Genomic DNA, 72,089 nt, shown 5'->3' with positions numbered 1-72,089 from the left:
GGAGCTCTAAGCATCTTCAGAATATAAATAGGTTATAAATAGCAGGTCAGTACCCACCAATATGTACTGGTGGTTTTACCAACATGTGATGATCATCTTCTGGACCATCCACAGGGCTCTCAGAGGTAAGCTGCCAGACCACTGCCAGTGATGCTGTTGGAACCACTGGGCTGAGTGAACAGGCAGCAAGCATTCACAGCTCCACAGACAAGGAATTTCTGAACTGATGACTTCTTTCTTCCTCTGAGACTTTTTGACACAGTGGACAGAGATTTCCCATTATTTACGTTGGAAAGACTATCAAAATTGCATGTGGGAAACAAAACTTGTAGACCTTTTTTAAGCCATGAATTTGTCACTCTGAATTATTAAAGTGACTTTTTCCCACAGTCTGGAGCTGCATAGGCAGCTTTAACAGGTGAAATGGCATCTATAGCACAACTGCTGTGTGTAATTTGAAAGGTACACCATGAAAATGCCTTTCTAAAGAGATCTCAACATTCAGCCCTTAGAAATGTTACAAGACTGAAGCCTCAATGCAATGATACTCATAGCAATTGTGGATTACTTGGAGAACATATTTAGATTCATTTGAAATGTCTTTCCATTAGGAAGAGAAGGACAGAACAGTATGAGGCTTTGCATTTAGGTCCAAGTATCTGAAGGATTAATACCTTCACTTTTATGTTGTGTTATCTTAACCTAAGAAACAGACTGTCTTTTTGAGAATAAATGAAATTCTCTAATGAGAAAAAAAAAAAAAAATGTATACAAAATCAGGAAAGGCATTACCATAAAAATATGCATTCCAATTTCCAAGTTTCAAATTGCTTTACCCGTCCTAGCTTTTACTCAGGCTAATCTCTGTGTGAGCATGTCTGAAGATTGTGTATGTAACTCTGGTAAGGTCCCGTGAATTTACTTGCACAGGAGATGCAAAATGACAGGTATCTTTATTTGGTACTTATATCACAACTTTATAAGCCTGCTATGAAGAGGTAGAGATTGTTATTATTTGCTGAAGTAACATTCCTTGAATGCTTTCTAGCTACTACTTGAGTCTAAGGACATGTTGTAATAAAGCCATGAAAAGAGAATTGCTGCACCCAGAACATGTTGGATCAGGCCCTCCTGATACGTTCTCCGATGCCACAACATTTGAGGCAGCACTTGAATAGACATGGCTATTTATTTATTCATTTTTTTTTCTCACTGACACTGCATCTGCCTGTGTCAAGCTCGCTTTGTGGCTGCAGTCCATAATCCCCCAGCTAACATTAAACCAGCTCTAACTAACCACAGGGAAATTAGTGTGACTCCTCAGGTTTCAGCAACTTAAATAGGATTTCTGGCAGATCTGTGCATGTCAGGTACATCCTGCTGCAGCTGCACTGCTGTCGGTACCCAAGGGCTTAGCATGCAGAACAGAGCCCTTAATTGTTTAGTCACTAGCTATTGAGATAACCAGACCAACTGTGTAGATGTCAACAGGATAATAACAGTCAAGAGATGGTGCTGATTAAATCAGAGAAGCCCACTGTGTGCCCAGGAAATGCATGCTGTGAGGCTAGGGAAGTGTCAAATATACCTGAAAGTTAAAACTCTGTTATCGGTTCTTCAGTCAAGCTAGAGGAAGATACTCAGCACATTTACAGCCTCCTAAGGCAGCAGAAAAATTGAGCTGAAACATATCATTATATGCATGCCACAAACTGCATTCAATTCTGAGGGAATTGAAACAATCCATATTCAAGTATTTATCCTAAGTAATTTTTTTGTTTTACTAAGGAAAGCTAGGTTTGGCCTCCAACTTCTTGCTCTGCTGGCACCCAAGTTCTGAGCTTAAAGAGATGTCTTGGGCTGTTCCCTGTAGCAGTCGATAGAACCTCTCTGTAGAGGTTCCCCTTGATAGAGAAATCCATTTCCCAGCCATTTTTCTTCAGAAATTGAATTGCTTCTTGATTTGTTTATGTATTTATTTATTTATTCAGAGAAAAAAGGCAGGATATCTGTCCCCTCTTTTCCTTTTCCCCCAGCTATTTGAAAAACCATACATGTTGTTTCAGATTCAGGCTTTTATTTTTCCTTTGGAAACAATGTAAATTGGATAGGAACAAGAGAAAGAAGTGTTCCTGTTGCTGCCATTACAACTGTTTGAAATGCAGCAGACCTCTTGCTCCTATGGAGGTGCAACAAGTCGCTTATTAGCCACTTCATTAAATCCTTACAGAAACTGAGAATAAAAAATTCTTTGCTGTTTGGTGTAGAGAAAGATAAATATTAAAAAAAAAAAAAATCATTTCCCAGAGAAGCACTGGCAAAAGAAGCATTCTTGCAAGTCCAAAGTGTTTATTCTGGGAAGCTCTGCTCTCTTTAAAATTTCAGAGCTCCAGTTTCCCTTGGGGAACTTTTGCAGATTAATTGACCTAATGGTAAAGGACTGGCGAGCGTTATCTACAACCTCAATTCAACCCTCATTGGAGTTAATGGATTTACTACTGACATTAAAGAATGCAGGATGGAGCCTGCAAGGCCACCTCTCACGGCACACAGGACTCCAGACAGCGCCGTGGGACACGGCTGCCTGGGCTGGAGTTGGGTGAGAACTGCCTGAACATCTACCTGGGCTTTCTGCTGTGCTTCTTGAGAGCCCTACCCACTCATTGTGCCTATCTCAGTCCTAACTTACAGCTTATTTCATGTTTGACCTAAGCTCTGAAAGCTGAAAATGTACCCTCGCTTGGTCCGTGCCTGTGCCTCGTCTCTCTCAGGAAACATTGCCATCCAAATGTTTGCTGGTCTACGAGCCCCAGCCAGAAAAAGCATACTTTTGCTGGCAAGTCTTCCAATGTAGACCAGCTCTAACAAACAGTGCCCTGATCTTTGCCAGGGCCTCTGCTCATTGCTGCAGTGCTGACAAAAGCAAGAGGAAGAACGTGGAGCTAAAACTGCTGACATTTGTCTCTCCCTTCATTTGCCCAGCTGAAGAGGGCTGACAACACCTCATCAGCAAAAATCCTCTGAACTGTTGAGGATAATTTGAATAGGGTCTTGTTTAAAGAACGCCTATTATAACTACACATCTGACTACTTTTATTATTTTGTGCCCAGAAAATGAAATGCTGAAAGGATATGAGGGCATTGACATGTTTACCCATTTGGAAAAAAATATCTCCCAGAAGGAAAAAAGCTTAAAGGGCTCCAGATGGTAAAATAAAAGCCTTTTTTTTTTTTTTTTTTTTTTTTTTTTTTTTTTTTTTTTCAGTTAAAGAGATCAATAAGTGAAATTAACAGATGCCATTCATAGCAGAAGTTACATGATGGGGCAGACAAGAGTGGAGCCCTTTTCTGCAAACATCTGTTAGATGTACAGGCTGGTAAGGAAAAGATACCTGGCACGTGTATACTCAGCATGTTTTCAGTCCATTCCTTTGCTCTCGTCCTGATGTGAGTTTCCAGGCAAAGGCAGGCACTGTGCTGTATGGTGGTCATTTTCCTGTCAGCTCTGACTGTGTTTTACCAGCTACCCTTCCCTTCCTATTTCCCTCTCTGCTTTTCCCTTCAGAAGCTCAGTCAGTACCTCTAAAGGATTTGCAACACGCAAGGGCAGAGGGTGAGTCTTGTCTGCTACAACTGTCTCACATGACATGAATATTATCATCTTATGGGGACAATAACTTCTGTAATTGACTAGTTTAACACATTTACTATTTTAGTGTATATTTAAATTTATTTCTTTTTACACTGCAGCAGTAAAAACAAAAAGTAAGAAAGCAAAGGCCCATGTATTTATTTAGATAATGTAAGCAGCTGTTTAAGCATTGTAATGTTTGATGTATTTTAGAGCAGATATCGTTGCTTTTGTTTAGATATCATGGAATAACATCCTAAGTATCCTAAGTATCCTAATATTCTTCTTTAATAAAAGGTTCTGAAAGACATTTAATATATCGACAAAAGCCAAGAAAATGATAATGCCCCCAAGACTAATAAAACAGATTATTTGGACTGAAGATTTTAATTTTCCTCTTCCTGATCACATCAATACTAATCTAAGGTGTTATATTCTTACTTTTATACAGCCAGAACTTTAAAAAGTACACAGAAACCAACCTTTTGCTGGTACCAGTGAGACTTAGAGGCCTGTACATTTCAGGACTGGGCATAAAAATTTCATTAGGCAAAAGTGCAAGCTATCAGTCCAAGTCAAATTAGATTATTTAATTGAATGTTATATCAATATCAGATTATTCCTTACTTCTATTTTCCAGAAGAGAACTAAAGTTTATGCAGCCTTAATTTTTTATATTGATCCTTACGTTGGATGGTATTTTATTCAAAACATAAATACTGTTATGCTCTAGTCTGCTTATAATCTAGGCGATTATGATGATAACAGCAGTTAAAACTCCCTAATTCTGTATGCACCAAGTGTTTTCAGTCTGGTTTATTTAGACTAGCTGGGATATGGCTATGTCATTAATATTTTTGGAGTGCACAGTGTTCTGGAGAAGTTCTGCAAGCAATGCATAAAATCTGTAATACTGATACATCCTTGGCTTTTCGACAACTGGGTTTTGCTCAGTCATTTCAATTTAAAATGTAGCAATTATTGCTTAAAATCAAATTTTCAATTATATTCACTACGAGTAGTGGTGCAGATGTAGGGAAATACACGATTATTCCTGTTAATAGTCCTGGTAATCAGGGGAAGATCTCTTTTAGTTTAAGCAAGGAGCAATTGAATTTGGAGCACAAGAGGCCAAGTTGGTTATACCACCCACAGTGCAGATTTGAATGGGAATAGGAACACAGCCCTTTAGAAGTCTTGTGCATAATAACATGCCCAAACTCATCTTAAAAGTGTATTTTTCTACTTGTTATGGGTATTAAAAAATATGATCCTCATATGCTCTTAGCATAGGCATCTGAGACTCAGTAGGTGTTGTCTATGTTTTCAAGTAAAAAGTCAACAATTCTTTTGACGTAAAGTCCACAATTGTATTTCCCAAATACCACTTAAACACAATAAAAGGTACTTTAATTTAATTATTTCTTGCTTCCCATAGCAGACCAGTTCTGTAAAATTATGTAACACACTGAAATGCACTGGGTATAACACACGCCCAGGTTTCTAAGGAAAGATGTTGCTTCCATTCTGTAGGTTCCCATACAAAGCTTTCCCTGTGGGAGGAGGGCTCAGGTGACTGCAAGTGTCACGTAAGGCAGCTATGACACAGGTCACCTAATACAATTTTGCATCACATTTACTTGCAGACCACCTTTTGGGTCAGCTGGAGGCTAGTTCAGAAGAATTGTGTATTGTGAACGATATCTGATTCACTGGGAAGCACATTATGAGTGAAACTTTAATAATTTTGTTGCTGTGGATGAAAAGCATTGAGAACTGGATGTTCATGTTTTGGATTACTATGAGTTCCTTTGTATTGTGACTCAGGAGATGCACTGGGGAGACACACAACCGTCTGTAGATTACCTTACCATTGTTCTTTCCTCTTTGCCGATCATCACCCAAGTAAATGTCTTTTTTTTTTTTTTCTCCCCTTTCTCCTTTGGAATCATTTTTGAGAGGATTTCAATTTTTCCCTTCTGCAGAAAGTAAATCTAAATCTGCAAGAAGACAAAATGCATATCTGAACTTCTAATTCATATTCCTGATACACAAAAATTAAACTGAAATTGTCTAATCACTCTTTAAATATAAATATACAAATATAACTCTCCCTTCTGGCTGGACTCACAAAGTTCAGTAGCAGGTTAGGTATGTAAGAAGAAAGGAAAGGTAGACCACAGCTTTCTTGAATTTATTCTTGCACACTAGACACAGCAATAGAAGGAAAGAACTTTGATGTTGCACAACAAAGAGAGATAAGATAGAGGTGTTAGATAGCAAATGATAGGCAAGGTTATTTTCAGGAGTGTTTGAAACCATATTTATGTATCAGTAGGTTTCTGAATGAATATGTCTTGAGGATAGCTATCAGCCCTGGGATAGGGATTGTGTAACATTCTCCTCAATATCTTGGAGTCCAAGACTACCAATATTTGCTTTGCGGGGGACGTCCTCAACCTTGTCAAGTTACCTATGCATGTAACTGGTTTTGGAATTTGGCACTTGGACTAGGATTTACATCTGAGACAGATTGCATGTGACACGATCCAGCAGACAGGAACAGGCTCAGTCTGAACGGCTCTCTCTGTGGCCATCAAGCAGCTCTTCTCACACAAGTGGTCCAGCAGCAGTGGCAGGACATTATTATCATCTGCTGCTTCATCTACAAAGTAAAATCTCATCTGATAAAAGCAAAACAATGTAAAAGCTGTACAAAATGAAAGGGTTAAAGTATATTTTGGTCACTTCTTATTTGGTTATTTCTAAGACTAACTTCTGAGGTGACAATTAGAGACAGATTTGAAAGGCCTAGCTTTTCATTTTGACTTCATGGCTGTGGACACAGCACTCTGCCTGTCCCTTTAGGCCTACAGAAATCTGTGTTCATGTAAACATGACAGGAGCAATTGGCACATGAAAAATAACCAAGCATCTAGACAGTCATATCACATTCGGTGCACCCAAAAGGGGACTGAAGGCAGAATAGAAAGGAAAACCACAGATGCTGAGGTGTAGATAAGCCGTGCTCCCCAAGGGGGTAACTCATCAAGCCAGATCCCCATCAAGCTCAGCTGCTCCCAGGTGCGTGGACTCCGACACTTCCAAACATCCTTCTCCTGCAGCCACGTGCCCTACGCCCGCAGCTGGGAAATGTGGAAGAGACATGGTGTCAGCTCTTTGCCAGATGGGACACTGATGCATAGAGAAAATCCTTCAGGGTAATTTTAGCCAGCTTTGGGAGAAGACTCAAGGTGACCTTCATGCGTGGTAAGATCTAACACTGCAGACAAAAAGTAAAATGTTAGGATTGCTTTTGTATAAAAGGAGGTACTGATATACTAATATGTACATGTAGATGTGTTAAAATGTGCCTCCAACATAAGATCAGACATAAGCATAAAATAATGGGACTTTCTGCCCCACTGTGTGTCCTTTGAGCCACTCAAGCCATAGAGAGATAATGGAGAAGCCACGCATCTTTGGGCAGTAGTGTTCTCCGGGTGGGTGAACTACTACTACTACCTCACACAAGCATTGTCAGAGAGTACATGTGCCTAATGACATGCTCTTTTGCCACATGAGTTATCTTTGGGTTCTATCAAATGGTGCACTCATTTGAATGCTTACTGTACTGCTCTCACAAAAAAAAAAAAAAAAAAAAAAAAAAAAAAAAAATAAGTTAATAGAGGGACTATAATCTAAAAAAAATAAGAAAGGGGGATGAGGGTGGGGATGAAACAACTCCTAGTACCCTGTCATGTACATTAACTGTGATTAGCACTTCAGGATACAATTAGGATACTAAAGGTTCTCTGTAGGGTGGCACACCATAATAAATCGTATGATGCATCTGACCTACAGGAATGGTCAGGATCCAGATTTTCTCTTCTTGAAAGAAAACATAATTAATGGGAATAGCTCTTGATAGATGTCAGAAGTAAGATGATGGAACAGAGGGAGCATATCAGTCCTATTGGAGTTCTACAATAAAACAGCAAAATGACAGTAGGAAAAAAAATACCTTAGCTTGGAAATGGAGAAGGTTGCCTGAGAAGGTCTCTCAGAGCATATAACAGTTTGTTTAGTGGTGTAGTTGCACAGTGAAATGATTTCCAAGGAGAATATTGATCTTGAGGGATGTGTTCCAGCCTTACCATATGCCAATCTGGAACACGTTATCAAATAGACTTTTCCATCCTCTGTGGTTTAATGCCTCTCCCTACACAGATTCAGCAAAACATCTGCAAAGGATGCCAATCTGCATTTTGTTGTGCTTGAATAATAACTACTATTCATTCATCTACAGGACAGTGACAGTGTGTGTGCATTGCCATACAGACATGTGCCTTCTGACAAGAGCAAACCCCTGGAGTCCTGCAGCTCGCTGTGGGTTCCCTCTCCAGTGGGTATGGAAGTGATCAGCCAGGAAGCACGGAGGAGAGCAGCACAGGCAAGAACAGCTTTAAGCAATCTTCAGTGCTCCCTCAGCGCTGGGGATTGCTGATGTGAATGGAGTTCAGAAGTGTCATGTAAATATTTACGTGTGAAGTGGATGCTGCTTGTGACTGGTACCCATGGGAAATACACCAAAAAAGTGGAAAGCTGTGGTTGTTATTAGCAGCAGCAGCGCTACGGAGCAGCCTGCACTGTCACACATCTGTTTGGCAGCTGCTTTTGTGAGCATATTACTCTTACCACATTTAAACCACTTGTAACATGGCCTTGACCTTTAGATTTTGGTCTGTATTCATACACAGTTAAAAATATGTAATTATCCTGGTCTGTCTCCTGATGAATCATCCTTGCAAATTTCACCGTTAACAGTCCCACCTGCTTGTATTATTCTGAAACTGCAGTTTACTGCTCAATGTAGTTTTGTCCCCAGACTGCCAGAGAGCTCTGTAAGTTATGACCAGGCTTCTCCTCTTCCTCATACCTCTCATTTACCAAGAGTATGTAAGGCAGATTAATTTGTGTCACACATGTAATTAACAATGTTACCCTTACATGTTTCATTGAGGGAAAAAAAAAACACCTTATGGATTTCTGCGTTTCCTTATCAATGGCCCAAAGTGTGCTTCAGCCTGGTACAAGATACTGTTTGTGAGGGCTAAGAACCCCTCAGTTTCTCTGTTCTGCCCCACTACTTTGTTTGTTTTTTGGTAGAACATATTTCTGCTAATTGGCTAACTAAGGACTGCTGTGACCTCCAGGCTTGCAGTCTGTTACCTAGCAAGGACAGGGTACTATACATGAACTCTACATATGTTTGTGTATTTTTTTTTCTAAATCACATATTTTATAGGTGTGATTAACAGCAGTTCAGGCACAAATACAGATGTGACTACTTACTCGATCTTGCATGCTGCAAAGTGAGTGGTTAGCAGAATGTTGACTCTCAGGTCTGTCACTCCTGTGGCACTCAGCAATTACCCAGCACTGCCCACCCAACCTCTCCAAGCACTATGCACACACAAGGAGTGTGTGTTCCCAGTGCAGGGAGGGGAGATGCCTTTGTGACCTGCCACCGGTCCCTCAGCAAATTGGGGGCTGTGCTGGAGGCAGCAGTGACGTCCTCCGAAGCTCCACTGCAGTTCCATGTCTGCTGCATTGCCCTGCCTCCACCATGAGCTATTCCAGTCCAGCCACCTCCAGTGCCTTGCATATTTGATACCGCATTATGCATGTTAAAACATTCTGCACCTACATGTAAGTGACTGTGTTTCATACATCCTGATAGCCCATCCAATTTTGCTGAAAATAACAGCTTGGTATTTTACTGTTCTGCCAACGTGCAGGGACTAATCAAAAGTGCTCTGCATTCATTTTCTGTTTGGAAAGGGACAAGACTTATATCTCAGGAAAAGCAAGCAAGAAAAAAACAAACGCCACAAATTACCAATCTCAGTTTGACCCGGGGATACTTGCTGATATGGCCTTCACAACTTTGGTGAGCACAACATTTATCTCACAATGAAGGTTTCCGACAGGAGAGTACTACTAATATTCCTTGGATTCAGTTTCACTTTTAGCTACTTCCAAACTTTGTCTACTTTCTTTCTACTGCATGTAGAAACCAATCATGCCCATGCTCATACTTCTAAGGTAGTTAACAATCTAAGAAAAAAAAATATAATCTTCTCACTTGATGTTCCTTGTTGGCCAAATACGGAAGTCAGTATCTTCAAACAGACCTGCAAATCATCTGTGCAGAGTATTTTTCAGGTTCTCATCACAGCCTCAGCTGCTGGGAACAACAAGACCAGTGTCTTGGAGGCCAAAAGGCACTGCTACAGGCATAGCTTTGCTGGAATGCCAAGTAGGCTCTCAGATCAGTCCCTGCGAATATCAACCTGCAGTATCTCCTCGCCCTATTTTCTCATCTGCTTCTGCTTGTAAGGTTTTTCCACTGAGGTTCTTCTGGCTCCAGGTATTGTGTAAATTGTGTAAATGTTGTGTAAAAATGTCTGGCTCTGGACAATTGTGTAGATTAAGGGCTTTGCAGCCTCCTGAACTCTCTCTTTCTTCTTGTGGCTTGTGAATTCTGCTTCTCCAGTATTTGTGATTGAGACCTGACCACAAGTACTCCTAAAGCCCAGAGGTAGTGTTACAAGCCTGAAAAACCTGTCAAAAACCTAAGTAAAATGCATCAAGTTAGACAGAAATGGTGTTTGTGTCAACTTGTTCAGTGACTTCAACTAGTTCTTATCTCATGTGGAGTGTACTAAGTTGTAGGAGAGATCAGTGGTAACATGGCAATGTGTTGAGGATCTCCACCATATCCTTTCCTCTAAAATTGTATCAGTATCACACCTTGCACCCACAAAAACCTACTGTTCATTTTGGCAGACCACTTATTTGAACTGATATAGGTACAGACAGGTACATTCTTGCAGCTCCTGTCATGTGTTAGAGTAAACTGTTCTGAAGCCAGGTGTAAAACTAGACACAATGTTTAATACCGTCTGGAAAGTGTTTCTCTTTCACAAATCAGTACAGATCAAAGAATACTCACTAAATGTGAGTAAAACCTGCAACTAAACCACTTGTTTTCATTGCAAGAGCAGATCTGTGAAACCCTCAGTGTTTCTGTTTTAACTCAGTGTTACTGAAATTTGGAATAATCTTTGAGATTAGCATGGCTTTATGGTGGGCATGGCTATATTAACTGTTGTCCCCATTCAAGCAAAAGTTGTGGCTGGGATTGACTGTGCATGTTGCTGTACTGGTCTGTGTAGTTACATTCCCAGTTGACACACATGCCCAGCTAGCTGCTTAAGCATGGGAAATTACAAATGAAACAAATATTAGAAATGTAGCTTTTTAACTCTGGTCTCTACTGCTGTAATCACTGAACACCTACAGCTACCGCAGCAAGCTGTAAGGACTAGAAGTGAGAAAAGTTAGACATAACAATTTAGAGCTTTATTGCGTCCGTTATGAAATTAGTGCAAAACTCTAAAAAACTTTGTTGTATCTATGTCAGGCCATAAATCTGTGACATTATGTGAGTGATTATCTTTATGGGGGAACATCAGTTTTGCTCTTGTACACAAATATCCTCGCGCTTGCTCAAGGATATTTGAGCTCAGCTCTGCCAGCCAGACATTTTCCTGATGTACTCAGGAAACTTTCTATTTCTGCAGGGCACACTTCCCTAGAGAATCTTCATTATAATGTTACTGCCTTCTGCTTTATCTGCCTGACTTATCTGAGGTTTTTGGAGTGCTGCTGACGCTGGCTGGAGTTAGTGGATGCTTAGCCTTTAAGTGACAGAAGGAAGTAAAGCCCCTGACAGGCCAAAGTGGGCAGAGTTTTTCACAGAAGCTGCAGAAAAGGCCAATGAAAGGGAATGCCTAAGAAACTGCATTGCAATTGACTGCATTAATAACCAATTACAGAAAAGTAACATAGGAGCTGATAATTTAAAAACTCACAATGAAACAGAAGTGGCAGAGACAGCTGCTGAGTAAGGTCTTGAAGCTCCAGCATGACTGATGCTGTCAGCAGTGTGACCTATGCAGTGTGCCAGTTTCAAATACAAGCAGCTGCTAAGGTTGTTGATTGAATATATAAATGTGTACCAGGGAGAGCATTCAATCTCAACATTGCTGTGTTGAGGTTTGGCCAAGCCTAAAACTGTCTGTAATTTTGGCAGAGCACACTTCTATCCTCTGCTTTCCAGATCTAGGATGGAAGATATTTTGGAAGATGGAGCTGAACTTAGAACTATCACCTTAATTGCATTCAGAAAGGTTTTTAAAAAGCCTTTGAGACAGAAGAAACAGATTAGGAAGTGCTGCATTTTACTGGTCTGCCTGCTACTTCTTGTTGTGTGTTTGCTTCAAGGATGGTTGTGGGAAACATTTCTTCTTCCTTTTATAACAATTGAGGGAGAAGAACAATGAAAGAATCACAGAAGAGTCAGAAACTAAGAGAAGATGTGAAAATACATGAGTAAATTCTAAAGAATGGGGGGGGGGGGGGGGGGGGGGGGGGGGGGAAGGGGGGAGGACATAAAAGAATTGGAGGGGAAAAAAGGAAAGAATAAGATGAATTATTAAGGGGTCAGTACTTCAGTTCATTTGGGAACCTTGCATTTGCCAAGTTTATTTGTTCATTTTTTCATTTCCCTTTTGATCTTCCATTTTTTTCTATGATGTCTAGACTATTATCAGGGTTCAAGTAAAGGTTTATTTTCTTGAAAGATAAAGTCTATATTTCACAGAAGGTAACGGAAATAGTTTAGATGAGCAGATATTACTGGGGATGAAATAAAGACTGCTCTTTTATCTTTCTCATCTTTTCTTTCATTTTTCTTTTTTTTTTTTTTTTCTTTATCACTGTCATCTGTATTCCATATCTAGAGACATTTACTAAAGCTAACCTATTGATCAGGCCTCTCTCTGCATCTTGTTCTCTTTGGAGAGTCCTTCTGCACAGAATGAAATGTGAAAGCCAGGCTATCACTGCCTACCGTTGTGCTACCACTCAAGTCTCTTCTACCTAAAACACACATTTACACAAAAATGAGTTGGGATGAGTAGACCAGGTACTTGTCTGGGGATCAAAAAAGGGGGTCTTCTATACAGCTACATCTGTACAACTGTCTAGCCTGGAGCTCCTCCACTTCTGGTTGGAGAAGGCCATGGGGCTTTGGGCAACCTGGTCTAGTGGGAGGTGTCCCTGCCTGTGGCAGGGGGGCTGGAATTTGATGTCTTGAAGGTCCTTTCCACCACAAGACATGCTGTGAGTCTATGATTCTACGGTACTGGAGGACAGCGACACTGAGCTGCAGCTACGGAGCAGCAAGCACCTGTGTGCCTGGGCCACCTCACTGCTAGTCCTGCAGGACAGCTCTCAACAGGAGAGATGATGACAGCTCTGTGCCCACCAGATGAAGGGGAGCAGATGGCTCCAGTACAGGGCCAGGTCAGATCATTCTGTAAAGAGGGATACAGACTGCCACGGGGCTATGTTACTATGTCCATGTTACTTACAGGCTATGTTACTGCAGAGTTGCTGTTGGTTGCTGGAAAGAAAAGATGACGGCCATGCCTTCAGCAGCTATCAGGTGCTTCTCAGATGACACCTGGTGGACAAAAGCGAAAGCGATGAAAGGCAGCCTGAAAGCAGACTGTACTGTGCAGAGCTGCATCCTAGCCGATATCTGCACTGCTGCACTTACTGCTGGTGTCCTCGGTATCCTGATGCAGCACCTCAGAACAAGCGAATATGCACATATCATATCCGTATCTGCCACAGATATTTCTTTTTGCTTTTTTTTTTTTTTTTTTCATATTTGCATTTTTTCATATTCTGTCTGATGCTCAGAATTGGTTTAATTCTGACCACTGAGTATGAGGCTATGCTATCAGAGTAGGCTAGAATGAACATGTTGTTTTTAGGAATAAAAATACAAGGAAAGCCCATGCTGTTACCAGTGACTTGGTGCTTTTCTAGTTCAGGATACTTAGACAATTTTATGGACCCTTATACAAGTGGATATTTGTATCCACAAGGCTAGAGACTTTCATTTTCTCTGATCATTAATGCACACTTTCCTTTTTAAATTACTTCCAGTTTTGGTATTACTTGTCTAAAAAACCTGTCTTTTCTGCTTGGTGCTTTACAACTGCACTACAGCATTCTTGTTGATGACCTGGGGGAACCAATTAAAAAAAAAAACAAAAACAAAAACACTCTGAGTTCACTTGGAAAGAAATATCTGCACAGGCAAGTCTTTTTTTCTGGGGGTCCACACCAGGTGCGTGTGTGTTGATGTCTCCTGGTAAGAGAGGTGGTTTCCCCAAGAATCCCATGGGTGGCAATACAGTGTTATGGCACTGTCCTTTTTCTCTATTTGGCTTGAAGGATTTCAGGAAAATAGGAGATATTGGTCAATTAACACTGTAAGAGATGAGGCTCCTTCCATACAGCACTGGAGCTGTGATCAATGCTTTCATGGCCAGCACTGCATCTTCCAGATGAACGGGTGTTTTTTTCAGTTGTTTGGACTTTTTTGTTCTGTGTGTAGCCCGTTCCTTTAACGTTTAACAGCTTTATTGTTTCTCTGTGTACTTCCATGTCCTCCCTCACTACATCAAGTGTCCATTCTTGGGGCTACAGCAGGTTAAAACTTCCTCCCCTCAGGTGCTCTTAGGTCTTACGACACCAACGTCAAAGAGACCACGTAGTTAGTGATATCAAAGTTGTCACCAGTGCCAGAAATAACTGAGGGTAAAGTGGGGTCTGTCTGTGAAAAGGAAGATTGCAGCCCTTTCCAGAACAAATCCAGGCCAGGATACCTCTACTTTTTGAAATGGTTATTTTTTCAGCCCTCTCCTGGCAAGGTAGCAAGGGCTTTTATGGCCCTTTTTTTTTTTTTTTTTTTTTCTCTTTTTCTCAGAACAAACATGCCTGCCCAAACTGACACAGGAAATATGTGGCAAAGCGAAGAAGCAAACCCAATTCTCTGAAGTCCTAATCTCAGTTCAGATGCCTTCTGCTTAGTTATGAGAGTGACAGTGTTCAGGCTCTCTCTGCAGACTTCTCTGTATGCAAGAGTGAGGTCTGTCACTGCTATCCACAGCTGCCAGAGCAATGCAAACATTTTCTGCAAACAGGATGTCGTATGTCCAAATTCAGAAACAGTTTTGTGGTTTTCAATCAGATTTTGCCCAGACAGAGGCTGTGTGAAAAACCTCAGGATGTGGCCTATTCTGCTGAGATGTGAAATGCTATCATACTGTGCACCCGAAGAGATGTACATTCCAGCATATACAGAGGATTCAGATAACCACATTAAAACACTGGCAGCTGCATAAACCCTGTTTACGCTTGCATTTCAGCCTCTGCAGCAGTTGCATCAGTGACAGAAACTGCGCTGGACAGATTAACCAAAGCAGCTTGTAATTGCATGAGAATTCTACTCGGTCGAACACAATTTATCACTTGCTGGTAGGAAGTATGGTTTTCAGTACTGTTTAACTCCTATGCCTTTACTAGGAGAATTGTCTGCGTTCAAAGTAGTTTCATTTTCTATTCATTTTTACTAGATTTTTACCTTAATCAGCTGCTGGTCCTGCCTGAGCAGTTCCTGGCTTTTCTAAACATCCCTTCACCAGATCTTGCCATCAGGTTTAGCTGGGCACAGACATGGTTGGGAAGAGACGGAGACAATGCACAGCTTGTTTTGGATTCCCTGAACCCAACCATTGCCATGCCCAGACCCTAACCCTCTGTCATGTGTAGGCCAGCCAAAAGCTCTTCAGAAGTGCTGAGCACGTTCAGCTTTGCGGGATTTCAGCAAAAGAAACAATTGCTTAACCACATGGAAAAGTACAGAAAAGACATCTCATGCCAGCAGCCACAACACTGAAGCATTGTACATCCAAAAGTTTTGGCCTGAATACCTCCACCACTCAAATCTTCTTCTCCACTTACAGGTATTGCATCTCACTCACTCTTAAGAGAGAGCACGAAACTGCACTATTCCTTCCATGTATTTTTCCTGCTTAATAACTAATAGCAGGCAGTAAACAAAACTATTCTCCTCCTTCTTGGCAAAAAGGGGGAAGGGGGGGCAAAATCTTGAAAGCTTTTATCAAGCACAGCTGTCACAGAAATCAAGGGTTTCCCATAGTAGTTCAAACACCAAACTAAGTGGAGAAATAGAGAATGTGCAAGAGAACAGAATATAATTATATCATGTAATTGCCTAGCTGTTTTCTTGTGGATACAGATTAATAGTTAACAAAAAGTACACAGATGTCACCCTCTGTTGTGCCACATTTTGACTTGGATGAGTCCTGTCCCATACAGGAATGATGTAAGGTCCTGGCTCAGCTGAAAGCCAGGGTTTACCCCTATACCAGCTTCACAGCTTGAGGTCTGACCCCTCCCAGCGCTTAGAACTAGCAAAGTCTAACTCTGTTCAGACACCTAAAATACCTTTGCATATGATTTCAGACATCTCCTACAAAGCCCTCAGGATTCTGAGTTACTCATGAGTAGTATGTGTGGCAAACAGTAATAACATGGATTCACCTTTCAGAAACTGGTGAACTACTGAAGTGTTTGAATTACATTATGAGCAGAGCCATTTTGATAAAACTGCTTGCAGAATATGGTAGCATAATCCCTAAGCAGTTATCAGTTTGCTGATCCTAATATCAGATACTTTAATAGGGCTCACCAAAGAAAAACAAATACAAACAAGTTCTAGAAGATACGCTTCCTTCTCTTGCATTGGATAATGGAGGAGAAGACAAAGAAGAGTTTGAAACACTGCTATGGAAAGAACACTTCTATAAGCCATTTCAGGTAGCAATCTGTGAGAACAATCCTCTTTAATTTATGCTGATGAATATTTTCAGGTTTTGAAATATTCTACTTTACTTGTTAATTTCTATTCAGCAAATACAAAGAAATCAAATGTAAGCACAGCCATAAAATATAAAAAGGAAAAATATATCAGGAAAGTGCTTTTAAAAACATCAATTAGGCAATAAAATGTCTTCAGCTTAGGCCATTTGGTTAGCATCTGTGAATGCTTTTGTGTTCTACAGCTGGGAAAACACCAGATCATAAAATCTTTTTAGCTAGCAAAGCCACTGCATGAATAGCTTATTTCTATTCTGCAGAAATGTTAATTAGCAACTCCTTAAAAGTTTGATTGGTATATGTGAGTGAAAAACAAAATCTTGAGATTTCAAAAATGCATTGAATAATATGAAGCTCTTTATTTCCTGTCAGGATAATGAGGATGTAGTCTGGTCTTCCTGAAGGAAGTAATCAATACAAAACCCTAAATCCTGACATAAATAAAACCTGAGCCGGTCATAAGTATGCTCCATGAGTTTGAAAGAGTAAGAAAGAGACTGTGTTTAATCAAACATCCAAGACAGTGAATCAGTCGTAGCCAAATTGCAACCATACATGGCTCATCCCAGTTAAATCCAGCCCTTGAGGGAAAAGCAGGATATGGTGACACCAGACAGCAAGCATCACTTGCTGCTCTGCATTTGATGGATCTTCATACACATGTCCCTAGATGGGTACACACCTCAGGTCAGCTTTGGCTACTGGATGTTGAGTACATTGCTCTGAAGAGACTCCTGCTTGTGACATTAGGTCTGTAGCTTCAGCTCATCAAACAAGCTCAGGGGAGTTAAATGGCATTGGTCAGATAGTCTGGGGCCTTTGGAGTCTGTTGTCTTTTCCACACTGTCATCAGCTTGAGTATACGCCTGCAAGGCTTGGAAGGTCATGGGCACTTCGGATTACAACTTTCTCACCCAAAGCAAGGGTGGCTGGGAGCATAACGTAGTCACTGTCTGCTGACAAGGTGGTGACAGCCAAAAAAGGTTCAAAAACATCCCCCCCACGCCTGCTTCTTTTGAAATCCCAGGATTTCAGGCCTCTTTTCTCAGGTCAGATTTCCCTTTCGGATCCCTGTAGGCTCTGGGGCTTCGGGTGACCACCACTCCCTAAGGAGCCAGCAGGTCTGTGTCAGGACCGCTTGAGTCCCCCGTCATGTCACACCGCTTCTTATAAAGCCACAAAGAGCTGGCCAAGCTCGAAAGATGGCCACTGTGGAACCGCGTAAACAGTCAGGGTTCTGCTCCAAAGTATTATAATTTATTGTTGTTGCTGTTGTGGCTGTTGTTAACTCCTTTCACTGCCCCCTCAGGCAGCGTGGCTAGAAACGCCTCCAGGGACGCCCTACCGCGGCCAGCCTTTATTACTACGGTAACTACCAACGCCAGGCACTCCTACCCCCACGGAGCCCGGACAGACACCCAGACACCGTGGCAGACAGACAGACAGACAGACAGACACAGCCAGAAAGACAGACACGGGGTCTGCGGGGCTCCCCGCCCGCCTCCATCTCCCGGCGGGGCGGGGCGGGGCGGGCGGCGGCTGCCCGCAGCCAACATGGCTGCGCTGGCAACGGCCGTGGCGGCGGCGGCCGGCGGGCAGCAGCAGCAGCAGCAGCAGCAGCAGCAGGTAAAGGCTGAGGGCTGAGGCAGGGGCCGCTGGCTCGCCAGGCTGGCGGTGTGGCAGGGAGCAGCAGAGAGAGAGAGAGCAGCAGCAGCAGCAGGCAGTGTCATACAGAGCCCGTGGCTGTCAGCAGTCCCAGTGTGTGGTGTCTTCAGGATGCTTGGGGTTGCTGTCAGGAAGAGGTAGCAGTCTGCAGGGCGGCTTGAGCGGATTTCATCATGCTAAGCGACTGATTTCCTCGAGCGAGATGAAATGGGGGTAGTCCGCCTAATGCAGATTAACATGTAGATAACATCAGATTATTTAGTCAGGTAGCGAGTTACCTCCGAATCTTCAAAAAAAAGCTATTTTGATTTAGCGTGATGCATACTGTGATCAGCAGCACCCGCTAAAGCAAGTTGATGTTGCCTTCTTTCCATTTTTCCTTTGAAGAACATATTTTTGTATACACTCATCATCACTTCAATTTTACACACATGTGACTTAAAATTATTTGAATTACTGTAGTGTAAAAACAGAAGTAGTGCTTTTGTTATCTGCACTGTGGTGTTGTCCGCTTAAAAATAGCCTGAGTATTTAAAAATAAAATACTGTTTGTGAATAATACTCCATTTTGTTGTGTACAGAATGACAGCTGTTTCAGTACTGCAGGTTCTGGTCAGCAGTGTCAGAACTGGAAGATGAAAGCTGAACAAGCTAAGAAAGCAGAATTCATAAGAACAGCAGAAAAGCTAAGAACTCAGTAAGTAAAAGACAACCATAACTGTATTTTCATGCTGTTCTGGAGATAATATAACTCAAGGTTTAAGGTAAGAATTCATGGTAGTAAAATTTTAGGCAAAGGTTTCCTTTTTTTTTCAGGACTTCAGGTAGATTATTACAGTTGTAGTTGTTTAGGATAGAGTCATGAGCTTCAAAATCACCCGTTTTTCTAATTACTACTGGGACCTCAGTCAGTTATTTTCTTCAGTTTGCTGTTGCACCAGTTGATAACACAAGAATCAAAGTGTCCATGGCGTTACTTAGTTCCCAGCTTTCCTACTCAGCTGTGCAGTGCATGTGGCATTCTTGAGTTCTTAGTTTTCCTACTCAGCTGTGCTTACCTTTCTAATGAACTAAAGCCTATAAAAGATGTCTACAAAATGAAAATTGTAGCAGCACTACAACAGCTTCCTCAGAGAAGATTGAGAGCGCTTCTAGATTATCTAGGCCATTGCTTTGGAATATGGGAGTTCAAGACAGCTCAAGCACAGACGTGATTTAAATGTTTCCCCACATCTTGAGTAATGACTTTAATAACTATACAGGTAGTTGAAAGAACAGTGAGGTTTCTGCATGCACAAATGAGCTTTCTGAGGAAGAGCTGGCCTAGCCAGTGGGCTCAAGGAGGCAGTTTTGTAGTTAGGAATCCTGAATGAACCGTGAGATTGAAGTCTCATAGCAGCATTTTACTCTGACTGAATCCTCTTAGTTCTGGATCCTGGGTAATGTCTCAAAAAGTTGACTGCTCGGTAATGTAGAGATTCCCGAGCAGCTTTAAATGAGGCAGTTTGGATGCCATTTAACTATGGCAAGTTGTCCTTCTGCAGTTGTGCTCTTAAGGCTTCTAGTGCACTCTCTGAGATTTTGTTACTCAGGTTGGTTCACTCCAGTGAACAGCAAAGCATTTAAGTTACGAAGGCATCTTCATGTAGAGGATTGAACTATATAGCAGCAATAGTCTACTGTAGAACCAACCTCCTACTGAGAGACAGAGTATTATGGGTTGTCAGTAGTGATACTTAACATTGGGAATCAACACGTTCTGGGTGGCACCAGTATTGTGCTGCTCTGATCTCTTAGCATGGTGGCACTGACCTACACAGATACGCTCAAGGCTGCAGTATTGGTAGTCCTTTTGCATCTACAGTTCTCTAGGTCAAACTCTAGTAGACTGCCTATCTGCAGCAAGGCAAAGCAAATCCTACTGTGAGTTGTATTCTAAGGCTTCTGACCTTAGTGGGGAAGCAAAAGTGACCTGTAGATCCATATATTATACATAAACTATGGTCAGTAAGGTAGCAACGTTAACATCTTGAAATATGCTGACAGTAATGAACTTGAATTCAAATATTCAGTTGCAGTAGTACTACCGTCAGTGTAACCCTGAGGGAATGTACTTGATTTGTCTGTGCTGGGGCTCCATCTGTGTGTGCAATAGCAGTAATACAGCCTGTGTCCCCTCTGCTTTCCAATGAAAATTCTCATAAGGCTGCTTGGTAAGTGAGCATCATACAGATAAAATTTCATGCTGTTTCAGTGTGTGAAGCACTGCTTGTCTGTGAGATAATTCCTTCTTTAACATCTGTATCTTGTTGAAGTTCTTGGGTTAATTCGGTGCATGGTCTTGTAACTACAGAAAGGTTTTCCTTGAAATCAGCTCTAGTAGCAAACAAGTGACTTGGATAATATCTAAGATGGTCCTGCTGACACAGCATCAGCTGGATACTAACCATGGAAAATCTTGTGCTTTGATAAGTATTTGCGGCTTGCTCAGTGTGGCAACCTTGTTTTCCAGGCTTGCAAATATTGAAAAGGACAAAAATGGACATCTTTACAATAGGAGGAATGATTCCAGGGTAGAATACAGCATACTAGAAGAACTGGAACATAAAATGACTGTCACCAGGAAAACTGAAAGTAAGTGGGTTTTCCTTTTTTCCTTTTTTTTTTTTTTTTCCTCCTGTTGGTTTACTTATTTTTACTCTACAGTTGTTTTCTTAAATGTTTTATCAATCAGCAATATGGAGAGATTAGTGTGGATGGGAGGTAGATTCTGATAAAAGTGTGGTATTTCACCATGTGTATTGCTTATGAAGAAGAATTCCCCAACTCACTTGCAAAATTCAGAAGCATAAGCATTTTGGGTCTCTTGTGTTATCGTTTTCTTTCAATCTTGAATGTATCAGGTACTACTCACAAAAAAACTTGGTGGAAATTTTGTGTTTTAGAAACTTAGAAGCAATTTTGGATGTACTGCAAAATGTAATGTCGTCTAGCTAGGTACTATAAATAGGTACTTAGCATAAAATAAGTTTTTTCTACACTTATTACTGCCTGTAAATAGGCTTTTGAACTCTTCAGTTCTGTCCTGCATTTTTCAACTTCTGAGATAATGGATATTCGTAGTACAAATGGTGCAGTGAGATACACAGTCCGTCCTCTATTATCAGTTCAACTGCCAGACTAATTAAACAGAACAAAAGTGACTGCCTGGACACAGTACCGAAGTAATAAAATAAATCATGCTATGCCTTCTGATAAAGAAGATGAAAAAAATTAAGTTGAAGGAAGGGGAAAGGACTCAGGGAGACAACTAAAAATACCTTAGAAATGTCTATGTATTAATGTGGGTCTTTTAAGTGAGGAATCCTAAGATATTTTTTACATCTTAAAATCATTAAAAAATATAAATATTTCTGTGGAATGACTAAGCTAAAAAGTCCAGAAAGTTTTCCAAGTGTACAGAGGGAGCACAAATGTATGGGTGGATGTGCTGGGATATACTGTTATTAGATTAAAAAAAAAAAAAACAAAAAAAAAAACACGAGGAGAGGTATAAGGATGTGTACTAGAACCCCCACGCGTCTCATTTTCTGTGCTGCTGTGTTGAGGTCTTTGAGCACGATCTGTAAGTTTTTGCATTTTAAATAGTTATAGTTTGAACTAACAGGGTCATGTCATGGCTCTGTTTTGTTACACTTAGGTGGTGGTCTCTGTTATTTCTTCTTTAAACCAATCCTGTTAAAAAGACAGTCTTTAGACTCCCTAGTACCTTAGATGTACCCAGAACTTCATTCAAATCAATACTTTATTTGTAAAGTTGTGAAGAATCAATTGGTTAATAAAGCAAATAAGCATATGCATGCTTGGAGTTCCTGAAAACATTAATTCTACTTCACTTAACATGACAAATATATAAATCATGTTGAAGTAGTAAATTCATACATGCTTTTCAAGTCTGTTTTTTCTCCATTGCTGAGTGTTTTGAGGCTTAGGTAAAAGCCCTTTCAAAACTCTAGAGCTGTTACCTGTACCGGCAATATTGTTCTCCAAACTCCAGTTACCTCATAAAAGGTTTGAGAAAACTGAATTAATCTCAGTGTGACTATACTGTTGAAACCTTTTGAAATGGAACCACTAATTTTAAATTCTGATGGTGTGTGGGAAGATACACAGCACATGCACTCAGCTTCAAGCAGTTAGATATGTTAAGATACTTTGTATTACAGCAGTTTCATATGATTAAACAGATTTTCTGTTTCTTATTAGATGAAATCCCCAGTTTAGACACTTCATTGTTTGTTGTTTTCTATTGAATTAAATGCACAAAGACACTGTTAGAACTATCATCACCTTATTTTGTTTAACAGAAACTAAAATCCTGCAGCAGCTATCAAAAATACGTAATAATGTGAAGAAACTTCAACAACAATTGAAAGATGTGAAGCATACATCAGAATGTAAGTCACACTGACAGATTTTAAAACAGTTTTGTTTATAGACAGGTTTCTTGGATAGTTGTACTTGCGATTCTCCTGCAGACTTGGGATACTCCTTCTGTAGTCTGTCTGCCCTTCCAGGAATCTGGGAAGGGGATTGTGAGAAGGGAGAAATATAAGGGTAAAACCTCTTGCAGTTCTCTGTGGGAACAGATAAACTTGTTCTCTATTAGAAGTGATGTGTGTTTGTATGTTCAGGCTGTTGAGAGTCCAGTATTTTCTACATGCAACTCTTGACCTTATGCAAAACAAAGTCAGTATTGTAGTGTAATGTGTAGATACAGCTCCCTTTCATCCAGTAAGCGGTCACAGAGTATGGTCTACGTGGAATTGATTCCTAGTCGCCCAGAAGTCACCTAGGTTGAAGTGTAAGTTGGAATGTTCCATGCAAGGTGCTGAGACAACTTGTTCAGCTTGCTTGTTTTGAACCTCTTGGGAAATAGTGTCACAGAATAATGGTTCCTGTACTACCTACCATCTGGAACTCAGGCTTCAGGTCTGCTTCTAGCCGAGGACCTCATGATGCTAAACAAAATGCATGTCATTTCACGTATTCAGTGTCTATTCTATAAAAAATGTATTATCTTCTTAAACTGTAAACGTATCATCTCTCTTAAAATGTTAGCAAAGGTAAAGGAGCAAGACATGAAAGCTGAGCTAAAAGTTTTAGATGATACAACGGTATCAATTCATTATTTTTTTTAGAGCCAGGTTAGTTAAACTGTTGATCAGTATGTGTCCATAGAGATGTACTGGTTTAAAACACTCAGGCTGTAAAATGTCTTTCTACCATTGCAAAATAACTGTCTTTCTCTCTCTCTTTCTCCAAATGAGGATTAAAGCATTTGAAGTGCAGGATATGAAGTCTCACTTTGAAGTTTCTTTGTAAGCCCAGTTTTGTAGAAAGTAGTGAGATGTAGGCTACATATGGCTAGTGCGGCCTGGTAAAAAACAAAGATTTGATTGTGCTTCTTAAGTCACTTACTGCATTGTTATGAGAGACAAAAGTGGAAGCCCTTTACTTTAAGATAAGGCTGTTTCATTCTGTGAATCTGTTAAAGATTACCAGAATAAGAGTTTTTATTCAATTGAAATAAACATTTATACTGGGATTTGCATCCAGTTAGCTAAATCACTGTGAAATCACACCTTTTGAATAAATGAGTCTTTCTTGTAAGAGTGTTTGAGATGGAAATGTAGCCTTTTTTGTACTGTGAAATAAAAGCATCCCAGAATTCTCTGCAAGTGCTTCATTTCTGAATAGTGCTGATTTACTGGTAAATACTCTAACCTTCTTAGGTGATATGTTCTTCTTTTCGTTTTTAGTTGTTGACAAGCTCAAGGAAATGATGGAAGAAATTGAAAATGCAATCAATGCTTTTAAAGAAGAACAGAGGCAAACGTATGTTTATACATGCTTCAGCTACAAAAAAAAAGTGCTTTCATAATACACAATGACAACTTTGCATCAATCAAGTAAACTATTCTCTTGATTTTTCTCTTCTGCCCATGATTCCTGTTGTATGTCAATCAAAACTCAAACTATCAAGATTTTAATATTGATATACAACTTTTTAGAGAGGCTGTTTATATAGCTGCTTCACTGACTCAATGTAACAATTATTTGCCTATGAAGAGGCTTTTCCAAGAAAAGCTGCAGAACAGATTATATTGTTCTCATGTTTTTTGTTTTTTTTAAGTGGGTGGATTTTTTTTTTTCCCTCTTTCTTCTCCCTAGTGGTGTCAGGAGGGGACTGAGTTAATTGTTTGCATGCCATAAATGTGAGCTTCCACTAAAAGGGTAACTTAATTCCAGTTGTGTAGTGCTTTATTATGGGATCATTACAACTATGCTGTCATCTGTGTTAGTTACCATTTCAGTTCTTAATCTTTTAAGAATGGCTTTTGTGTGGCATTGAACAATTCCAAAATTCATTTTCACTGAGCAATGAATGCTGGATCTCTTTTCGTACACTCCAGTGTTTGTTCCCTTTTTAGATATGAACAGCTTTTGAAGGATGAAAAAACTGCCGCTAATGAGCTCAGCGTCTTTGAGAAAAAAGTGGAACTGTGGGTGTTAAGCAGCTCAACAACAGAAAAAGTTCTGAAGTTGCCATCAGCTAGGATCTCAGTTGATAAAACACTGGAAAATCATCTACCTGAAGAAGTACTAGAGTTTGAAAGATTTCTGCAGCGAACAGGGGGGAGGCAGGGAGGCTGGGATGATTATGATCATCAAAATTTTCTGAAAGTGTGGGCAAAGCACAAAGGAAAGCTGTCCTACATGGATGAAACCCTTGAGTATCTCTGTGGAAGAACAAAAGAAGAAATTGAACAACATGACAAATGGTATCGAGAGTATCTAATTTTACAAGAAAGAAAAAAAGAGGTAAAATGAACAAAAACACCCCCCTTCTAGGACTATTGTAGCTTTTATAAAAAAATATTTGTTTTTAAAAAGCCCACACTTATTTTTGTATTTGCCTGTCTGGTCATAATGCTATGTAGATTTCTGTTACAGTTGGTGATACGTAACTGAAGTCTTCTTTAGCATCCTTACCAAAATTTTGTCTTAAATGAATTATCAGTAAGCTTAGACCTAGCAACACACTGACGTGGCCTGTGTATTGTCAGCATACTTTGCAAATGCTTATAAATGGAAGTTGTCCAGCAAGTCAGATGTCAATCCCAGAGCAGTAAGTGATCCTATTTGAAAAACACAACTCTTTGCTACACATCCTGGAGAATGTCTGTCCCACTGTATAAGCAATACACCTATCAATTTCTGCTGTAGATAATTATGGTTCCATGTAGAGAACTGATGCCTTCCAGAACTATCCACCTGCATGCAAAAGATGTACTGACACAAAAATTGGGGTATAAAATAGTGAGTGGAATTGTATTTCAGGTCTTAATTTTTTCTTCAAAATAGCATTTTCACTGAGAAAAACATTTTACACTAATATTCCTAACTGTTTTAAGATAATATGGCATAACCTAAAAAGTTTCAACTCATGAATCTTAAACCTGCCTGTATGATGCATAAAATAGAAAATTTGATTATGACAAAGCAGACAAGTGGTCTTTTGCCTTAAGTTTTCCCTTAAGTAGATTTCCAATTTCTATCTTCAGTTTGTATTCTTAGAGCATATGTCTTTATCAGATGCAATTAACAGGAATGTGTACAGTTTTTATGAAGACATTGTTTATCTCTTGCTGTTCTCTTGCAGTCAATTAAGAAATGGAAGGAGAAGCAGCAGCAAGAGAAAGAAGGAAATTTGAAGAAGAAAGAGAAATCAGAAAGAATGCTCAAGAAAGAATGGCTTCAGCATGAAGAAGCTCAGAAGCAAAAAGCAGAGGAAGAAAGAAAAAGACAACAAGCAGCAATTGAAGCATGGAAAAAACAGAAAGCAATAGCATTTGCGATGGAACAAGCATCACAACTAAAACTAGAAGAAGAGAAGGAGAAAAAGCAACTAAAAGAACGCCAGCGCCAACGTCACATGAAGTTACTCTTGGAAAGGTATACCTTGCAGAAGAAAGAAAAGGAGGAACTTGAAAAGCTTGAAAAGGAGAAGAGAGAGGAAGCTGAAAAGGAGGAGAGGAAGAGAACTGCTGCAGCAGAAATTACAAAATTTCAAGAACGAGTATGTAAATACCTCTCTACTCATCCATATGATTTTTTAAAATTTGCCTACTTCCTTCTGTAATCTGCTAAAACACTTTAAAAAAAAAAAATCTAGATATCCTACTTCTACTCAATCTGGTTTTGATTCACTGTGTGTAACAGCATCTGTCTACACCCAAGAAACAGTATGAAACTTTATTCCAAAGCATGATGTTCCTTTTCCTCAACATTTAAAGGATTCTTCAGGCCTGTATTTCCTTGTAAATATATGATGGTTTTGTTTATTTCCATGTGAAGATGATTTGGGAAAAACAGCATGACTGGGTTGCTCACCATTGCTAAAGAAAAAGCTGAGATGTGATGATTGTATAAGGGAAAAAAAGCTCTTTCAAGATCTTACAGGCTTCATTAGGTGTAAGGTCCCATCTCAATATAAACACAAGGTGTTTATCCCCTAGGTCCCATATCAATATAAACACAAGAACCAGTATCACTGTCAGTGTTCACACTAAATTTGGGGTGAAATGAACAGGTTGAATGACTGCAGTTTTTTGTAATTTTAGTTTGGACAGGAGAAGCTTGTAGCAAGTAGCTACCTAGTGTTATTTTACACTATGGCAAAAGGATTAAAAACAAACTGCTGCATGCCTACATATTTCAGAGTATTTCAGAATACGTTGAAATAAAACAGGCTTTTCCTCTTTTACACGTTTCAGGACCTACATAAACTTCAGCTGAAGATTCAACAAAAACAAGTCAAAGAAGCCGAGAAACAAGAAAAAGAACGAAGATTGGCGAAATTAAGAGAGAAGGTAATGTATGGTGTTTTGTTTTGTTTTTGTTTTTTTTCAATCTCGGGTGGGCTCGGCTTGCTCATTCAAACGAGTTGTGAACGGGCGGCCCCTCGGGGGCCACAAACCCACCTTCCTTTCTCTTCCCACCCCCTCCCCGCCTGTGTTCTCCCCTCCCTTAGGTCCACGTCCGTGCGGCCAGGGACCCGTCCCGCCTGCTGCAGCCGACGCGGGGCTGGGAGGAGCGCAGCAAGGCGCCCAGCCCCGCAGCGCCGCCGCCTCTCCACCTGCCCCGGAGGTACGCAGGGGGGCAGCGGGCAGCGGGCAGCCGGCGGGGGGCATCCCCTCTGAGCACCCTCCCCGCCGCTCCCCGTCCCCGCAGGGCCGTGCCCGCCTGGCGCCGGGGGCTGTAGCGCGCCGGCGCCACCAGCGGGCGCGCCGGCGCCACCGAGGCCACGCCCCCCACCCCGATCCCGCGCGCGCGGCCGCGCCCTGTGACGCGATCGTGGCGCGCCGGCGGCAGCTTTAGCAGCAGCGGAGGAGGAAGAGGAGGAGGCGGCGGTGTCCGTGAAGATGGCGGAGTCGCCGTCCTGGGCGGAGGCGGAGCGGCTGGACTTCCTGAAGGAGCGGCATGTGCGCTTCTTCCAGCGCTGCCTGCAGGTCCTGCCCGAGCGCTACTCCTCCCTGGAGACCAGCAGGTAGCCGCACCGCCACACCGACCCTGCCCCGGACCCTGCCCCTCCGCCTCTCCCCGCCCCAGGGTGCCCGGCAGCACGGGGGCTGTCCCCAGGGGGTCGCCCACCCACCCGCACGGGTCGCCCTGGGAGGTGTGCGCCCTGCTCACCCCAACGCCCCCTGCCCGCGAGGGAAGGCGCGCTGATCCTTTTTTAATCTATTTTCAGGCTTGTTCTTCGCTCCTTTAATCCTTCCCCGAAAGCCGATTTCGGAATAAATGAGTTAAGCCTTCTGTAGCTCCAAGTGGGCGCTCTCGTTAATGTGAGAGGAATCGTTTAAATCTGCATTAGCTAGTACAAATGGTAAAGCAGTACTGAGAGATGTTATTCGCTGTAATGCAGAGCCCCATTCATGGCTCAGGAATGCATTTGTTTCACAAGGCCAAGTGCATGGTGCTGCACATGGGTCGTGGCAACCCCAGGCACCAGCACAGGCTGGGAGAGGAACTCACTGAGAGCAGCCCAGCAGAGAGAGAGTTGGGGGGTTCTGGTGGACAAAAAGCTCAACATGAGCCAGCAGGGTGTGCCTGCAGCCCAGCAGGCCAACTGCGCCCTGGGCTGCATTAACAGAGGGGAGGGCAGCAGGTGTAGGGAGATCCCCTTCTGCTCTGCCCTTGTGAGGCCCCACCTGGAGTGCTGCGTCCAGGTACAGGGCACCCAGCACAAGAAGGATGTGGGGCTGTTAGAGCAGGTCCACGGGAAGGACACAAAGATAATCAGAGGGCTGGAGCACCTCTCCTGTGAAGAGACGATGAATATCCCTAGCTCTCAGCTTTCAGAAGAGAATGCTCAAGGCCGACCTCATTGCAGCTCTTTAGTACTTAAAGGGGGCTTATAAAAAAGATGGAGATTGACTTTACACAGGCAGAGAGTGATACAACAAAGGGGAATGGTTTTGAATTAAAGAGGGGTGATTTAGAGGTTAGGGTGAAATTCTTTTCTCAGAGGGTGGTGAGGCACTGGAACAGGTTGTCTGGAGAAGCTGTGGATGCCCTATCCCTGGAGGTGTTCAAGGCCAGGCTGGACGAGGCCCTGGGCAAGAGGGTGATCTAGTGGGTGGGATCCACTATGTGCCCCCAGTGGCAGAGGGGTTGGAACCGGATGACCTTTAAGGTCCCTTCCAACCCAAGATGTCCTATCATTCTGTGATTCTTAAGCTCTTTACATAAGGTAGTAAGTTGTCTCTGAGGCACAGGAGGATAACTAATTTGATTTTCCAGCTGTCCTTCGTCAAAAAAAAAAAAAAAAAAAGCTTGGGGGCATGTAAAAGATTTTATATGTTACTAACCAATAAAATTATCTTTCACTTTGTAATTACTTGGAAGTCATGCTGTCAGGAAAGCTCTAAGACTTTGGTCAAGCCTTGTCAGTACAAGCTTTCCATCAGTTCAGAGCACACTTCACAAAAACATGCATTTTTTCACCTGTGAGGACTAGTATGCATGTAGTGTTGAGCTGTATGTATAATAACATGTGATTTGATATTTAAAAAGAATGTTACAAATTTTTATCTTGAATGCTTGTGCAATACTGAGAAATAGCTCTTTTTTGAAAATTGGGACTGTCATTTTGAAACTATTTCATGACACCTTAATTTTTGGCTAATAAGCATTCTCAAGTTCAAGCCTTCAATTAGAATAAAAATCACTCATCTCAACTCATGCTTTTTTTTTTTTTTTTCCTAAGTTGTGAAGTTTTTACACAGGAAGAGATTTTTCAGTTCTCCTACACCAATTCTTAGATCATTATTCTGGAGATATCTGTGAGCAAAATTGAAGTTAGTGATTGAACCATAAATATGTGGTCCCTGGTTTGACCTTGAAGGTGCCAAGTTCACCTTTTTGATGAGTTCAAGGTCACTGAGTTCCCCAGACCTGCTGAACTGGCCCTGCTGCTGGACGAAAAGCTGCTACCCTATCCTTGCCTCCTTTGTTCCTGCATTTGTGTGGTTCCATAGCGATCAAGAATGAGAACTTCAAATATATTAAAGAGCAACTGGTGAAAAACCTTGTGTTTATCAGTGGGATTGGTTTGGGGTCACTGCAGCGGGAGCAACTGCATTTGTTGTCCAAAGGCAAGGTGGTAGAGGGTGAAGTTTTCCACACAGCACTGGTCTTTAGCACTTATCCCTGTAGTTTGTCACATGTTAAGGGAGTAGGCAAAGCTATAAAGAAATCTCATTTCACCTTCCTTGCTGAAATTACTGGCCCAAAGCCTTCATAATTATTTTTGTCTTCACTTAGTGCTTGCAACATCAACAACAGTAGATTTTAAGTAATCTCATACTTGGTCACTCAGTGCCATCAGGTTTGGTGGGAGAACAAAAAACTAGTCTCTGAAGTCTTTCAGAGTATGATGTTTTATGTTGCTTTTTGTAGCATGCTTATTCAGTTTCTTACATCAGTCACTTCAAATTGTTCTTGAATTCTACTGAGAAACTAGTTTTTCTCCAGGCCTGAAGACCAAGAACTCTGAATCTGTCATCAGAAGTACCTTTACTCGTCTGTCTGGGATGGGAACTTAATACACGATACCTGTTTCATAAGCATTCAGTAGGTCAATTAACAAATACATTTCAGCTGTCAAACTTCGATGTTTCACTTTCTAAATTAATATACACACAGTAACTGAAGTGGTAGAAGACAAGAAGAAAAGATACAGCAAAAGTGATGCCAAACCTGGGGATTGTCTCCCAAAGGACTGCCCTCTGTGTGAAGCGGTGTATGTGAAATGATTTGGTTTCATGCTATGTCAGCTGATATCCTTTGTCTCTTAGTTTCAGAGAGTGTGTATGCGTGTGCATTAATTCTCCGTGAGGCAGGGTGATGGAGAGTCAGATGTAGTGTCCAGATCGCCGTGCCAGGAGCTCGCTGTACCCAGTGGTGCCGGCTGCTCCTGGCCATCCCGCACAGACTGCTCCTTAATGACGGTGGTACTGCTAACACAATCTGCTCTAATTAAATAAAATGAAACGTATCTACGTCTATAACCACTTGTTACCTTCATTTATTGGACACATTCATATCTTAGTGTAGATAGGGTTTATTGGTTTGTCCTTTACAGCCTTCTGGTTTTGAACCTAGTTTGCAGCAGTTTCTAGTCCTGGAGTTGGCAGGCTCATGCTTTGCTGGGAGGAGCTTAGCTTAGCTAAGTTGGGCAACATAGTATGAAAATGCCATTAAATATTTGCAGATGAAGATTTTCAAACGTAATGTTTATGAAAATCAGAAAATACCATGTGCAGGGTTTCAGAAAAGTACTATACTGTAGCTGAACTGTCTTTTTATTTTTATGTTTACTTTTATTTTTGTTTTTAATAGTGGTTTTGTTCAAAGTTGTGGGTTAGCCAGAGTGAGATTTTGGGTTACACAGATCTGATCAATGCCAAAAGTTGATACAAGCCTTGAAGTTTTAATCTTGTGCTTTGAAAGACTATGTCATAACAATCATGTGGCTACAAAAGTCTGTTGCATGTAGAAATACCGTGTGCAACATAGTGTTTTTGTCTCTGTGTACTCCAAAAAACATTACCAGTAGTAATAATAGTAAAGAGACATGTTTTAGGATACAGTGATTACAAAGTAAATACACACTTCTTTCTAACATGAACACTTGAAGTAATGGGGCTGTGTGTTATTCTGTGTTTGATATTTTTCATTAAGACCTTGTGTTGCATGAGGGAATTTTCTGAACAGGGAGTGTTAGTGCTCAGTACCAAGCAGACGACAGGTTAAAGCCTTTTGCGAGCAAGAGTGAATCGAAGAGCAATGCAAAAGCTCAGGGTGGAAGTAAAACGAAGTGTAAAATGATGCAACCTTAGCTTAACAAGTCACCATTCTTTAAACAACTTGTGTCCACCACTTGTAACGTGTAATCCTAGGTGATAACAGTTTAGAAGCAGAAGATGATGGCACTTGCGAATGGCCACGCCATGACCATAGCAGCAGGTCAGCCCACTGATGGGAATGTCACCCTTCAAGGGTGTGCCACTATGTTGAGATGAGTGTCTGCTGCATCATCATTTGGTTGCTGTTTTAATTGGAAGAATTCCCTTTGAGCTGTGCCTTGAGCTGACTCACATCACCATTTTTTCTCTGGCCTTTCTGTTTGGTTCTCATGCAGAATCGCAGGCAGAAATTAAATGGCTGTAAAGGCTTCTGTTCACATCTGTCCTCACCTTCAGAGGTGCCCACTACTGGTGGCCAAGGGGGCACAGCAGCCTGCGAGGTAACTGCAAATTGTAATTTGTCTCCTAAGGAAAGCCAGCATGCAACTGGTGGTTTTCCTTACCACACTAAGCAGCAGTTTCTGTCTGTTTAGCAGCTGTTTTCACAAACCATCACCATATCTGGTAAAAAGAGAGCGAGAATTTCCAGAAGTTTAGGCAGGTGCAACCATGAATGGCACAACAGACGTTCCAGGTACCATCATGTGAACATTTTCTCTGTCTCAATATACAAGATACAGTTCCTACCGCGGTGCCGTTCCCTTGGTGCTCTGTCAGTGCAATTCATGCAGATTCACGTTCAAGGGGCTGTTCTAGGTCACTGAAATGGTTTGAGGCAAAAACAAACCCCCCAAATAAGTCGTCAGTTAACAGAGTAGCCTTATAAAACAGCTGTGATAGCACATGTTTACAGATGGAAATGAGCTGTGGGCAAGAGAGAACTTCAGCATGCTCACTCCTCCAGACTTCACTGGATACTTGGATTTGGCATGCCTAATTTTACATGCTCAATTAAGTTAGTCATCGAGGGTCTTCTGTACCAAAGGACAGGAATTAAATACCTCTAGATGGTAATTAATCCTGTCTCCCTGTTTGCACGTTGATGGGTTACAAAGGAAGCCTCGCTGTTTGACAGCTGGCTTCTGAAAGTGGGCTTAGGACATGGTGAGCATCAGCTCGCTTCAGTTCAGGGTTACCTTGCGTTTACTGCATATTTGTAGGATTGTTTGTGTAAGAATTCATCACAGAGAACTAGTGCTCCAAAAGTTAATAACTTACTTTACTTTGGTAGTCTTTCTCAGGTAAGCAGGCCTTTAGGTTAACATCTAAAGTGTCATATCATTACGGTATAGTAGGAGGGGTGGCTTGTACAAAAACTCTTTTGAGACAGTGAAATGATTACAGCACAAAAAACACGATTTTGTCTGGTAGATAAATTTCATGCTTTCTGAGCTAGCCTCTATGCATTGCACCGCTCTCAAAAGGCTGAGAATTCATAGATAAATCTGTTTCTGCAACCGTTTGTTAATCTCCCCATGATATTTATGGTGGGAAGTGTAAGTCTTATCTTTTTCTTTTAGGTTGACAATTGCATTTTTCGCACTCTCTGGTCTGGATATGTTGGATTCCTTAGATGTGGTGAACAAAGATGATATAATAGAATGGATTTATTCCCTTCAGGTCCTTCCCACAGAAGACAGTGAGTGAGTTTTTAGTTTTTTTTTTTAATTGATATTAACTTCTTTACTTTTGCTTTTCACCTGGGGGAATAGTGTATGGCTTTCGTTCTTTTGTAAATACAAGCTTGACCTTCCAGAAGTGCTGTCCTGATAATTTCAGGTAGTGATGTCTATCAATTCCTAGAAATAGAATAGGAATTCCCTCTACAGAAATGAAAGTAAAAGTTAAACTTTTTTTTTTAATGTATTCAAGGTAAAGCTATGAAATCAATACGAAGATAAGACAGTATAAAATAATAATGAAGTTGCACCTTTAAGCATCTCAGAGAAATGTTTGACCTGTTCCTAAAATAAATGCATGCTATATTAGCCTTATGGGTCTATTAGTGATTATGTTGACATCCACAAATTGTAGCTATGCCAGGAGCTCTAAGCACAGGTGTGTTTATTTAAAACAGGTTTTGGAAAAGGGAGGTGTAAGATTAAGAAATGAAAAGGATAAACACAGCTTAAAAATGAAAAATCTTTTCTTCAGATCAGTGACTTTAACTTACCTGTGTCCTGGTTTCAGCGAGGACAGAGTTAATTTTCTTCCTAGTAGCTGGCTATGTTTTGGACTAGGATGAGAAGAGTGCTGATAACACCCCGATGTTTTAATTGTTGCAGAGCAGTGCTTATACCAAGCCAAGGACATCTCAGCTTCTCAGTGTCCTGCCAGCGGGCAGGCTGGGGGTGCAGCAGGAGCTGGGAGGGGACAGACCCTGGACAGCTGACCCAAACTGGCCAAAGGAGTATTCCATACCTTATGGGGTCAAGCTGGGTTAAACCACAACAACCTGACATTTTTAGGAGTAATGCTGTTGCTGTGACCCAGCTGTCCTCAGGCTGGGTGGCGCACAACAGATCAAGCAGGGGAGGGACCACACTGGACCTGGCTCTCTCCAGGTGACTGCCTAAGCAGAAGCACAGGGAGGTGCTGTTTCCATGGGCTCCTTGGTATGCACATTTCTTCTGTGGCAGTGCAGGTGAATGGCTAATAGCAGTGGAGGGAACAGCAAGGAACAGCTGCAGGCAAGACACTGCTATTTTATGACAATAGGTGTTGGCATGTTCAGTGCTGGAGTGGGGATAGCTCCAGGCTGGTCTTAGAGCAGAGGTAATTACAGATGCCTGTCTAAGCTGTTCCATGAATGAAAAGCATTTTTATGAAGTGAGCATATGGAAGTCAAGCTTGCTGATGCTTGATTTTTACAGTAACAAAGAGATCCCTTTTCTTGTTCTGGCAACTTGGAAATCACCAGATCCACTCTATGCACTAGCTCTAAAAGATTTGTTTTTTCTTGTGTTATATTTCAGGACTAATTAGGAAAAAAAGAAAAAAAAAAAGTTTTGGATCACATAATTGTCCCCACGGTGCTTTTAATCATGAGAAGGTACTTACCCCTCAGTGTTAGATTTTTTTTTCCAGGGTGTGCATGCTTTGTTGTGGGAGTTGCACACTTTTGATCTCTATCCCAGTCTTCAGGAGTATATTTTTAAAACAAAAGTGAAGTCTACAAGTTTGCAAGAGATATAGAGAGATATAGAGAGGAGAGAGAATAGTCATTTTTTGTTTATTTGTCTTCGATACAGTATGCAGTAATTCTCAGTGATTTTTTTTTCCATACCTAGCCAATATTTGGGATAGTCCCATTGTCAGGAGCCTTGCAGGGAGGGCAGTATAGCTCTCAACATGCAGATGCAAAGTCTAACAATCCAGGAAATAGATAAGACATCCTTTTTTTTTTCTTACCCGTCATAAAATTACAGGACAGTAGTTCTGGGGAGGATGCTTTTTGCAGAGCATTTTGTGCTTTTAAATATGTCTCTCTTTCTTAAGAAAGAAGACCAAAGTTCCCTCAAGTCATCTATCTTTGCATCACTTTATAAAGAATCTGTTCTTCTTACATTCTCTTGTGTCTACAAACAACAATACTCTGTGTGTTCGCTTGACTCCTCTAAAACTTCAGCATTATTTTTATTCCATTTCTGTGTTGTCTAATAGATGCTGTAAAATGTAAACGATGTCAAGAGCAACAAATTGCATACTGGATGACTAAATGTTTAGAAGGGAATGTGTAGCCTCCTTTAGAATCTACTTTCCATAAAATGTATTGACTTTTTATTTTTAATCTTGGGTGTGTGCAGTGCTTGTTAGTGGGCAGCATTCCAGCAGTAGAGCTCCGACTCCCTCTTTTGGCTTCTTTGGAGAAGTAGCTAAACTCTGGTAGGCTGCAGCACTGAAGTTTTTGGTTTCAAAGTGTTTGTACATCTCTAGTTAAATAAAAGTTATCTCTAGTTAAATCAAGATTGCTAGCTTAATGCATCAGAAGCTTACCAGGTTAAAAAATGAAAGTCTCTATTCTGCTTTTAAAGAGATACCTTCTTAGTCGTGCATGCTGATAGATCTCTCTTTCTGGGGAAAATTGTTTTTTAAACATTTAAATTATACCATAGTTAGGAGAAAAATGATGATAAATGCGTGGCTGTGCCTTTTCCTGAGTACCAATTGCATGTGCACGTTAGTTTATATGAGGTGGATAAACATCTGCCTGCTGATGGGAAGTAGTGATAAATTCCTTGCTTGCTTTGCTTGCACACACAGCTTTTGCTTCACCCAATAACCTGTCTCTGCCTCCATCCACTTGTCTTCCCACCTTCTTCCCTTTTTCTCCCCACCACACAGAAAGGGGGAATGTGTGACTGTCTGGGGGGGGGTGCTTGGCTGCTGGGCAGGGTCAACCCACCACAGCCAGGTATTACAGAACTTGGAAGATTCAGCATTTGGTGTTCTGGAAGGCTTGAGTTCAAGTCTCACAATATATTGTGAAAGTTCTGAGTAGTATGTTTCTGTTTACTGGTGTGTGATGTTTCAGGTGGCTAATGAAAACTTCACAGGATAGCAGCCTTTGAAAATTTTACACAAAACTAAAGCTCATTAGTGCAAGGTAGCGAGACCTTAATCTTGCTGACTAATAAGTGAAATGTGGACTTTGTCAACCAAACTGAAATGCACAACAGAAAGCTAAAGATTAAATTCCAACAGGACAGGTTATATTCTTCGGTGGCTTTACTGTAACTGTGAAACATAGGAGTTTAAAACAAATAATGTCCTTTTAGGTACCATAACTAATTTCAGCTCAGATGTTTTAGAAACTGACACAATGCCAGTTATAAGGAGGAGAAAATGGTACCTGACACATCATAGCTGCCCCTCACACAGAAACTTACATAGCTGAATGCTTGCTGTCCTTGCTATCTTCTACTTACTTAAAGGGCCCCTGTCTTCTGTAACTCTAGCAAAACTGATTGACTTTGTCTTCTGTGGATTTTGGCCATTGTTGCTTTTCCTTCACATTTAGCAAGCTCTGCTTAGATGCATGGCTAATACGTGTGCTTGTTTGGTTTGTGTGTTCACTTTTCTTTTTGCAGTGTAAGGGGGTGATGCTCCTTTACAAGCCTTACTAGAAATGGTGTATAAGCCATACTTTTCAGTCTTAGTACAGTTGGAAAAGGATTGACAAAAGACCTGTTTCAACTGCTTTTCCTTTAGATTCTTCTCATTTCAAAACTTTGCTGTTTTCCCTCTCATAAAGCAGGTCCTAGACAAAGTTTAGAATGTATTTTGACTATCTTAAAGTGCAACTCTTCGCAATGTGAGAAAGCTGTAACCTACTATATTGCAGATGACATTTAAAATCGCACTTTTGAAAGACAGGGTGGACTCAAGAAGTGTTAATTATGGACAGACAGTGGAGGAGCATTCCATGGCCATACTCATCCACCGTCCTCCCCCATAGCAACACAGACATCTGTTTGAGCCTGCCTGGGAGCTGGTTTCGCTTGCTGAAGTGGCAGAAAAGCATGTATTTATTGTGTTGTGTTGGTGAACCTAGTTGGCGGGGGGTGCTAGTGCCAGCCCAGCAGCGGAGAGGGAGCAAGATTGTGTGCTTTGACACCTGGATGTGTCACTGGCTTTGCTGCCCTAAGAAACTGCACCCTAAGGAGAGCTGAAATATCTTTAATTTGCTGCTTTGAACCCCCAGGATCCGTGTGTAACAGGCTGAAAACTGTTACACTATATCAGGAACCTAAAAAGCTCCTTATATCAGGGTCTGAATTTAGTTTAACAATAATGCTTCTTTCTTCCTTACGTGTCTTATCAGTACTGAAAAAATTGGGAAAGTGCCACTGACTATTTTTGAGATCATTGTTACATGTAGGCTTTTCAGGTCATGAGTTTCCTGAGTAGAAATACGAATTCTCCTCCAAAACAACCCTATTTGATGGTTACTTTTGAAGTATTTATCTGGATATATCATTGGACTGACATTGGAGAGAATGCAGCTTTGCATTTTATGACACATTCTATTGCTTTGATTTGTAAGAACAATTATTTTTAGATCTAGTTCAGTAAGAATTGCTTATGTTTACCTTTCTGTAGGTATGCTGACTGTTGGCCAGTGTTACAGCTGTAATTTTTTTGTTTTTAATTTTAAGAATTTAACAGTGTGTCAGATTGCTACTGTGCTTAGCAAAAGGAGAAAAGAAAGCCTTAGAACAAGAGAAATGCATAGAGAATGCAAATGGAAAGGAATAATGGTAAAAGTTACCTCTGTTCTTACCCAAGGCTAATCATAGATGAAACAGACGAATAAGAAATGTCTCTTCTGTAACATAAATCTCCTAGCTTCTAGGATAAGTCACCTAGGATAAGTCACCTGTGGTTATCCCTTGTAGCTCTGGTACATGCTCTAAGGAGTTCCTGGCCTATGCACAGTTAAGTGACGTGGTCTTCAAGGTAGTCTCAGCTCTTGACGTTAAAGTGTGGAATTATTTGGTTTGGGGAGAAGGTCAAATTTGTTTATTTCTGAATCATTTTTCTAGGCTTTTTTCTTTTTTCTTTTTTTCTTGTTTTCTTTTTTTTTTTTTGTATCAGCTTGCAACAAGCATGCACTGATTATTGTAAAGTTTTTGTTTTTGTCAGGCTATTTCAGAAAGTATGCTTAACTCTGAAAGTGAACACTAGGTGGTACCATTTCATAACTGCAGTTTTCCTCAGTGCTTCAACTGGCTGAGCGTGAACTTCTCACTCCAGCAATTTTTTACAAGGGACACAATTTATGATTCATACACTTTTAAAGAGGGTATGTTTAATTTTCAAATCTGATTCTGGCTGTCTCCAGTTCAGAAAAGTAGGCAAGAGTTTGACTAGCACTACTAAGGTGTTTTGAAAGATGCAATACGAGCAGCTTGCAGTGAGGTAGTAAAACCAGCTTCACAGAAAGTGAGATTATGAGCTTAAACTGAAAGACGGAGTCTTTTCCCTTGTTCCCCTTTAGTTCAGAACCCGTATGTGCAACAGGAAACGAGAAGAAAAGTTGAGACGTGACATCAGTGTGGCAGTCATCTGTTCAGAAATGGGCTGTTTTCACTTCCTGTTTAACGCTTCCTTTATCAGCTCAGCACTGATACTGTAGTTCAAGAACTGCAACCATAAACTTTAGCAATTCCCTCACAACCCTGAAGCTCTTGGGAGAATCTGTTATGTCCATATTAATGATTTTTTTTTTTTTTTTTGAGGAGATATAACTTCATTTTGGAGATTATGCAGTAGTAGGGGCACTGTAAACACAAACTGTTCTTGTGTTTCTTCTAGAAGCCAGTGTGTAAAGCCTGGGACTGGAGACCAGAAGTCACTGAAATGAGTAGTCAAATTTTTAAATCAATGACAGCAATACAGTTAAAAATCCAGCATCTGAAAACTACCCTTGCTGGTTCTTGGTTGGTAACAGTTCAGTGGTGTAAGAAAATTTTAAAACACTGCCCCAAAATAGAACAGCTGAAGGGAATAATAGATTCTGATTTCCTTCAAGTAGTTCATTTTTGGTTTCTTTTTCATAGTGCCTGTCATATAAAAGCAAGTCGAGGTAACCCACCAATAGCACACTGTACGTGGGATTCATGCTGCCATTTCTGTGTTGGGGATCTGTCTTGTCAGGTTGAATCCTTCCATCCAGCAACTAGAAACTGTATTCCGTTTGACTGCAAAGCTGTCCTATTAGGAGCACAACTTTTTTTTTGCAGCAGGTCAGACTAGCTAGTGGTATCAGTAGGCTAAAAACTCTCTTCTGGAAGAAGGGTTTCCATATTTGTACCATTTCAAAGTGTGTTTTGTAGTTTACTTAAGCACATTCAACACAGGTTGTTTTTTAATGAAAATGGGACAAGTGATTGGTGATTGTTTCTACTATGCCATCTAGGAAGTTTGTTATTTAAGAAATAGGAATTCTGTTTCTCTTATGGATTCATTCCTTCCGTGTCATTTTTAAAACTGTGACGCCTTTGGGGTAACAGGACCATAGGTTAGCCTTACAGAATAATATTTATTGTACTTTCTGGAACCTGTTGCATCACAAAACATGAATCTTAGACTCCAGGAACTAAAAGGCGAAAACTGCCAGCTGATAATATTCAGATGATAACAAAATGTAATGATTATGGTTTTTTGTTGTTGTTGTTGTTTTTTTTTTCTCTACAGATACAGATACTCTTTTTTTTCTTTGTTAAGAAAAAACAAAGGACTGTAGCATACGGATTTTTTATTGCAGGCTGAACTGACGTTACAGCTTCATTACACCTGCAGAATCATTAAAAAGTACTTATGGTTGAAAGGTGAAAGAACTGGAGAATTGCAAGTATTTTCCTCCTGTTGAATCATAATTCATTCCATGTAAATTAGATCAAAAGATCAAATATTAGATAAATTAAATCCTACTGGTCTCATAGAGGATCTCAGATACTGCATAGAAGTACTTATACTGACACAAGCTTCTAGTTTAAATGTTATATACAAACATTTATGGCATTTACAGTTTGAAGTGAATGTGTCAAACTATGCTGTAGTTGGTAGACCACATTGCATAGTGATCGTTTCAGGACTTTAGGCTTTATTGTTGTTCAGTTAGTCTGCTGCAAATTTCCAAGATCTCCATGATTTGTGGGAATAAAAGGAAGGGAAGAGAACCTAAGGACACCTGAGTGCTGTGAAACTCACTAGGCTTCTGCATTCAGAGGATGAGAGGTAAACAATTGAGCTTCAGCTGTGTTGAAACACATTTGAGCCCTGAAAACTGTGCTTAGCTCTAAACAGTATATGGTAAACACTTCTGTATACCACAGGCTTAGGTATTGTGATACTTCTAAAAGAAATCATACCTGAATGAAGGTGTTTGATAGTTAAAATATTCTTGTACCTGTGCTTCAGGTAAGAAAGAAGAATGGTTTCAATTAAAAAACTGCTTTTTACGTTATCTATCTGTATCTCTCTGACAGTGTCAAGTTAAATCAGTGCTAGCTGAAAACTGCAAACAGTTTGTCCTTGTATATGTTGCAAAGTATATTAAAAACAATTCTGCTTGGGAACAGATGGTATTAACAGGCAGGAATCCAGAGAAGGGATAACAATCTGTTATCTCTATGCACTTTTCCAGGGGAATAATCTTTTTCTTTTTTTTTTTTTTTTTTGTCGTCCTCTTTTTTTGTCCTTTTTTGTTTTTTTTTTCCATGACTCTTAAGAGCTTGGAATACAGTTCTGTGCTGATATGAACAGCGTAGTTCCACAAAGTTAAAGAAAAAATAATAATCTGTTGCTTTTCTTTTTCATTACAGCAGGAGTTGAGTTTGCCTGTGACTTTCTTTTGTTTGTTTGTTCATTTGTTTTTTGTTTTGTGGTGGGTGTTTTTGGGTTGTTTTTTTACTAATCAGAATGATAATATCTTAGTTTGGTAACATACTGAAAGACACATGCAAATTCTGGTAGTCCCAAGAATGATGTTGAATTAGTAGGTCTCGAATTTTACTAGAGATTTATGCTTAATAATTACTGTTTCAGCAAAAGCAAATTAGTTGAATTGTTTTTTTTTTCCTATCTTTTCTAGGGTCAAACCTGGATCGCTGTGGATTCAGAGGCTCTTCATATTTGGGAATGCCATTCAATCCCTCCAAGGTCAGTTATGCAAGTGTGGGGAGGAACTTTTTCAATTAGGTAGTAAATGATGATCTTGTGTCTTTTTTATAACAATAACTAAACAATCGTGGATTGTCTGGAAAATGGGGATTTTTGTGCTGTTAATGCATTGAAACATTTGCACAGCCTTTGGGAATTAAAAGTACTACTAAAATGGTGGTGCTTGTATTTCAGGAGCAGTGAAGAAAGTAAAATACAGATTGTGGTTTGTTTTAGTGTACTCTGCTTTTCTGAGCATGAGTAGGAAACCTTCTGTACCTCAAGAACTATCAGCAAACTTGGTAGTGAAGGGCAGAACAGCTCAGCATTAAGTGCCTTCCTCAGTTTTCCTCTTCCTATGATGGCAAGTGGATATCTGATTGCACCCACTCAAACATAGGCAAGGCTCTGCTCATTCCAGTTTGTCAGTGTCTATAAGAGAAGGATGCTTCATAGCCCATTGAACTGAGGTTCAAGAGAGGTAAGTCTACACAAATAGAAAGTGCCAGCAGTACACGGTAAAAAAGAGGCAAGCAGAGGCTGCTAAAGATGATACAGAAGGTCTGATACGGTTGTAAGAAGGATGTAGATGCCAGTGTGCAGGAAGGACTGTGAAGCAGAGTATTTTCTATGTTGTGCTTGAATATGAAGAGTCAAACCTCATTGAAGAGCGGATGAAAAATCTGTAAGAATACCAAATTATAAATACTCAATTTTTCTGGAGGACATATAAAAATTCTTAAATGTGACTGAATGAATCCTGCGATACAAAATTGAGAGCAAAACCAAACATACTTATGATATACTTATGATTGTAGTGGAGATTAAAAATGTTTGGACTAGCTTGAGTGTGAGGCATGCTTTGGCCTCGTTTTTATTTACTCTTAACAGCATAACTTTATGCTTCTGAGTAGCTTGTAGGAATATTAATCTACACTAGATTAGCAACTGTTTAGCCACTTTCGGCACTGGGAGTCAGCCCGGTACTCATGGCAATAATGTTCAGAGGTTATGCTTTCTAACAAGGGAAAAATATGAGGAGGGTTTTTCTACATCTCTATACCAGGTAGTACAGCAGCATGTGATGGGCAAAGTCATCTGTCTCTTGGTTTGCTTTGGTATTTATCCCTTTTTACACTACAGATGGTGTCTGCAGTGAGCTCCAAATGTAGTAGTAAGATGAATTCATCCTGTGTTTTAATTGGAATTAACCTCAGTGGCAATCCTGCCACCCACTGTGCTTGGAGGAAGGAAGGAAGCAAAACTTCTGCTTAAAAGCTAAACTAATTTGGGATCTCTAGTGGTGGTTTACTGTGGTACTTCGTTAAAAATAAAGCTTAAAAACAAAAGTGTAGACAATCATTTCAATAGTTATATATTAAAACAAAGACTGGGGTTAGTGAGAAGGAAACTGGTTGTCTTCTTTTTTAATAAGTCACATAAATAAGTTTACAGAATCATGGAACATCCCAAGTAGGAAGGGAGCCACAAGGATCATCAGGTTCAACTCCTGGCTCTACACAGGACCACCCAGAAGTCAGACCCTATTTCTGAGAACATTATCCAGATGCTTCTTCAAGCTGATCCCCACACGTTTTGCCCTCCAGGCCCTTGACCATCTTCATAGCTCTCCTTTGAATACCCTCTCATAGTTTTATGTCCTTCTTAATCTGTGGTGCCCAAACTTGCACACAGTGCTCGAGGTGAGGCCGCACCAGCACAGAGCAGCGCAGGACAATCCCTTCCCTTGGCTGGCTGGCAGTGCTGGGCCTGATGCACCCCAGGCTATGGTTGGTCCTTTTGGTGTCCATGGCACACTGCTGGCTCATACTCACCTTGCTGTCAACCACAACCCCCAAGATCCCTCTCTGCAGGGCTGCTCTCCAGCCTCTCGTCCTGCAGTCTGTACACACAGCCAGGGTTGCCCCTTCCCAGGTGCAGAATCTGTCACTTGTTCTTCTTAAACTTCATATTATTGGTGATTGCCCAACCCTCTGGTTTGCCAAGGTCCCTCTGCAAGGCCTCTTGCTCTCAAGGGTGTCAGCAGCTCCTCCCAATTTAGAGCTGTTTGCAAACTTACTTAGCATACCTTGAAGCCTTGCATCCAAATCATTTATGAAACCATTGACAAGAACTGTCCCTAGAATGGAGCCCTGGGGAATGCCACAAGTGACTGGCTGCCAGCCTGGGGTAACCCCATGTGGTCTAATCTTCTGAGCCCATCTCACCAGCCAGTTTTCACCCTTCTTATTATATACTTGTCTAGCTATACGATGGACATTTTGTCCAGAAGGGTACTTGAGGACAGTAAGTGCCATACAACATTGTGGAATAAAAGCATTACAGAATGAATAAGGACATAACTTTGCCAAACTGAGATAATAAAAATGTTCCATCATATTTTGTCAGAGTTTTGGGTCAGTGCCATGCAGTGTGGTAAACGCAGCAATCCAACAGCATCTCTTAATGAGCTAGCCTGTCTGTAGAGGGAACAAAGTGGTCGAATCGTGTAACCTGTGGAAATTAGTTAAGTTTGTTTATTACATCTGGAAAACCATTTGCAGATGGTTGTGCTTTTTATTCAAGCCTTCTTATACTTTTCATTGCATCTATGTTAAAGGGAACAGATTTGCTTGATTTGTTTGGTATGCAGAGGTTTAAAGGACCTCCAGCACTGTTCACATAAACTGTTCTGAAATGACAGAGGAAATTAACAACTTGGAAATCCATTGTAATGACTTTGAGTTACGTTAAAGGTCTGGTCTTTTTTCTTTATTTGTCATTATCCCCAGTGCTGTCTTAGAGTATGTCTTCAGCAGTGTTTTAGTTCATATCATCAGAGAACTTGGTAAGTGCACTTAAATGTGCTTGCACCACAAGAGTGAGGCACACAAACTGGATTTCATGTATGAAACTGAACTGGAAGGAGCACACCAAGTGCACTTATCCATTAGTGGGCCTACGGACCAAGGGTACGGACCACAGCTGTCCCAAATTCCTCAGTGCACATGTTGTGGGCACTGGGACACCAGCACAGTGTTGCTCTGCATTTATTCCTTTGTGTAGACATAACCTTAGAGGATTAAATATATTTCTTCTAGTTGTTTAGGCTGTGCTTCACAATCGTTCCACAGTTTAACAGCTTTCTTGTTGATAGTTTTTTTGACAAGTAACTGCTGTCATTCTTAAAATAACTCCGTGTTGTGTCTCTTGGCCCATGAAGCTCACAGCTCCAGGTGATGACAGCAATGTTCTTTTCGTGCCTAGGCAGATAGTTTGCGTAGTTGCTGCTGTTGCTTTGGTTTATAGTGTCCAGGGAGCCAAAACAGTTCTCTAGCACTAAAAGTCTAGAGACTAGTCTTTATTCATAGTATAGAACTTAAAAACAACTTCTTTTTACCAACTCTACAGGTGCCTGTTAAAAGTCAATTGCTTTGACTATAGTGTCGTTGTTAAACTTGGGACAGGCTTTTGCACAGTGTCTGACTGTCCTTTACAGCAGAAACAGTATAACACCACTTCCTCTTAGCCATCCAAATTTTACAGGTATTAGCAGTTATCTCCTGAAACCTTTGAGACGTGTTGTCATATTTTCTCCTAGAGAAGCTGCTGCAGTCCTGCTTTGTGATGTCATGGGGCTGATTTCTACAACTACTATGAATTCTCAAATTTTGACTCTTCATATGAAAAAATAGTTTTGTTTAGTTTAGTGGGTTTGTTTGTTTGTTTTCAATGAAACGTCCAATTCTTCTCCGTAGTGTCCCCTCAGAGGCATCCTGTAATCTGGGCTCAGGCGTGTCTGTTGCAGTAGCAGGTGAACAAACTGATGATGGTATATTGGTGTATATACGTACAAAATAAAGTCTGATGAGTAATATCACAGTGAGCTTGAAATAATTATATGGAGTCTTGAAGATAAAATGAATTCCAATACACTTAAAAGTTGGATAACTATGACTAGGGAACAAAATGTATTGCTCTTCCGGTGCATATCTGTATTCGTATTTAAAACAACAATAACAACAAATCATGTTGCAAACAAAGATCTGTTATTCCATCAAAAGCTCCCCAAATCCTACCATATTTATACGTATAGAACTTCATCTTGGCCTTTGCAAGTATGCCTTGTAAGTGATTCCTGGATGATCTCATATTTGATTTCTTATTCTTCTGTTTATTTTGATTCTATCATAATACTGGCTATATTTATTGGGATTTGGGACTCTCAGGAAAATGTTTTCAAGTACTGGCTGTTGGGCCCTCTATCACTTCCGTTGTTTTTTTTTCTTAATAATTACATACCAAAATATCTATCAGTATACCAACTTATTATGTAAAGGATTGTTTTATTTACCACAAGATAATCCTTTACTAAAGGAGAGCTATTAGTAGTAAGGGTAGTTGTATGACTTGCTAGCAGCTATTCTCAAATGCCAAGACCACCTTCCTATATAATGATGTTTGGAAATCATGCACCTGAACAATCTTTTCTGTATTACTTGTACCTAAGTGTTTGCATGATCTTCAAAGATAGAAGGGGGTAGTAGGACTAATTTAGCTGTGAACTTCATGACTGTATGTACAGCTGACAGACTACTATTTGTTTTATATGCGTCAGGCAAGTATAATTTTTACGCCTTTTTAAAACTACCTCACCTGCAAAAGTTACACAACTCTGGCATTGCTAAAACACTGTATTTGGAGAAGCAGCGTGATACTGCTACATGTTGAAATGTTTGCAAGGAGAAGGAAGTGGGGAGAAAATTTGTACATTATCCAGATGGTGAAGTGATTGATACAGTTTCGGGGGGAGGATGCTATTACTTAATTTATTGACCATACAGTATATATGCTTATAACACTTCTTCTGCAGCCTGTTTTTACTGCAGTGAGTGATACTAGAAATACCTGTATTCAATAAAGAATAAGGATCCAGTTATTTAAACATGTTTGTAGGTTACCAGAGCTTTACAGGCAATATGGAACTAGCGTGTGTATAGAAAAGTAAAATAAAATCTTGTGAACCAGGAGTTTTCAGTTACTTTATGTAGATACTGTATGAAAAGTTGTCACTTAAAGGAGAGTGTTGGTAACTATAGATGCCTTATAAAATTTCCTGAATATCCAAGCACACTTGTATTAGAAGATTTTGGTAGAATTTTCATAAATACGGTTTTAAAAATCTGAATGTCCTTAGAGTAAAACTTACTTGTTTAGTAAATGTAGAATTCCTCTAGAAGTAATGTTTTCAGAAGTAAAGTTGAGCTGTTTCACTGTATCTGCTACTGTTCAATTATTCCTGACATCAACATTGCTGTGGAGATGGGCTAGCTATAAGAACATGTAAACAGGGTAGTGGTGCACAGTTAATATTGATTTGCGGGCTCTGTGTGCTCCGTTGTGTGAAATCAACAGAGGCATCTTCTGTTTCCAGGTTATCCCAAGTAAGGAGAAATTAATTGTTCCCCTTATTCCAGTTCAAATTTAGTTTTACAGGTATTTGGAATCTTAGCTTTGTTCATAGCTGCTGACTGGACCTGCTGGGACATTCTGTAGGCGGTCGGTCCTAATAACAAAGAATCTTTGCAAATATATTTTCAGCTGCTAATGTGTGTCTCTCATTTCATTTGACAAAGCACATGAGCAGTTTTAACTACAGGCCTGGAACACTGAGAATCTTTTCAGGGCCAGAACTGCTTTAAGTCTGTGTTTTCAGAACAGACACTTCTTTTCCTCAAAAATAAATTTATCAGCTACGTTAAAATGAATAGTTTTTGTGTGTCAGAACAAGTTTGTATCACCCCATATACCTAGGTTTCTGGGGCAGAATTTTACAGCTGAAATATGTTGGTGCATCACAAGCATTAAGCTGTTATAATTACAATTTTTAAGGGGAAGGTATTCTGAGAAGCAGATTTGGAGTTCTGTTAGATTTATAATGCCTAAATTGGTATGATAGGCCAAATTGTTCTTTCTGGGACTATGTCCTGTCATACACTGAAGTTAGAAAAATGCGTTTGATGACTACAGTAGTTGTCAGACCACTACAGGTGTTTGAGCACATGGCTCTCCACCGCCCATGGAGTGCTCCGTGGGGAAGCCTGTCTGGGACTGGAGCATCTTTTCTGGGGAGAGGCTGAGAGAGCTGGGGCTGTTCAGCAAGGAGAGGCTCAAGGGGGTCTCACCAAAATACACACATAGGTGAAGGCAGGTGCAAAGGAGACGTGCCCCATCTTTCAACAGAGATGCCAGGTCTGGAAATCAGGGAGTGAAAGATGCAGCGCTGGGCATTCCCTTCTTCCCCTTCTCTGTTGCTTAGACAGAGCTTTTTCGGTGCTGTTGCAGCCACTTGTACTTTGCTTTGTGCCTCCCTTTCCCAACTGTACGTGATTCCCTAGTGTGAGGACAGTCCCTTGCTGTCTAGTAGGTAGTAGGCATTTTTCTCCCAGCTTCTCATCTCGTAGAATAATAGTCATTTAGGTTGGGAAAGACGTCTTAAGATCATCTAGTCCTCTCTTGAGATCATCTAGTCCAACCTTTATTTAAAGTAAAGCTTCCTGGCTTTGGAAATAAGCATGATTAGGCCTAAAAAATACCATGTACCTGCAACGCCATCTTATTTAACTTGTTTTTGTACCATTCTTTGCATGTGTTTTTAGGATGAATTGCAAAATAAATAAAAAAAAATTGCAATTAACAGAGTCCTTGTAAAGTGTGTTTCAAAAGCTTGCTTGGCACGGATGCTCAGTATGGAAATAGCTTTTATCATGCTTAAAAACAAAGAAAAAGTCATCTTCCTTTTTCTACAAACTGGGTCATCCCAAGTACTCAAAGCCATCCTGTTATGTGTGTTTTTTGTTGTAATGCAGTGTACAATCCAGGATGTACCTACACCGCAGGGAAAAATAATAAATTTGGTGCAGCTGCATTAATGTCCCCTGACACCCATTTTGTGATTTGTACCATGTGACTACTCATCATTTAACTCTAATTGAAGCTTCTCATTTGACTTTATTTGCTTTCTGAATACTTTGTTTAAGCTCTGGTTATTGTTTTAAAGCAGAGATGAAAATAGCTGAGGTGCTAATTTGTTATTGCTTCCATTTACAAGAGAGATTACTAGTAATCCCTCACACTGCTTTCTACTTGTAGATCATTAGATTCTAAAATGTCTGTGGAAAGGACTTCTGGAGGCTTGGATGTTTATTAGACTGCTTCCTCAACTCCCGGGAAGCTCATGTCCAGTGTGCCAGAGCAAATTTTGGTATAGATGACGTGCTGAAAGCTTTCAGAAATACCGGTCTTTGCAAAACCTTATTCCAAACCTTGCTATTGACCAGCTGCTTACAACGGTTGCAAACTGTGCAGTAGCTTGGTTTGATTCAGAACAGTTGAGCAGCATGCTTTCAGTTTAACCATAATTAGTCAACAGAAATGAACTTTGTTTACCTATTTATTTATGTATTTATTTGATTGCCTGACTGCAATATAAGGGCTTATGGTGTATCAATGCTTTGTTTCTCCTTTTTTTTCTAGGGTCCGGGTATATCTCATCCCTACGATAGCGGGCACATAGCAATGACTTACACGGGTCTGTCATGTCTGGTTATTCTTGGAGATGATTTAAGTCGAGTAAATAAAGATGCCTTACTGGCAGGACTGAGAGCTCTCCAGCTGGAGGATGGAAGGTAAAAAACACTTTATATTTTACAACACTTTGGAAGATTAATATAAAACGCAGATGTGGAATGAAACATAGTAAACACGGTTCTTGTGAAAACAATCTTACAATATCATCTTTCTGTCAGTAAATATTTTGGCAAGTGTTAGTAAGAGAACACATGCTAGTGTACAAGACCAAACAGTACTTTGTGTCTATTTTTTTTTCATATGTATAATGATGATGTTTGCTTACAGCTGTGGGCACATATGATTGGAAAGTTACAGAATTTCACAGAATTTTCTAGGTTGGAAGAGACCTCAAGGTCATCGAGTCCAACCTCCAACCTAACGCTAACAGTCCCCACTAAACCATATCCCTAAGCTCTACATCTAAGCGTCTTTTGAAGACTTCCAGGGATGGTGACTCCACCACTTCCCTGGGCAGCCTGTTCCAGTGCCTCACAACCCTTTCAGTGAAGAAGTTCTTCCTAACATCTAACCTAAAACTCCCCTGGCTCAACTTAAGCCCATTCCCCCTCGTCCTGTCACCAGGCACGTGGGAGAACAGGCCAACCCCCACCTCGCTACAGCCTCCCTTGAGGTACCTGTAGAGAGCGATAAGGTCGCCCCTGAGCCTCCTCTTCTCCAGGCTGAACAAGCCCAGCTCCCTCAGCCGCTCCTCGTAGGACTTGTTCTCCAGGCCCCTCACCAGCTTCGTCACCCTTCTCTGCACCCGCTCAAGCACCTCCATGTCCTTCTTGTAGCGAGGGGCCCAAAACTGAACACAGTACTCGAGGTGCGGCCTCACCAGAGCTGAGTACAGGGGGACGATCACCTCCCTAGCCCTGCTGGTCACGCTGTTCCTGATACAAGCCAGGATGCCGTTGGCCTTCTTGGCCACCTGAGCACACTGCTGGCTCATATTCAGCCGACTATCCACCATCACTCCCAGGTCCTTCTCTGCCTGGCAGCTCTCCAACCACTCATCTCCCAGCCTGTAGCTCTGCTTGGGGTTATTGCACCCCAGGTGCAGGACCCGGCACTTGGCCTTGTTGAACTTCATGCAGTTGACCTCAGCCCATCGGTGCAGCCTATCCAGATCCTCCTGCAGAGCTTTCCTACCCTCAAGCAGATCGACACACGCACCTAACTTGGTGTCATCTGCGAACTTACTGAGGGTGCACTCGATGCCCTCGTCCAGATCATCGATGAAGATATTAAAGAGGACCGGCCCCAGCACCAAGCCCTGGGGGACGCCACTAGTGACTGGCCTCCAACTGGACTTGGCTCCATTCACCACGACTCTTTGGGCCCGGCTATCCAGCCAGTTTCTAACCCAACGAAGCGTGCGCCAGTCCAAGCCAAGAGCAGCCAGTTTCCCGAGGAGAATGCTGTGGGAGACGGTGTCCAAAGCCTTGCTGAAGTCAAGGTAGACCACATCCACAGCCTTTCCCTCATCCACCCAGCGCGTCACTCTGTCATAGAAGGAGATCAGGTTCGTCAGGCATGAGCTGCCTTTCATAAAGCCATGCTGACTGGGCCTGATCGCCTGCTTCCCCTGCAAGTGCTGCATGATGACTCTCAGGAGGATCTGCTCCATGAGCTTTCCTGGCACTGAGGTCAAACTGACAGGCCTGTAGTTTCCCGGGTCTGCCCTCCGGCCCTTCTTGTAGATGGGCGTCACGTATGCTAGCCGCCAGTCGATTGGGACCTCCCCCGATAGCCAGGACTGCTGATAAATGATGGACAGTGGCTTGGCCAGCTCCTCTGCCAGTTCCCTCAGTACCCTTGGGTGGATCCCATCTGGCCCCATTGACTTGTGCACATCTAAGTGCCGTAGCAGGTCACCAACCAGTTCTTCATGGATAATGAGGGCCACATCCTGCTCCCCATCCCCTTCCACCAGCTCAGGGTACTGAGTATCCAGAGAACAACCGGTATTGCCGCTAAAGACTGAGGCAAAGAAGGCATTGAGCACCTCCGCCTTTTCCTCATCTCTTGTAACTAAGTTTCCCCCCGCATCCAGTAAAGGATGGAGATTCTCCTTAGTCCTCCTTTTTGTGTTGATGTATTTATAGAAACGTTTTTTGTTATCTTTAACGGCAGTAGCCAGATTGAGCTCCAGATGAGCTTTGGCCTTCCTAATTTTATCCCTGCACAGCCTCGCTACTTCTTTAAAGTCCTCCTTAGTGGCCTGCCCACTTTTCCAAAGCTTATAAACCCTCTTTTTCCTCCTAAGATCAAGCCACAATTCTCTGTTGAGCCAGGCCGGTCTTCTTCCCCGCCAGCTCGTCTTTGGGCAAGTGGGTACAGACCGTTCCTGCGCCATTAAGACTTCCCTCTTGAAGAGCGCCCAGCCTTCCTGGACTCCTCTGCCCTTCAGAACCACCTCCCAAGGGACTCCACCAACTAGTGTCCTGAGCAGCTCAAAGTCAGCCCTCCGAAAGTCCAATACAGCGGTTTTACTGGTCCCCTTCCTGGCCTCGCCAAGAATAGTGAACTCCACCATTGCGTGGTCACTCTGCCCAAGACAGCTCCCGACGATCACGTCCTCCACCAGACCTTCTCTGTTTGTGAAGAGAAGGTCTAGCGGGGCACCACCCCTGGTAGGTTCACTAACCAGCTGCGTCAGGAAGCTATCTTCCACGCTCTCCAGAAACCTCCTAGACTGCTTTCTCAGGGCTGCGTTGTGCTTCCAGGATATGTCAGGGAAGTTGAAGTCCCCCACGAGTACAAGAGCTGATGATTTTGCAACCTCTGTCAGCTGCCTGTAGAATTCCTCATCCATCTCCTCATCCTGGTTCGGCGGTCTATAGCAGACCCCGACCAGGACGCTAGCCTTGTTGTCCCTGCCGATCCTAACCCAAAGGGACTCGACCTTGTCATTCCCAACCTCGAGTTCTACAACCTCGAAAGACTCTCTAATATAGAGAGCCACACCACCACCCCTTCTATGCTGCCTGTCCCTTCTATAGAGCTTATAGCCAGGCATTGCAGCACTCCAGTCATGAGACTGGTCCCACCACGTCTCTGTGATGGCAACCAAGTCGTAGCCTGCCTGCCGCACGATGGCTTCCACCTCCTCCTGTTTGTTACCCATGCTGCGTGCATTGGTGTAGATGCACTTCAGCTGGGCCATTGCCTTATCCTCCGGCCTTGCCATTGTTCCCCCTGGCACAGCCCCAATGGATTGATCTTATTTTTTTTGTGCTGTGTCATTCAGGTAAGTGAGGTGTTTATATTCTCTGTTTTGTTTTTTTTGTAATTCCCCGGAGTACTCTTAAGATAGTGTTTGCTCTGTTTTGTGGGACAAAGACCTCCATTCAAATATGAAGATTTCACAGATTTCACAGATTCAAGATATCTATGTACAGGATGAATTAACCTATATTACTTATAATAGGAACTTTATAAAGGTATTACTAAACTTCCTTGTGAGATTCATTTACATACATTTTTTAATAGAAGGTGTATACCACTTGATCTACTTCATGTTCTTTTTCATGAGTGGTGGTGGGCATTAATGCAAACCGAAGCAGGTAGCTAATGAAAGCTTCTGCTAGGGCCCATGATCTGTCTGCTTTGAAATTTTACTGAATAATTTTTGAAAAAATACTCTAAGAAATTCAGAATTACAGAAATTGTTGGTCTTGAAGTAATTATATTTCACTTCACTAGGAAATTGCTGTCATTTACTCGTTATGGAGCTGTTGTTCTGGTCAAAAGACTTTGTATTGTATAGATGTTTTCTGTAATTAAAAGTTTTTCTTTAATGGAACGGAACTATTAAAATGTAGTGTAATGTGTGCACAAGTCTCCAAAATATTCGGAATGTAAGTGGTGAATATGAGCTGTATGATGCACCACAACCTGTTATTTGCAACCGCAGACTGACTTTAATGGGCCGCAGGTATATGTGTAGAGATACATATATATATATATGTTATATATATATATATATACATACAGATACGCATATATGTATGTGTACATGCAAATATTTGTTAGTCTGCCTTAGTTTACAGTTTCTTCAAGCACATGGAGGTGCCTGTTCGATTCCTCTAAGCATTCATATTAGATACTGGACTATTGTTGTTAAAGAGTATCCAAAAGCTTGACAAGGGGATGAGGTGCTCCCAACACGCTGTCATCTTCAAGCAGTTGCTTGCTGTCTTGCCTGATCACAGCAATGAGCAGTATGCAGTTAACCTCTTTTACATGTTTGTGTCACAAATGGTTTTAATGTGCAGACTTGCACTCACATTTGATGCGGTGTTTTGTATTTGCTGCTGAAGATAGCCAGCTAGACCCTAGAGGTGTAGGAGAGTGCTTTGCTTGTCTCAGGTGTAGAATTGTTGGGCAGGAGTCAACTTCTAGTATGACACACTTTCCTACCTACAAAAAACACTTTTACTGCACCAAAATGAAAGGATGTGTGAAGGCACTTGCTACATCTTGTCCAGGTAGAAATATCAAATAACCCAAATGAGGGAAACAAATTTTCCTGGTGTTATCCTAGTATAAGTATTCTAGTCTTTGGATTTGTTTCTTGTCTTTTATTAACTAAAAAAACGGGGTTTTAAGTGTTAGAGTAAATATTTAAATAAAGGTGTGTGTTTGCGTTTCTACCTTACCTTGGCTGAATGTGATTTAAGTATCTGGATGCGCTGTCACCTAGGGGTGGAGAAAAGCTGTAAACCACAATGCTGGTGCATCTCAAGAAGTGTCCTGGTCCCCAGAATGTCCTTCACCATATCCAGAGAGTGATGGTTTTCATCCCCCATCCGAGCTGCAGAGAGTAGGGCCTGGCATCGCTGGGGTTAAGAGAAGTGAAAAGATCTCCCAGTAGATATTGGAGGCTATTGTATGCAAAAGATAATAGGGTACATGCTGGAATCCCAGGGGCGAAGTGGGAGTGTCATAGTGGCAATGGTGGTACTTGAAATTCACCTTTCTGTCTTTAAAGTCAGAAGTGGTTTTTGTTTGTTTGTTTGTTTGTTTTTGTTTGTTTGTTTTTGAGAAGAGAAATGACAGGAGGACTGATCAAAATATTATTTTTATTGTTCTGGCTTCTTGCACCTGTTTAATTCTTAAAAAAAAATATTCCAACCAACCCTTTGAGTGAAACAGCGACTTGTCACACAGCAAATCACAGCATCCATCCTTTTAGGGATCTCAGCACAGGATCATACAGGACAGCACAGGATAGCATAGGTGCAACAAAATGTTCTTTGGAAAGAATGTAGCCATAAGAAATCAAAGCCTGTATTGCAGGTAATTTCCAATATTTGTATTAGAAATAATGATGGGAGTACTATTTATACATACGTGGGAATCTGATCCTGAAGTTACAGTCAGAAAAGCTATGTAGGCTATGAAGATTTCTAGGAATGCAAAAAAATCTGCCAAGAACAGCAAGTGCTACAATAGTAACTCATATGTCAGTATATCGTGTGGTAGGTGAAAGAATGTAAGCATTCATTAACATCTTTGGATAAATAAAGGCATTTTGATAAATAAAGTCATTGCATGTTGCTGGAAACAGTTATGCAAGCCCCTAGTTGTTAATAGTTCTGTTCGTTCTGTTTGACTTAGAAACACCCTCTGAAAAGAAAATCTAGTGTACCTTTGGATTATAGTTGTATGAATACTGTAAATAGAAGTAGGTAACTTGTTTTGAAAGGAAAGGCCTTAAATGCAATTCCTTAAAAGGCAACTCACAACTTCTAATATGAAAAGCTATACAAGATATGTAATGAGAGAAACCTTTCTTTCAGTTTCTGTGCAGTGCTGGAAGGAAGCGAGAATGATATGAGGTTTGTGTACTGTGCTTCCTGCATCTGCTACATGCTTGATAACTGGTCAGGCATGGATATGAAGAAAGCGATAGACTACATTAGGAGAAGCATGGTGAGTATTCAAAAAGCGTTACTTCTTATTACACTTTAAAGTTATTAGTTCTATTCCGTTATGACTAAAAATCTGTCCATCCAAATTCAAATATTAAGCTAGTGTTTCTTTTCTGTTCCTACTTCAGTGAGATGAAAATGGAAAAGTACTTTCCTTTGTGCATTTTTATTTTCATTGTAATATGTATACTTAAAAAAAATAATTTGTTGTTTATGAGCACCTCAAGTTAAATTAACTCTGACCCCTTTTCTCTTTAAAACTTGTTCTGAAGTTGAAAGCAAGATTTTAAAAATGGGGGTCTGAAGCTCCTACAGCTGACAAAAAATGCATAAAAGATCAGTAAAATCCTCAAATATAAATGAGCTGTAGTCCTGCTTTTTAAATGATACACAGAATCAAAGCAAAAACTAATTATTGCCATCCCTTCAAGCTGCCAGTCATGCACTTTCTTTAATTATTTATTAGACATTTGGAATGAAGGAAAATACTAGTATATGACTTTTTTTTCTGTGTCTGTGCAAGCTGTTTTTGTTTGGAGTGAGAGAGTTTTTAGTTACGTTTCGTGTCAGTTTGGGTAGTAGGTATTAAAAGACCATGTAGCCTGAGTTGACTATTATAATGAGAGGCTGCACATGCAGAAAAGCTGAAGAACTAGTGTTTTCTTAGCATACAAATGATGTGAGACATGATCTGTGTGAATTGTAAAGAGAAAGAAAAAAACCTTGAACACAGGGTGGAACTTTTGAAGGTACTTGGCAGTAAACTAATGCTTAAATTCGTTAATTCTCTATATATGGCTAGTTCATCTAAATTACTGTGTAACTTAGTTTAAATATTAAAATTACACGATACCTCTAAATACATATATCCAGCAGACTTTTGGTATATCCGTTAATGAGCAAAGATAATTTTTAAATGATGTTTTTGTTGGTTTAATTTTATTTTCCAAGATGAGAATAAATGATTTTCAAAGAAGTGGAAAACTGCCTCTCTCATCCACTTTGATCTTTCTCAGCTGTGTTCCTGTCCCTAACCATCCCGTAATGTGTTTGCATACCCCTGCGTGCTCATTAAAGCATCCCATAATAAGTTTTATACAGACACAGAATTCTCCTCCCCTGCATCCCATGTGAAGCCATGTAGTCCCTGCTTAGCGCTGGTTTCCAGGTTGAGGATATCCCTGCAGACTCCACTCAGTGGGTTTCCCACCAGGGACAACAGTTTTCCTGATCTCCTTTGATAGCGTGAGGGATCAGCCGAGTCAGGGTGCTCACTTCAGAGCAAAATCTTCACCATGTTGCTCCGTACATCACATCAGTTGTAAGTTACTATCTATCTTTTATACCTGAGTGTGATTTTGGTCCCAAAGGATATGGCAGTTCTAGGAAGAACTAGTTCTAGTTTCTTGAAAAGAAAGCTTCGTTGAATTGTCGGAGGTATGAAGTGGCTTTTGTGTGGGGAGAATTTAATATACTATTACATGAGTTAGTATGTTAGTATATATAACTAGTACACTTCAGAGCAAATCTTCACCGTGTTGCTCTGTACATCACATCAGAAATGAGATGATTACATGGAATTGGGCAGAAATATGTATAGTAAAAAATGGCACTGAAAAACAAAGTAAGTACAGAACAACTGTTTGTTTTTAAAACGAGAACTGGGGGGTATCATATGGGGCTACTGATAAAGCAGGCGCGTGGAAAAACCTGGAGGGTTGCTGTCTACAGTGATCTTGAAATGAATTGACAGACTGCTTCTAGACTCTTGGCATTAATTCTTTAACCTGTGAATTCCAACTTCTGTGATTCTGCTGGGAAAAACGACCCACTAACATATATATATATATATGTATATGTATATAGAAATTGAAGCCTGAACAGAACAGAGCAAGAAACCTTTTCCTCTTGGAAACACACGTATTAATACTTCAGTCAACCAGTGAAGTAAAACTGGACAGTAAAATGGTAAAAAGTAAAAATGGTCAAACTCCAGAAGATGCTGTCAAAAACACTAGATCTTTTCAAGGCTAGCTAAGAGAGATTTAGCCCAGGAGATTTTGTCAGGCAGCAGTCTCCTTAGGGCATACTAATGTGTAGCAGGAGATAAAGCATTTCTGTCCACGTTTACTGTAAACTGGTAAATTGACCATGTTCTGTGTTCAGTAGGACTTACACTTTTTAAAAGTGTTGGTTTATTGTGAATGTACAGCAGAGTTGGTATACACATGCACAGTAGTTTTGTTTGGGTTTTCTGGCTGTGCTGCTGAGTGGCCATACCAGTATGTATCTCAGTGCACTAACTGGGTGACAAGGCGCTTCTAGGCAAACACACAAAATCTTGGCTTCGTGCTTGGTCACATGGCAGAGCTGAAGATGTGTCCAAAGAACGCTCAGGTGTATTGAGAGGGAACCCGTTGTGAAAATCATTTTACGGTGGTTGTGCCTCCTTCCTCTCACTCATCTCTTTCCATGACCTGCCTTGAGATGTGCTCAAATTCAATTCAATCATATGAGCCAAGTATCACAATGTATAAAACAGATAGATTTATTATCCCTTATTACTGTATTACTATAGTATAGTTATTATATTACTACAGACTTTCTTGAAAATACTTACTCCTGTTTTCCTACAATGTTACGTCGTCTTGATGCTTCTATTATTAATAGAAGTGCATAAAATGAGAGTGCATTGCTTGCCAGTAAGCTGCTAAAGGTATGATTTTGTTTGACTACCCTGTGTCATTGGCAAATAGATGAAACAAGTGTAGTTCACAAACTTTTCAGTTATTCAAATTTGCATGTAAGTGAATTATTGCTAATTTGTATGGAGAGTAACATCACTGCTTAGACAGTGAACTGTAAAAAAAACCTTCTGGATTCCTCTTTAGTGGTGCAGTATCAGAATTCTGACATACATAACACAGCTAAAGGACAGGGAATCCATACAGATAGGTGCATCAAGTAGAGCAGCAAACTGTAACGTGAAATGATGGTGTTGCTTTACTCTGGAAAGTAACTGTCAAAAAGAACGAAACCTCTGTACAGAAGATTATTATCAATTGACTAAAAACTGTTTATATACAGTTTTTATACAGATCACAAAAATAAAAAAGATCATTTTTAATGTTATCAGAATTGTCAGGTTCTAGTCTCACAGTTTTTATCAGTATGAGTCGATTTCGGCTTACATATTCAAAGGTCAGATGTATTACTAATTTAAAAAGAGCAGACACTCAGATGCTGAAATTCTGAATGACTTCAGCAAACATGCATTCTTAAATGCTACAGTTTTCACCGTTTCTTGATTTACCGCAAATGTGGCCTTAAGTAGATATACTGCAAGAATTTAAGTGTAGCATCTGTTTTTCCTAATACAGTAGAGTACTCTCTAAATGCAGGTATATATGTCTGTTGATTAATTGTGATATAGTACCTGGTTGTGAAACTTCTGGAGTGAAGGTTTAGAGTGTGAAGTAAAGATTGTCCTAACTGGATCTACATATTTCCTGAGGACAGTATTTTATTATGTAGCATTCAAGTAGTAGAAACCTCGGCTTTTTTTGCATTTATTTTCCTAGTCCTGTTCAAAAGGACAAAGAACTAAAAGTATTTCTGTAGTGCTTTCACACACACATGTCCCCAAAGAGTAGCTGCCACCTGTAAATACATAGGTACCAATCAGCCAGAAGTCCACTATTACCTATTAAAATTTCCAGCTAATTCTACAGCCCAGTAAGTGTGCATCCCAACAGCTGTCTGGGATGCTTACTTAACAGCTTTTCTGCAGAGCTAATTACTTTGTCATACATGAAGTAAACCACCTCCTTTTACAATTACTGTTTGTAGAGTTAATTAGCTTACTCAGTTTAGGTTTGCTAATCAGTTTGCCTTTGCTTAGCAATTAATGGGCCCATGGAGTGAGGTAGCACGTTTGGATTGCCTTTGCGAAAGGTACTGCAGAGTTTAAAGTAAATTTGCACTGTGTTTTAACATTCAGATGTTGATGGTCATTACTTAAAGTGGGTTTGTACTTTGGAAGTTCAAGCTGCAGTTTGAACTTTGTTGCTTCTAGTTGCTTCAACTTGCAGCAACAACTCAAAAACTGAGAAATACAGTTTTGTGTTGCTTCCACATCTGCTTTTGTTTCCTTTTACTTTCTCCCCAGTGTGAGCCTTAAAAACAGACCTACAAAGTAATATAATTCTTAGGTAATAACTAAGGACGTGACAGCTGCTGTAGCCATTGTTTGGTTAGGACTATGGGAGTCATTGGTGGTCTTTCAAGATGTCCTGTATCTTCTAGCCACTATTAAATGTTTTGAAGAAAACATGAAAAATTCATAGTCCAGAAAAAAAAATAATTGTTCTCTATCTAATCAGAACATGAAGCAATCATTAATTGAACTGCTGATACGGAAGGAGTAGGATCTGTGTAATTTAACTTTGAAAGTTAAACATAAAAGGTTGAATTATTTTTCTTCCCACTAAACACTTTGGTATTTGTCCAGTGATAATGTATTGGTTATTAAGTATTCAGTAAACACTTGTAAAATAAGCATGTTCCATTTTATGAATAACCTACTGTGTTCTCTTGTTCCTTATCATGCAGAATGCTTTAGTGAATTTGTAGTGAAGAGAGATTGTTATTCTTACATTTACAATATTACCCATTCTTAGATTCTTGCTCAGATCTGTACTATAATATTTCTGCTGCTTTGTTTGTCAGAGTGAAGCTCCTGATTCTTCTTTCACTTAACAAAGTGATTTTAGAGCATTGTGAATTATTTTTTAACAATCATATTTTACAGGATAGATTAAGTTTGGTAAAATAGCATGCCTTATTATGTTGCTGCTTCTGGTCTCCCCTCACTTCAGTCTTCAGTTTATTTAAAGCCTGGTGTTCTTGCTCCTAACTAAAACATTTCTTATACTTCAGTGTTGTGTATACAGTATTAACGTGCATTTTGTTTTTTAGTATGTTAATGAGGTTTTGAGACAGATTTCATTTATGTGTTTAATTTTGTTTGGAATTACATGAGCATTAAAGAAAAAATGAAGCTTTTTCATTACAAAAAAGGAAAGTGGATATCTATCTGCATCATATGCTTTCCCTTTTTGGCAAAGAAATATTTACCTATTTCTAGACACTTAACTAAAATGAGGTAAAAAGTCATAAACGCTGACTTTAATTGTACTGAAACAAAGCTGATCAGTTAACAATATTGTGCCAAGAATTTTCTTGAGGCATAGGTTCAGAATTTAACTATTTTTAAATGGTCATTATAGTCTGATAATTTTGCTAGTAAACTGAGAAATTGCAATGTCTGTAAAAGTGATTTGGCTCTGAAGTAACTGGTTTGTACATTTTTTTTCTTCAGTCCTATGATAATGGCTTGGCACAGGGAGCTGGACTGGAATCTCATGGTAAGAATGTTAAAATACTCTCTTTTTAAGACTGGAATTGTGAAATGCTGTAACAAGTTCAGGGTATGTCATGCCTTTCCTTCTTTTTCTAATTTTAAGGAAGTGGGATGAGGAGGAACAAATCTAAAACATGCCTCACCATACTATCTTCCTACTTCTCTTAGTTTCTGCTTAATATCAGACCAGATTGACACTTGATATACCAGCTCCGATATTTTTACCTCATGAATGTTTTGTTGAAAGGTGTTAGCTCTAATGTCTTGATGACAGAGCAAACCTTTTCATCGTGTACCATTGCTACTCTGTGGATTTATCTGCATGAGATTTTATGCAATACACCTGATAATCTCCAGTTTCAGCACCTTTTAGTTAAACCTAGAAGCATTTCCTCTGACAGATTGCACCACCCGTTGGAGGCTCAAATCTTGAAGACACATACTTTTGTAAAAAAAAACAGTAACTTCGAAGATAGGAATTTCCAAGAGACTGATATTTTTAAGCAAAGTATTTTTCTATGCTATGAAGTAGTTGGTCTCTTCCTGACAAAGAAAGTTCTTACTTTTATGTGACTGATACTAAATCTCTCAGATGTTTGTTAGTTTTATTCTTGGAGTCGAAATTCTGAAGTATTCCAACTGTCTTCTTCCTGCAGGAAGGAAAATGTTGAAAAACTTAAACTATACCCCAACATACTTAACTAAATTACTGTAGAATGCTGATAACACACAGCATTATTTCAGTTACCCTTCCTGCATTTCAGCATCAGAAAGAAGATAACCTTATAGTTGCCTGTGGTCTTCTAGCACCGGAGTAGTATAAAGAACTTTGAGCCCTGAGTCATATATCAACATCTCTCCTACGTTCTTTCCCCGGGTTGTAACTTTATCATTGCAGATAATAGGCTCAGAATGAGTTTTAGTGGGTTTTAAAAAGTAATAGCAATGATGCACAAACAACATGAATTTTTCTTCCAATTGCTTACAGATTCCTTGACAACAAAAAATTTTATAGAAACATAATTTGTGTTGGTGACAACCATGAGAATCCAGCAGTCTTTTCATCACATTAACCATGTCTTAATTTTTTCCTAATACTTCTGGGGCTTTCTGATCATCAGACACTTCTGGTTTTCTTCTCTTGGGCATTGTATCTGAAATTGCATTTGGCATCTCTGCTTCAGTTCAGTTGCTAGCTTCTCAATAGTTTTCTTGTGTAAGTTTAATATGAAGAAATGTTTTCTGCTGCATTTACTCATCCCCAAGCTGCTGTGTAATGTAAATTATGCAGCACTGAAAGGCCCTCCAAATTTAGTAAAATGAATTCAGATTTATTTGTGCAAGAATTGTTTATTCGTTTGTTTGTTTCCTTGATATATGTACTGAAGTATTTTTATTTGGATTTTAGATGTAAAAGATGCTTTCATACTTGCAGAAATCTATTGATGAAATTGTCACTACTCTAATTGAAGTTCTGACTGAACAGGCTTCCCTGAAGAAGTGCAACAACCATTAACAACCATTTCTTCACAGGTGGCTCTACATTTTGTGGTATTGCATCTCTGTGTTTGATGGGTAAATTGGAAGAAGTTTTTTCAGAAAAAGAACTGAACAGAATAAGAAGGTGGTGTATAATGAGACAACAGAATGGCTACCATGGACGACCCAACAAACCCGTAGACACTTGCTACTCCTTTTGGGTGGGCGCCACATTGAAGGTAGTGTACAAAACAGCCACAGGATAGTTACTGTTTTGTCTTGGTTTCCTTAAACATCATACCATTTCAAAGAGTTACATCTTTGGCATCAGTATGTAAATATGCACAGAAAACTGTAAAGGTTTTATATCATGCAAGAATGCAGGATTTGGAGGTTTACCGCCTTAGTGCTCTATTGCACTGCTTATCTACATAGGTAGGCACTGTATTTTAGTATTAAAAATACACTAAGGTTTAGTATATTACTGTAACAGTCTACCTTCTTCTTTTCAGCTGTTGAACGTATTCCAATACACAAATTTTGAGAAAAACCGAAATTACATCCTGTCAACTCAAGATCGCCTTGTTGGTGGATTTGCCAAGTGGCCAGATAGCCATCCAGGTACATTTACTTTTCAAAATCATGCAAGTGTGTTAAAAGCTAGAAGTATGTTTCCAGCAGTCAGATATTTGAGAGGTGTAAGGGAAGTTTCTTCCCCAGTCTCTTTCAAAAAGTAAATTAAAAAAATATACAGTGGAATTTTCATGATTTAAAAGAAAGACAGGGGATGTATTTTTTTCTTGTTGAACCACTGAGCAAGTGAGCTATTGTTTAGACTAACACTGAAAGAGTATCACTATCTGTTCAGAGCTGGACAAGCCTTTCTGAATGTGTTTAACTGTTCCAATTAAGGAATGCATTGTACAATGGGTATCTTCATAAATGTTTTGATTAAAATATTTCAGACCATTCGCTTTCTTAATAAGGGAATCCTTTAAGCTTATGCAGAAGTCATTGATGTGTTTAATCAACTTGAAGCATAGATTGTTATGATTTATATATTATAGTGACTCAGAAAGAAGTAGTATATCTGAAAGTCAATTATTGTTATCATCTTGCAATTGTGTAATTTGAAATAACAAAAAGCTTGAAAAGATAAAAAAATCTTTTCATTTGAAATAATTTCGCAAGATGCTAGAGTGCAACAAAGGTATTGCAAAGTTGTAAAAGTCAGGCCAGTAATGTTGCTGAGTGGCATTTTGTACAGGGAAGATAAACAGCCTGTAAACTCAATAAACAAGAGAAAAATGCAGACGTAATGAAGGATGAGACCGTTTTGAATCTGTGCAGATATTTCATCCTTTTGTCACTTCACTTCACTCTGAGCAACAGTTGAGAATTTGTTGTGGTAGACCAAGACAATGTATGTGATAGATACGTTCCCCCTGTATCCCTGAAAACCTGCTTAGGTTTCCTGAGGACTAAATATCTTTTTTCCTACAGTAGGTAAACAGTCAGTATCACTTGAAGAAAATATTTCTGTTTATGTTGATGAACCATTTACTTAGCAGGCTAAGAAGAACGTACCTGCTTAAAATGCCAGTCATGTGCAAAGTTCCTTAACCCAGCTTTTAACATAGCTGTGATTGAGATACCTGAAAAAGGCAAGACTTCTTACAAAGCTGTTTTGCTTTGATTTGTGTGATGTTCCTGCCTGAACACTGCTGTTTCCTATATAGCAAGCTTTTGCTGTCTCTTACATTTTCTCATGAGAGTAAGCTACTTTTGAATGTCCTTTTGAATAAGCTACTACTTTAATGTCCTGGCTGGTCACAGAAATGCAACACAAGGGTTAAAGTAGAGTAGTGATTAACTAGGTTGTTCTATGAACATACAGAAACTTTGCTGCTATTCCAGATTTTTTTTCTAGTTTGCTCTGACAATTCATACAACACATATCTTATAAAATTGTCTATCTTCCTGGATTGTTTTTGGGTGGTATTATGTTTGGTACCACTGAATTTAAGTGCTGTAGGAATTTTTCAGGGGCAGCGGAAGATTTGTACTTTTGTGATAGGTGGGTTTATTACAGGATTCTTTCCTCAGGCAACCAGTGACTGTAAGTCTGTGTTCAAGTTTTGAAGGAAAGAAAAAAAAAGCTAACTGCATCTTTAATCTGAAGAATGACTATAAATGCAGCATTGCAAATTTTTTTTCTATGGATCTGTAATTTCAATGTCATATGTGCACAGTTAAGTTTCCTACAAGTTCAGTCTAGAAACTGGAAGGGAAGCTGTCTTTTTGAATGTTGTATGTCTGCCACAATTAAGATTTCACACTTTGCTAACGTGAAGCATCTGTGCAGCTCTGTTGTTGTCAAAAGCATGCTGGTGGTTAAGTGTACACACTCATGTTGAGTTAATGTAAATTCAAAATGAGAAGGTAATGAGAATGGTATGAGTTATCTTGCAAACACGTTAACACATCTGGTGAGGGTCAGTATGAAATAATTCACTCGCCTTGAAGTATTTAGAGTTTTTAAACATTTGATAATAGTGGCTTCAATTTGTTTTTGTTACAAAACTCAGATGTGATATAACATTCAGTAAGTAAGTAGTAAGAATGTAAGAGTGTGCCAAGGAAAGGTTTTTATCTGATGAATCTTCTGGATATCACTGTAGTAGTGTTATTACTGTTGTATAAAGGGGATATATATGGACACTGGCTTTCTAGGGAGATTCATACTTCAAAACAGAATTGCATACCTACTGTATTTGTTCAGTTCTTTATTTACAACTGTCTGATAAACTTATTTGAACATGTCCGTATGAGGCAGATGAAAGCGATATTTTCTTTTTTCAAAGTTTCATTCTTAGTAATTAGATTTGCTATCTGAGGTTAATGCCACTTGAAACAAACATTAAACCCCCAAATCCTACAGTCCTACAGAACTTTTCCTTTTTTTGTACTGGGTCTGGTGGCTGTGATAAAGTTAATTTTCTTAGCAGTAGCCCATATGATGCTGTGCTTTGGATTTGTGACCAACACAGTGCTGATAAGACGTCAGTGTTTTAGATATTGCCAGACAGTGTTTACACAGCAGCAACAAGGTCTTCTCTGTTTCTCACACTATCCCGTACCATATGGCATCATAGTCAGCAATAATAGCTGGGGGAATGAGGAAGGGAAGACTGTGGCATTTAAGGTGTTCGTTTCCCCAAGCAACCCTTACGTGTGATGAGCCTTGTTTTCCTGAAGTGGCTGAACACCTGCCTGCTGATGGGAAGTACTAAGTGAGTGCCTTGTTTTGCTTTACAGGCAGACGCACCTTTGCGTTACCAGTTGAAATTTTTATATCAGCCAGGGAGTTTTCTCACTTTTGCTCTTCTTTTCCTCTTCCCCCATTCTGCTGGAGGTGGAGGAGGGAAAGAGAGGGAGAAGCCATGTGATGCTTAGCTGCCTACCCAGGTTAAACTGCAACATTTTCCTAGAACATATACATAAACATATATTTTTTTAACTTGAGCATAAATCACTACTGGATTTAATAAACTTATAAACTTTTTTTTAAGTTGCTAGATGCACAGCTGTATGCCCCAGGAAGTCATGCAGCAACTGTTATGCATCTTGTTTGTTACCTGTAAATGATAGGCAGTAGAAAAGGAATGGAAGCATGTGTGAATTACACATGCTGCAAGAGAAGGATGAAAAGATCTAACATGAATAAAAAAAGAGAGCAAGAAGTTGAAAATGTGTGCGATTACTAAATGTAAACCACTAAAGTGAGTTTTTGCTGTTATAGTGCATACACTTTGTTGTTTTCTATGCTTTTGAGTTGCTCATGAAATATTTGGACAAATGTATTTCAGCAGTGAAAAAATGTGTTCTTTTATAGCTTGTAACAGCGTAGTACATAGACTCCATAAATGTGTTTTTTCTAGAATGCGAGTGTTAAGTTGGTATGGGTTTGCAGAACAGTTGAACTTCATAGCTAAACTCACCATGTACAGGTAACTAGGTTTGTATATGATTTTTAGTGCATTTATTACCTCCTGAAGCTGAGTTCACCTTGCCTAACTGCAGTGTTTTTAGTCAGCTGGGCAGCTGAGCTCCACCACAACTGCTATCTGACTACCCCTCCACAAAGGGAGAGGGGAAGAAAATATGACGCAAAGGTCTTAGGGGTTGAGAATAGGACAGGAAGATCACTCAACAATGATCATCACAGGCAAAACAGATTCAGCATAGGGAGATTAATAACATTTATTACGTATAGCTAACAATCTAGAGAAGTGAGAAAAAAGGGAAAGAAACTAAAACCACCCTCCCCTTCCACCCTCTCCCATCACCTTCCCCCAAGCAGCTCAGGGGAATGGGGCCTGCAGTCAGTCCCTGACGCTTCATCTCTGCCACTCCCTCACAGTCCCTCTCTGCCCCTGCTCCACGTGGGGTCCCTCCCACGGGGTGCTGTCCTTCCTGAACTGCTTTTCCCAAAGCTCTTCAAGCACTGCTCCCACACGGCTCCATCCCACGGGGTCCATCCATCCATCCATCCCCCAGGAGCAAACTGCTCCAGCACGGGTGCCCCACGGGTGGGCGGCAGCTCAGGTTTTTTTCCCCCTTTTCGTAAATCTGTTCTCTCAGAGGTCCCCCTATCATTTTAGTCAGATACGACTTCACTTACACATTAGTAAAAGATTACTGCATGTTGAGAACTTGTAATGTACACATTAATTTGTTAATACTCTCCAAATTTAGTCTGTGATTTCTTGGTCAGATATTCCGATCTAATGACTTGCTGTTGCACAGGGTGAGGAGGTTCACTTCTCTTCTTCCCAGCTGGCCCAAGTACAGGTGCATTCTCCTTTCCTGTTTTTGCACTAACACTGGTGTATATTGAACCCTTCTGCAAAGCAGTTTCATTCACTAAAATGTCAGAAAACTGTCTGTTTACACTTGCTTATATGTTTCCTGAGTTGCTGTATGTCATGGAGGTTCAGCAAGCTTTAGTCCCTGTGTAAGGTAGGCATCAGGAGCAGAGTGGGGCAGGGGAAATAAGAGCTGTTAGTCATCTGTTACAGTTGATCAAGCCACTTAATGAATTCCTGTTCTTAGGGTATTTGCTCAGGAAGCGGGGAAGATAGGTAAGTCTATACTTCTAAGTCTTGCTGTCTGTCAGCTATTAGTATTTCTTTAGTCATCAGTCCACCACATAGCCAAAAAAATCCTTCATATTTGGGGAAAAAACATTTGCTGTCTTGAAGGAAATTATTTCCAGCTCCTGAAACTCTTTGCTGTTTGGCCTGAGCACTCGGAAGTATAGTAATGGGCAAGAATTGTTATAAAATAAAAATTATTCTAGTCTTAGAGATTGTAGACCGTCAGTTCATGCTGGCAGGTTTGAGCAGAAATTGTTTTATTGTGGAAAATACCAAATTTAAAATGTAACAGCTGTGTGTTTTCCTTGGCTGTGATTATTCAGGGGGGCTGAAACCCAGAATACTTGACTGCTACAACTGAAAGACACACAATTCTATTTTTCATATTCTGTCCTCCTTTCAGATGCTTTACATGCCTACTTTGGGATCTGTGGCTTGTCGTTAATCGGAGAATCTGGCATCTGCAAAGTTCATCCTGCCCTGAATGTAAGCACAAGAACCTCAGAGCGCCTTCACCATCTTCACCAGATCTGGAAAACAAGGACTCTAAACAGTGTTCAGACGACACAGACATCTCTACATGACTGATTTACACTTGAATTTAGTTCTGGTAGCATAATTGTAGCCCAAGGTTAAAAGCCATGTATAACCAACGTGCTCTTTTAAGTGCTGGAGTCATGCAATCAGATCTGTGTTGCTGGCATCACTTTGATAGGGGATTATCTTCAGCAGGTTACTCTGCATTATGAAAAAGGGGATATTTTGATTATGTAGATGCTTGTAACCACAGACTGTAAATGGCTCTTCAAATGGCTTTATGACTAAGAAATCCCTTGAGGCAATTAAACTTCATTTTTATTTTATTTTTTTAAATTTGTGCATACTGTGTCAAAATATATAATGGGAAAGTATTTTCAAAATCTGTTTACATATCATACAGTATAGCACAGAACCTTGGAGTTCTTTATGATCTTGATGTCTGACATATTTTTGGGTAGAGAATATTCCCATATTAAATCTCAGTTATCGTCTACTTTCAGATTCCATAAACTTTGTTAAAAAAATAAAATCAAGTAAATAAAAATAAAATTATTTTATTCAATATACTGGACTTTCAAAGTTGTGTGGCATCACTAAATGAATTTCATGGTTCTCCTGGGTACCTTCTATACATATGCGGTGGATTGTTAGCCAAAGTGTTTTTATCTGAAATACCATCTTCATGGGATATTAATGATTGTGTGGTGTTTTGATATATGGTATTATGCTCAAAATAAGCTGCTCTAAGTAAGTCTCTGCTGGCAGACAGACCCAGTATTGATACTTTTCTGGCTGCATGAGGAACGCTGCATTTGATTATCTTGGAGTAAATCCATACTTGCAAAATCTTGAGCTGTGGCTCCTGAGTTTCACTGCCTGTTAACCGTGTTCTCAATTCTAAAGAATAACAGGGTAGAGAACCAGAAGTCATGACATAACAGTGAAAACTCATATTCTGTGGAAAAACTAGTTGATTTCTCAGTGCAAGTAATTTAACAATGTTTTATAGGGCAAAAGCAGCTAATTCTTTTTTTTTGTTGTTGTTTTGTTTTTGTTTTTTGTTGTTGTTGATCTGTAAGCTACTATGCCTATATGGCTTGTTAATACATGTTTTACATTTCCCCTTGGGCACCAGTTCTTCTACAACTTTTTTTTTTTCCTGGCTAAATAGCAGCATCTTTCTCAGACTGAATGTTGACAGCAGAGTTTCCCTTTTCTAAAACCTGCAGAAGGCGTATTTGTTTCCCACTAACTCCCACAGTTGTTTTTCAAGCCAGCAAACTGCTTACACCTCTCTGGCATAAACAGCATTTTTTGACTTCTTTGGAATCTTTAATCTTTTTTAAGTTGACAAAAATATGTGTTAATAACCAACACTGCATACATGATTTGCCATTCTTAACATCAAACAAGCAGGTGATGGCCATTGAGTGTGCCTGTGGAGTGGCTGTTTTGATCCTGACTGACTTCCGTGGTTAATACTAGACTGCATTGCCTTTCACATTTTTGCATTTACCATGTCTTCTGACTAGAAAATAATGAATGATAAGTTGATAGACAAAAAATTCATAGGTAATGACTTAAAATCCCTTTAAAAACTGAAGTTCAAATGCATGTAAACTTGTATGTGAAATGTAAAATGTAAGCATAGCTACAAAAGCTATCCGTCAGATTACTTCCCACCTGTAACAATTTTGCATTAACCACAGTTTTACATTGCTGAGGCTGAACCTAAATAAGAAATTAATTACTTCAGTGACTTTAACATGTCCTTGAGGGTGTAAAATGTCTTGGCTATAAGGGCTTGCTTGCATTAATTATGTGGAACAGCTACATTGCCACAACCTTTTGATGTTCCAGCAATGGTGTGGTACAACAGACCCACTCCTTTATTCTGCCTGCCTGTCAAGACTGTATTTATAAAATTAATGCCTTACGTAATCCTCATCAGCACTCAAAGCTCGGTGATGTTGGCTCAGCTGACAAATATATGTCAGCTGGATGCCCCTATCACTGATTGTTCACAAACAATGTCTTCAACTCCTATTCTAGAAGAATAGCTTTGAAGTAGCTTGTTGAACGAGGGGAGTTAAATGCATCCTTTCAATAGGATCTGAGGACTGAGGTTTTAAACATCATCATTAAGGCTTTCACAGCAACTTTAATCTCTTGTACGTAGCTGCTGGCAGACATGATAGAACCACTTTGGAGAACTGTTGCTAAGTATGTACATATTTATTTATGGGCTTTTCATCTAGAGGAAATTTGGTTCTAAATGGAACAATTACATGCTATGAAAAAAAATGACTAACAAGTAAATTGGACATTGGAGGAACATCTGAAGTATGTATGTGAAACGTAATAACAGGCTTCCTTGCTCTGTGTTCAGTGCCCCATAGCAAAGTAAAAGACAACTTAAAAGGAGCTGAAGAAGTTAAATACTCTGCTCTCAGTGGAAGCCAGTATCAAAAATGAAATATCCCTTTGAAACAGTAGTGTCCCCAGAAAAATACATTTAGCTTTGTAGTGAGTCCTTAGCCATTCTGTTAGGGGTTCCATTGTGGTAGAGGGTGAAGGATTTGCAAAGTAAGAGCTATTGTGGACAGCCCAGGAAGAACTCTGATATTGGTAACTGCTTTTGGTGCCACTGATGAGGTAGAAGATACGTTGTCGGGACATGAAAAAGAGAAAGAACCCCCAGGTAAGCAGATCCTACTGGAGCATCTAAAACATGAAACATCTCTGAAATTCATCTGTTCAATGAGAATATTGGTCTGTTTTGGTTAGTGTTAAATACTGCAGTCCTGAAAAGTTCTTGGTTTGCTATTGCAAGTAATGACCATTTAAGCAGTTCCTCTCACTTTCAGCAACCACAGGGTGAAACAGAGTAAGTGTCACTATCTCTATACTAAATGACTACTAAATCACTCTACCAAGTGATAGCAGTACACTATAGAATTACACTTTCAACACACTGTTCTAAAGTTTGTCTTACTTGTCTCTATTTGTCCAATTAGTTTCTGAATTCAATAAAAATCAATGACCTGTTGTTTTGTGAAACAGGAAAAACTGATTTCTGGTGAGCTGTGTCTCATGTTGGTGGGTTTTTCCAAACCAGTCACATGCTCTGAGTGATGACTGCCCACACAGCACCTTCTCTGGGCACTGAACGTGAAAATGTCCAGAGGCTTTCAAGTTGCACCACCAAGGGCAGCAAAAATCCCACACTACCTTAGTTTCTGAAGCACTGGCAAAACGCCTTGTTTGACCACTGAAGTGTGTGACCACCCTTTAAAATGTACTTCTGTAGGTACAGACCCTGTACTTAGGGACAGGATAAAAATAATTACTATTGCTGGAGAATGTGCAGGATCCCAAGGAAGGAAGAAGCTCTGTCTCAACAAAAATGAGAAGTTCATCAAGGAAGAGAAAATCTATATGAGAACAATCTGCAGCAGCAATCTGAGAATTTCAAAATGTGCCTGGGAGGGGAAAGGTTTGTGGTGAGGACATTGCGCTTGACTTGCCAGATTAGGCTGTTTATGTTAAGCTCGCAAGGGAAAGGAGGGAGATGTGTCTATATAGAGAAGCTTGTGTTTTGGCAGACATGTATTCATGCAAAGGTGGCTTCTGCGTTAACTCGTAGTGTTAACACAGTTGTGGTGACAACTGGGCTCTGGTTATCAAGGACCAGGAGGCTGCCCTGTGTCCTGTTAAACAACCACTTTGTGAGCTAGCAGTGACAGAGTTCAAATACCCTTGTGAGATAGCCTGGAGGCCTTCATGAAGCTAATTCTGCAAGAGCCATCACTGAATTTCCATCTGGATCTCTCCCGTCGTCCCCTTTGATACAGCACATGTTACACAGGCTTTGCCTCACCCCTGTGACCATTTTATGGGGAATCAGCAAAAGGGATGACTTGGCAGGAAAATGACAGAAGAGAAATCAAGACACAGCTTTTCACTGTTCATCACCTCGATGTTTGTGGAAAAGGAGTGGTGCTTATGCTGCCTGGAAAGCTAAATATGCTGGAATGCTGCTAAAATTGCATGCTGCCCTTGGGTAATTTGAAGGTTTTCCTAAGCACAGAGCTATATTTGTTTGGTGTTGTGCTGCCCATTTAGCAACTTTCTTTAAATCATGACCGTACCTTACAAAAACTGGCTCACTTTACAAAACTACATTTTAATCTTGAGCCCAGCCTTTTTACTGCTTATTATAACATTTCCATAAAAACCTTATTCAACTTCAAACTTATTTTGGAGGAGCATTGCCCTGAAAGGCATCTCTGTAAACCTATTGCCCTGGGGAAGCTGTGGAGTTTTCAGTGAGGCTGTCCTTTCACATCAGGTTAGACTAAGCCAAGAATGACACAGGGACAGCTTATCCTGCCTCAGGACAGTTTGGTGTACTCTTAAGGACCCTCCTGGCCTATTTTTTTACCAAAACAAGTTATTCAGTGCTGCTTCAACACACTAATTTTTTGCTGGTAAGACTTAAAATACTAAACTGCAAGGTGGGGGATGTTTCTGTAAATAATACGAAGATAATCTAAAGAAAATCAGAAGTTTTGGAAGAACTGAGCACATTTGCACACCAGCCTTTGTACTCACATGTTACAGATCAGCAGT

The 72,089-nt window shown here is 40.2% G+C and overlaps 2 protein-coding genes across 2 annotated transcripts; both read left to right on the top strand.

Moving 5' to 3' along the window:
- Window positions 1-17,721: 17,721 nt before the first annotated feature.
- Window positions 17,722-27,512, top strand: CCDC112 (coiled-coil domain containing 112). The gene is made up of 9 exons (XM_032206319.1): window positions 17,722-17,766; window positions 18,766-18,881; window positions 20,697-20,818; window positions 22,552-22,641; window positions 24,007-24,082; window positions 24,679-25,069; window positions 25,911-26,327; window positions 27,025-27,120; window positions 27,282-27,512. Exons 1-9 carry the CDS (start codon window positions 17,722-17,724, stop codon window positions 27,510-27,512), a joined length of 1,584 nt encoding a protein of 527 aa, XP_032062210.1.
- Window positions 27,513-27,642: 130 nt separating this feature from the next.
- On the top strand, window positions 27,643-68,054 carry PGGT1B (protein geranylgeranyltransferase type I subunit beta). Its single transcript, XM_032206435.1, is given in 10 exon segments — window positions 27,643-27,797; window positions 33,141-33,259; window positions 41,219-41,286; window positions 48,823-48,974; window positions 54,726-54,858; window positions 60,238-60,283; window positions 61,813-61,997; window positions 62,271-62,379; window positions 67,321-67,452; window positions 67,455-68,054. Coding segments are annotated over 10 exon segments (1,116 nt in total). The 5' UTR covers window positions 27,643-27,672; the 3' UTR covers window positions 67,502-68,054.
- Window positions 68,055-72,089: the final 4,035 nt, after the last annotated feature.

The sequence above is a fragment of the Aythya fuligula genome, chromosome Z, assembly GCF_009819795.1.
Source record: "Aythya fuligula isolate bAytFul2 chromosome Z, bAytFul2.pri, whole genome shotgun sequence".
In the NCBI taxonomy this organism is placed as follows: domain Eukaryota; kingdom Metazoa; phylum Chordata; class Aves; order Anseriformes; family Anatidae; genus Aythya; species Aythya fuligula.
The sequence above is the reverse complement of the archived record's forward strand: the minus strand, read 5'-3'. Positions and strand labels throughout refer to the sequence as shown.

What these genes read in the sequence shown, in the direction of transcription:
- CCDC112 (XM_032206319.1), top strand. Translation starts at nt 17,722, where the DNA reads ATGGCCACTGTGGAACCGCGTAAACAGTCAGGGTTCTGCTCCAAA. An exon ending in GCAGAAAAGCTAAGAACTCA is followed by an intron (nt 18,882 to 20,696) that starts GTAAGTAAAAGA and finishes CTTGTTTTCCAG; the next exon opens with GCTTGCAAATATTGAAAAGG. An exon ending in TGGCGAAATTAAGAGAGAAG is followed by an intron (nt 27,121 to 27,281) that starts GTAATGTATGGT and finishes CCCCTCCCTTAG; the next exon opens with GTCCACGTCCGTGCGGCCAG.